Below are 70,425 nucleotides of genomic sequence, written 5' to 3'. Positions count from 1 at the left end.
ATTAGTGCAGGGTCTTCCCTCGGGGCGGGGGGGGATTTTGAGAGTCTCTCCCAGGATCTATATTGAAACATTGGGAAAAGTAGGGGGAGACCCCTCACTCGACAACATTTTAATAATGTATGGGGCTTGGTTTGCTTGAAGAAAATCAGCACGATTTAGGAACTGAATTGGGAATTTGGGGATTGGTTTTAAGATACTTACAAGTTGGTATATATTGTGGGGTAACAAGTTCTCTAGTTATGTGGCATTGATCGATCATTTTGGGACTCTGGTTTTGGGGTATGTATTAAATATACTGTATATGTTGTTTTGAAAGAGCTCTATGTATATAAACATGTTAACTGAAGTAGTTTGCCTGTATATATTGTTGTACTTGGGTGATACAGTTTGTAAACCGAAGGATTTTAAAAGATCGCTTCTAGGTTGTGTGTGTGTGTGTGTGTGTGTGTGTGTGTGTTGTGTTAACAGTATGGACTACTAGTGGAGTGTGAATCAGAATACAATACTCCTGTGTTACCAGTAAAAAAAACCCCAAAAAAACACCAAAACAAAAACAGGTGGAACTTACTGGGTAGTACAGGATTTAAGAGAAGTGAATAATATTTTTAGGGGCATACACCCTGTGGTAGCAAGTATGGTTTACGGTATTGGATTTAAATGATGCATTCTTCTGTCTGCCTTTAGCCAAAGAAAGTCTGAATTTATTTGCATTTGAGTGGGAAAATCCTACCACGGGTAGAAAAACCAAGCTTGCCTGGACAGTGTTACCCCAAGGTTTTAAGAATAGCCCATCAATCTTTAGAAATCAACTAGCATGAGAACTTGAAGCATGGAACCCTTCCTCCAGAGATGGAACCCTTTTACAGTATGTAGATGACATTAATAGCAACTGAAACAAAACCTGACTGTATACAGTGGACTATCAGTTTGTTAAACTTTTTGAGATTAAACGGGTATCAAGTCTCTCAACAGAAAACTCAGATGGTGTGGCAACGGGTAACCTACCTTGGATGCAAGCTGTCTGGACAAAGAGAACTAGGAAGACAACAGAATGAAGCCATCTGCAGGACTCCCCTCCCTCAGATGATAAAAAGGCTCAGGACCTTTCTGGGACTGACAGGTTCGTGCCGGTTATGGATATATAATTATGGAATAATAGTGAGACCCTTATGTGAACTTTTGAAAAACAACCCCACCCGATTGATCTGGTCCAAAGAAGCTCAAAACGCATTTCAGACACTTAAGAAAGAACTGATCAAGGCCCCTGCTCTGGGCCTGCCTGATGTTACTAAACCCGTTTGGCTGTTTTCTTATGAGAGACAAGGCATAGCTCTGGGGATCCTAGCTCAACGGCTGGGACCCTACAAAAGAGCTGTGGCCTATTTTTCTAAACAGCTGGATGAAGTCAGCAAAGGATGGCCAGGATGCCTGCAAGCTGTGGCGGTGGTGGTCTTGAATATTCAGGAAGTCCGAAAATTCGCCTTGGGCCAAAAGATCACAGTACCGATCTCACAGAGAATATCAGCTGTACTGCAACAAAAAGGGAACTACTGGCTTTCCCCATCCCAATTTCCATGATACCAGGCCATTCTAGTTGAATCAGAAAATATTAATATTGTAGTAACTAATATTACGAACCCAGCTTCTTTTCTCAGCGGGTCAGTCTCTGAAAAATTGGTACATGATCGCTTAGAAACCATAGAGACTGTGTACTCCAGCAGACCAGATCTGAAAGATGAACCCCTGGAAGATGCACAGGACTCCTGGTTCACGGATGGATGCAGCATTGTTGGACAAGGTATTCGAAAGGCCAGGTATGCGGTGACAACAGCAGATGAAGTAGTTTAGTCTCAGTTACTACCTGCTGGAACATCAGCTCAAAAGGCTGAAACTGTTGCCCTAACTAGGGCTCTGGAGTTAACAAAACGAAAAAAGATAAAAAATATGGACAGATTCCAAATATGCCTTTGCAGTTGTCCACGCTCATGGGACAATTTGGAAGGAGCGAGGACTACTAACTGTGAAGGGAAGCACATTAAATATGCTGAGGAAATCCTTCGACTATTAGAAGCTGTTCAACTACCAGCAAAAGTTGCCATCATGCACTGCCGAGGACACCTGAAGGGTAACACTGACCAGGAAAGAGGTAACAGGTTGGCTGACTCTGAAGCTAAACAGGCAGCAGAGAGAATGCAAGGGATTTTGGCCTTAATTCCAGATAATAGAAATAGAAACCTGAGTGACCAAGAAAACGTTGAGTATTCTAAAGCTGATGAAGAATTAATAGAGGGATTAGGGGGCCAAGTTCCATCCCAGGGGTGGGCCTACTTAAGTGATGGCAGAATTATAATCCCTGCTAAACAGATATGGGGGGTGGTTAAAGAAGAACACAATAGGACACACTGGGGAGCGGACTCCCTGTATAAATTTTTAAATTAAAAATTACTTGGGAAAAATTTGTATACTACAGTCTGACAAGTAACCCAACAGTGTGAAACATGTTTAAAAATAACCCCAATACAGGTAAACAGGTACAATTAGGAAGTACTGGGAAGGGAAGTTGTCCTGGGTTTGGCCAGAACAGGGTTAATTTTCACCGGAATCCAGGAAGGGGCACAGCCGTGGGGGGGGGGGGGGGGGGGGGGGGCGGGTCTGACCCCACCTGGCCAAACAGAGCCCGCTATTCCATACCATGTGACGTCAGGCTGGGTTCCGGTGGGGGGGGTGGCGCGGCGGGGAACACTCGCGGCTTGCGGGGAGGGGCGCAGCGCCGGCCCTGTTTCGGGAGAGCGGCTGTCTGGGTCGTTACGGTTCGTTGTTGTGTTTTCTCCTTATTTGTATCGTTGTTGTTCCTGTTTCCCTCTGTTTGCTGTTCTGTTAAACTGCCCTTATCCCGACCCACCAGTTTCTGCCTTTTTCTTTCCATTCTCCTCCGCACGCCGGCGGGGGAAGGGGCGGCCGCATGGCGCTTTTGTTGCCGGCGGCAGCCGAAACCAAAACAGAAGTATACCGGGAGAACATTGGCAAACTGATTTCTCTGAACTTCCAAGTAAAGGAGGGTACAGGTACTTATCAGTACTTACGGATACCTTTTCAGGTTGGCCAGAAGCATTCCCCTTGTAGAACAAATAAAGCAAGGGAAGTAACTAAGGTATTATTAAATGAAATACTACCTCGGTTTGGGGTACCGACAATTATCTCCTCAGATAGGGGGACACATTTTGTGCAGAAGTAGTGCAACAGGTCAGCAAACTATTAGGAATCGATTGGCAGTTACATACGCCCTACAGACCATAAGCCAGTGGGCAAGTAGAAAAGATGAACCATATGATAAAACAACAGATAGCAAAAATATGCCAAGAAGCAAATCTATATTGGTACCAAGCATTGCCTATTGCACTACTTCAGATACATGTAAAGCCTAGGGCCAAAGAAAATTTGAGCCCTTTTGAGATACTATATGGGAGACCATATCAGGCTAAATATCAGGGGGAAGATTTGAACCAGTTGGGAAATCAGTATCTACAGAATTATCCTATATCCTTGGGAAAACAATTAGAAAAAATTAGTAAAAATGTTTTGGGTATCAGGGCTAAAGGGGTAGATCACTCGATCCATCTGTTTAGCCCTGGAGACTGGGTTTATGTTAAGAGAATTTTTCAGGTGATCCACTGAGAGAGAAGTGGAATGGACCTTACCAGGTATTGCTGACCACCTTCACTGCAATCAAGACTGGAGAACAACCGGCCTGGATCCATTATTCTTGAGTGAAGAAGGCTCCTAAACCAGGATGGATGGTCGAAAAGGCTGGCGGTTTGAAACTACGATTGCGGCGGTAACTTTGTGAAACCTAGGCTTTTTAGTAAACGTTTCAAGAGAGAACTTATATTACAATGCAATTCAGATGATAGCGAATGCCACGGGAGCTAAGGATTGTTGGATTTGTAAAGCCTTACCAAAAGGTGACATGAGACTCCCTTTATACGGGGTAGGATCCACTCATTGGAATTGTGACAATAATACTTGGCCCGAGTTTTGGAGAAGACACGACGGAGGATACTGCAATCACGACAACTCGGACTACATGACTGGACCAAGATTTGACCTACAGATATTAGGTAACAACACCCAGGTATTGGTCAGCAATAATAGCTGCCTATGGAAAGCAAGATCCAACACTTGTTCGTGCTGACCCCCTTCCATACACACAAAAATTGTACTTGCAGGGATGGGTGGAATGATTATTGGATCAACAAAACTACAGTAGAAGTAGGAACTTGGGATTTGAAGGGGACAGGCGCGATATATATAGATTTTTGTAACAGAACCCAATTAGAAACCTATAGCCCCTCGAACTGGGATTATTTTAGGAATGTACCAATTGGCTGGGTAAACCGCGGAACATTTTACGGAGCTAATCTCACAGCCACTGACGGGCCCTGTAAATTACCCGACAGGTATTGGTGGCTATGTGGTGATGGCATTAGCAGAAAGCGACTCCCTGCGGGTTGGAAGGGAATGTGTACCATAGGTCATCTAGTCAGCCAGGACCGAATATATAATCAGTCCCAAATACCTAAAGGCATATTAAGAACATCATGGAGACAAGCCAAACGGGAAGACAACCCACTTGTAAGTAGGGGAACAAAGTTTCATAGCTTTGTCAGATAGTTCTTACCATGGCTAGGAGTAAGCGAACTGGAAAAAGCCATAATAAACATTTCCACTGTTTTAGAAAAGATGGAAAATCTAACAATAAATACTATGGAAAATTTACAGACAGAAATATCATCCCTTAGTAAAGTTGTGCTACAGAACCAAATGGCATTAGATTTATTGACTGCCAAAGAAGGGGGAGTGTGTATGATCATCAATACCAGTTGCTGTGCATATATCAATAAACACAGACAGATAGAAGCAGATTTGAACACACTCTGGGAGAAAACACGAGTATTCCATGAAGTATCTTTGGATGATACTTCCTTGGGATTTTGAGACTTATGGGATAAATTAACCTCTTGGCTCCCCAGTTTAGAATGGTTGAAACAATTATTCATGGGAATGATCACACTGGTGGTTTTGGGAATACTTGTTTGCATGTCTCTGAAATGTTTCCTTTGGTGTTGTCAGGGCTCAGTTGAGACATACAGTGACTGGAAAAGGAACAAGATTAGGCACCAAGTAGAAACTGGAAAATACTTTTCCCAGAGCCTTGGCGTGAAAGACTAAAGGAATTTGAAAATAATACCTACAAAATAGAATAGTGAGGATTCATAGCTTTCTAGCTACAAATCCTCAAAAGAAAAGGAGGGATTGATAACTGTAAATGTAACAAGTGTAACGTAGGGGATGTTATCACTTCAGGTGGTCAGAAACAAGTCTTGGTTCTTTGTGAATAATTCGGACGGTTGCAAGACAAGGGACTCCTGAATAATCCCTTTAGGCCCCTGGGCCTTGGGAGAACAGGTATGCAAGCTACAGAGAGAAGGAGGCTGCAGGATAATCTGAAGACCCCCGCCGAGACGCCAAACAAAGATGTGCGACGGACATTATCATATATTAATGAATTCTCGGAAAAACCATTACTATGATAAACATTTCTTGGAAATGTAATGAATATGTACGTTAACATAGCATAAATACCTAGTAACTGTGTCTCTTCGGTGCACACGTTTGGAGGAGACACCCCCCGTGTGCCCGGCACCGCAACAAAGAATACCCGCTTCATAGTCTGCCGACTATTGAGTCTTCAATTCCGGCTTTTCACGGCATCAACACCCACCCTTCAGGTATTTGTAAGCATTTCTAAGGTCCCCTCTCAGCCTTCTCTTCTTCAGGCTGAAAAGCCCAGCTCCCTCAGCCTCTCCTCGTAGGAGAGATGCTCCAGTCCCCTCACCATCCTTGTAGCACTCCGCTGGACTCTCTCCAGTAGCTCTTCATCTTTCTTGAACTGGGGAGCCCAGAACTGGACAGAGTACTCCAGATGAGGTCTCACTAGGGCAGTTGTTTTGGTTTCGGCTGCCACTGGCAACAAAAGCACCACGCGGCCGCCCCTCCCCCCACTGGGGTGCGGAGGAGAATGGAAAGAAAGAGGCAGACACTGGTGAGTCGGGATAAGAGTAGTTTAACAGAACAGCAAACAAAGGGAACAGTAACAACAACGATACAGATAAGGAGAAAATACGACACAAACTCGCACAACAGACCCTCTCTCCTGGACAGGACCGACGCCGCACACTCCCCAGCCGCGAGAGAGTTCCCGCTGCGCCACCCCCCCCCCCCACCGGAGCCCAGCATGACGGCACATGGTATGGAATATCAGGCTCTGTTTGGCCAGGTGGGGTCAGACCCCACTCCCCCGGCTGTGCCCCTTCCTGGAGTCCGGTGAAAATTAACCCTGTCCTGGCCAAACCCAGGACATTATCCACCCCTTATTCCATACCATCTACTTTATGCTCAGGTCCCCCATTATCCAGTTGATCACCACCGCTTCTCCTGTCTCCAGATATCATTCCCTTAGTCTATGGATCATCACTCTAAAGTGTCCGTTGAGTTCATTTAATCCATGACTTCAGGCTCCATCTGTCGTAATGGTCTTCCGTGGCAGGGGAAGTGATGTGTGGTGATGGGCGGTCACTTGCTGCATCCGGAGCTCACGGCTGATGTATCTGGTGCAGCCCGTGCCCACAGTCTGCAGGAGATGTTGATCTTGATGAAGTTGCTGGATGTCAGTTGTTGAAAACCAGGTCCAGTTCCATCATCGCTGTGCTCTGCTAGGTTTTCATCGAAAAAGTCCATCCTTCTTTAATCTGGAGAATTCTTACTATGCTACTACTGGTACAAAATATAACAATTATAACAGTGATAACAGACAGTGACAGGGTTATTTAACAATTAACTTTATACAATTTATTTATGGACTATTCTCGCCAAAAATTAAATCCCCATGAGGTACACATCGGACTTCCCCATCCTTCCGCATTACCCACCAGGTACACCCAGGTCCTTGAGCAAAAGCAATCCCGCGGACGGGCTTGCCTTTGCCCGAGGCAGGACTAACCCAAACTGTCTTCCCTAACATGTTCCGCATGTGCACTACAGGGACTTTATCCCCTTCTACGGGGCGCTGAGGTTTTGACTGGGCAGGACCAGCCCGGTTGGTGGACCCTCTGGTGTTAACCAACCAGGTGGCCTTTGCTAAATGAGTATCCCAGTTTTTGAAAGTCCCACCCCCCATTGCCCTCAAAGTGGTATTTAGCAGCCCATTGTAACGTTCGATCTTTCCAGAGGCTGGTGCATGGTAGGGGATGTGATACACCCACTCAATACCGTGTTCTTTGGCCCAGGTGTCTATGAGGCTGTTGCGAAAGTGAGTCCCGTTGTCCGACTCGATTCTTTCGGGAGTGCCATGTCGCCACAGGTCTTGTTTTTCCAGGCCCAGGGTGGTATTCCGGGCAGTGGCATGGGGCACAGGGTAGGTTTCCAGCCATCCGGTGGTGGCCTCCACCATTGTGAGCACTTAGCGCTTGCCTTGGCGGGTTTGTGGCAGTGTGATGTAGTCAATCTGCCAAGCCTCCCCGTATTTATATTTTAGCCATCGTCCTCCATACCACTGAGGCTTTACCCGCTTGGCCTGCTTGATTGCAGCCCATGTTTCACATTCATGGATAACCTGTGCGATGGTGTCCATGGTCAAGTCCACCCCTCGGTCACGAGCCCATCGGTATGTCGCGTCTCTTCCTTGGTGGCCCAAGGTGTCATGGGCCCACCGAGCTATAAAGAGTTCACCCTTATGTTGCCAGTCCGGATCCACCTGAGCCACTTCAATCTTAGCAGCCTGATCTACCTGGTGGTTGTTTTGATGTTCTTCAGTGGCCCGACTCTTAGGGACGTGGGCGTCCACGTGATGGACTTTTACAACCAACTGCTCCAGATCAGCAGCAATATCTTGCCACAATGGGGCAGCCCAGATAGGTTTGCCTCTGCGCTGCCAGTTGTTCTTCTTCCATTGCTGCAGCCACCCCCACAAGGCATTGGCCACCATCCAAGAGTCGGTGTAAAGATAGAGCACTGGCCACTTCTCTCGACTGGCAATGTCTAAAGCCAGCTGGATGGCTTTCACCTCTGCAAACTGGCTGGACTCACCTTCTCCCTCAGCAGTTTCTGCGACTTGTCGTGTAGGGCTCCATACAGCAGCCTTCCACCTCCGCTGCTTCCCCGCAATGCGACAGGACCCATCCGTGAACAGGGCATGCTCTTTCTTATCTTCTGGCAGCTGGTTATACAGTGGGGCCTCTTCAGCACGTGTCACCTCCTCCTCTGGCGATGCTCCAAAATCTTTGCCTTCTGGCCAGTCCATGATGACCTCCAGAATTCCTGGGCGACTGGGGTTTCCCATTCGGGCACGCTGGGTGATCAGTGCGACCCACTTACTCCACGTAGCATCGGTGGCATGATGCGTAGAGGGGACCCTCTCTTTGAACATCCAGCCCAGGACCGGCAATCGTGGTGCTAGGAGGAGCTGTGCTTCAGTGCCGACCACTTCTGAAGCAGCTCGAACACCTTCATATGCTGCCAGAATCTCTTTTTCAGTGGGCGTATAGCGGGCCTCGGATCCTTTGTATCCCCGGCTCCAAAACCCCAGGGGTCGACCTCGAGTCTCCCCTGGTGCTTTCTGCCAGAGACTCCAGGTTGGGCCATTCTCCCCGGCTGTGGTGTAGAGCACATTTTTAACATCTTGCCCTGACCGGACTGGACCAAGGGCTACGGCATGAACTATCTCCCGTTTGATCTGTTCAAATGCCTGTCGTTGCTCAGGGCCCCATTCAAAATCATTCTTCTTCCGGGTCACGTGGTACAGAGGACCAACACCCAGGAAGGCCTGTGCTTCCTTTTTGCTGGTTGGTGGGGACATAGCTGCTATTTTGTTGATGACATCCATTGGGATTTGACGGCGCCCATCCTGCCATTTTATTCCCAAAAACTGGATCTCTTGCGCAGGTCCCTTGATTTTCCTTCACTTAATGGCGCAACCGGCTTTCAGGAGGATCTGAACTATTTTCTCCCCTTTCTCGAAAACTTCCTCCACTGTGTCACCCCATACAATGATGTCATCGATGTACTGCAGATGTTCTGGAGCTTCACCCTTTTCCAGTGCAGTCTGGATTAGTCCATGGCAAATGGTGGGACTGTGTTTCCACCCCTGGGGCAGTCGATTCCAGGTGTACTGGATGCCCCTCCAGGTGAAGGCAAACTGTGGCCTGCACTCTGCTGCCAAAGGGATGGAGAAGAATGCATTAGCGATGTCAGTTGTCACATACCACTTGGCTGCCTTTGACTCCAGCTGATATTGAAGTTCTAGCATGTCTGGCACTGCAACACTCAGCGGTGGTGTGACTTCATTCAGGCCACGGTAGTCTATTGTCAGTCTCCACTCTCCAGTAGATTTTCTCACTGGCCATATGGGACTATTAAAGGGTGAGCGAGTTTTGCTGATCACTCCTTGACTCTCCAGCTGTCGGATCAGCTGATGAATGGGGAGAAGGGAGTCTCGGTTGGTACGATACTGTCGCCGGTGCACCGTTGTGGTTGCGATGGGCACATGTTGTTCTTCAACCCTCAGCAACCCCACAACGGAAGGATCCTCCGAGAGACCAGGCAAAATGGACAGCTGTTTAGTTTCTTCTGTCTCCACAGCACCTATGCCAAAAGCCCACCGATAACCCCTTGGGGGGTCCTTGAAATACCCTCTCCTAAGATAGTCTATCCCGAGGATGCACGGAGCCTCGGGGCCAGTTACAATGGGGTGCTTCTGCCAGTCCTGCCCAGTGAGGCTCACTTCAGCCTCCAATACACTCAGCTCTTGGGACCCCCCAGTCACTCCAGAAATGCAAATGGACTCTGACCCTTGGAAATCTGATGGCATTAAAGTACACTGTGCACCAGTGTCCACTAGAGCTTTATACTCTTGTGGATCTGACGTGTCAGGCCACCGAATCCACACCGTCCAATAAACACGGTTGTCCCTTTCCTCCACCTGGCTGGAGGCAGGGCCTCTCTAATCCTGGTCAGAGAATTTGCTGCTCACCTGCTGTAAAAATGACTTGGAGGCCCCCTCCAGAGGATCAGAATCAAGATCAAACTGTCTACCTGGTCTGGAGAGCTGACTGCTGGAAACTGGAGCGGCATTTTTCCTAAGAGAATCCCCTTTGGTGATTGTTTTACCTCGCAACTCACGCACTCGTGCCTCTAGACTTGAGGTGGGTTTTCCATCCCACTTCCTCATGTCCTCTCCGTGGTCACGCAGGTAGAACCACAGGGTACCCCATGGTGTGTAGCCTCTGTATTCACTCTCCTGAGCAGAGAAACGCTTGCCCCTAATAGCTGAGACACTGGCCCGTACAGGTGGGGAGTAGGACCTACTCTCTTTCATTTGCCGCACCTCCCGGGCCAGTTTCTCCACAGCTGAGACAAGGAAGGAAGAGAGACTTTCCTCATATTGCCGGAGTCGGACAGCCACCTCATCCAGTGTTGGTGCCTCTTTACCTTTCCAGTTTACAACTGCCAGTGAGTTGGCATATGAGGAGGGTGCGCTCCGCACAAACTTCCTCCACATGGATTGTGAGCACTGGAGTTCGTCTGGGTCTGTGGGTCTGGCTCATCGTCTGTGTCACAGTAAACCAGCTCCCGCACAGCTAATTCCCTCAAGTACTGAATACCCCTTTCTATATTGGTCCACTTGCCAGGATAGCATACAAAATCATCACTGAAGGGGTACCTCTCCCTCGTGCCTGAGAGAAGTCTCCTCCAGAGGCTGAGGACTTGTTCCTTCTTCCCAATGGCCTTGTCAATGCCCCCATCCCTGGCCAGGGATCCCAGCTGCTTGGCTTCCTTGCCCTCTAACTCCAAGCTGCTGGCCCCATTATCCCAGCACCGCAGCAGCCAGGTGGCAATGTGCTCGCCTGGGTGGCGGCTGAAGTCTTTCCGCATGTCTCGCAGCTCACCCAGGGACAGGGACCGGGTGATGATCTCTGTCTCTGTCTCCCGCGATGACCCTGGCTCATCGTCATCCCTCCCGGAGCGATCTGCTCCCTTTACGTCTTTCTTTAGTTTTACAGGGGCGACTGCTACTGGCACAGGTTGGTCATTGGGCTCAGTCACTGTGCCCGTGGCTGGAGCTAGGGCCGGAGCCGCTGCTGTGCCCGCCGGGGGAGCCAGGACCACGCCAGTGGCTGCAGCAGCCGTGGTGCCGGTCAGGGGGGCTGTGACTGCCTGCTGGGCTGGAGGGGCTGCAGGGCCGGCTGGGGGGGCAGCGCCAGCCGCAGTGCCTGCCGCTTCGCTTCCCCCCCTTTCCCCTTTAGGGCACTGAATCAGGTTGAACATAGCTCAGTAGGCATGGGCCAGACCCCAGCACATTGAAGTGATCTGTGTCTCTCTGGAGTTCCCAGGGTGGCAGCACACTTTTTTCAGCTATTTTACCAGATTGTCTGGATTCTGTATTTGTTCAGGGGTGAGTTTAAAACACACCGCTGATGCCCACTGCTCTAGAGACCTGCCCATACTGTCCCACACACCCAGCCACTCACTGCTATCCGGCCCCGGGGCAGGTCTCTGCACGATGTTCTTAACGACTTGTTTAACCCTAAACAAAAGCTGAAACCCATTCAGGAGGCATAACAAAAGGAGCGTGCTGGCCTGAGCATCCCACGGGTACTCAAAATTCTCAAAAGCCGTTAGGACCAGCCAGAGGGAAAGAGGGGGGGGGGAAAGAGTGGGGGAAGGTATGCCCTTTGGTTTTCCCCACAGATTGGGTTTGATTACTAACAAATTCTATGACATAGGATCCGAGGTACGGAAATGACCGCAGTGCCGCATGCAAATACAAGCCTAATTTCATGCACATTGACGTTATCATGTCATAAGTCGATATCGTACAGTACAGTAAAATCATAATCCTGATCCTTTTCCCTGTGATGATGAACAGCACCACAGGGAACAAGTACAGCAAGTACGGATTCAAAAACCACAACCATCTGATCAAAGACAGAAACATTTTTACCGGCGACTGTTTAACACAGAAAAATGCGTATAACAAAATTTAACAAAATGTAAGAATGCAGTTTTAACACCCACTGCTCAGCCCTGCCGTTATCCCCGCCCCACGCCTGGGCGCCAATTTAATGTTTTGGTTTCAGCTGCCGCCGGCAACAAAAGCGGCAGCCCCTCCCCCCGCTGGGGTGCGGAGGAGAATGGAAAGAAAGAGGCAGACACTGGTGACTCGGGATAAGGGCAGTTTAACAGAACAGCAAACAAAGGGAACAGTAACAACAACGATACTGATAAGGAGAAAATACGACACAAACTCGCACAACAGACCCTCTCTCCTGGACAGGACCGGCGCTGCGCGCTCCCCAGCCGCGAGAGAGTTCCCGCCGCGCCGTCCCCCCCCCACCGGAACCCAGCATGACGGCACATGGTATGGAATACCGGGCTCTGTTTGGCCAGGTGGGGTCAGCCCCCACCCCCCCAGCTGTGCCCCTTCCTGGAGTCCGGTTTAAATTAACCCTGTCCTGGACGAACCCAGGACAGCAGTGTAGAGGGGAAGGAGAACCTCCCTCGACCTGCTGGCCACACTCCTCTTAATGCATCCCAGAATGCCATTGGCCTTCTTGGCAGCCAGGGCACACTGCTGGCTCATGGTTAACCTGTCGTCCACCAGGACACCCAGGTCCCTCTCCGCAGAGCTGCTCTCCAGCAGGTCCGCCCCGAGCCTGTACTGATGCATGGGGTTGTTCCTCCCCAGGTGCAGGACCCTGCATTTGCCTTTGTTGAATCTCATGAGGTTCCTCTCTGCCCAGCTTTCCAGCCTGTCCAGGTCACGCTGAATGGCAGTACAGCCTTCAGGTGTATCCACCACACCTCCAAGTTTGGTGTCACCAGGGAACTTGCTGAGGGTACATTCTAACTCTTCATCCAGGTCATTGATGAAGAAGTTAAACAAGGCTGGGCCCAGTACTGACCCCTGGGGGACACCACTAATTACTGGCCTCCAACTAGACTCAGCGTCTCTGATGACAACCCTCTGAGTTCTGCCATTCAACCAGTTCTTAATCCATCCCACCAACCACTCATCCAGCCCATACTTCCTGAGCTTCAGTAACAACAGAAGACCCAGGTACCCCAGACCTATTAATACAACGTGTATGTTCCATCCTAGTACCCCTCATATCAGACAAGTCAATCAGTGGAGGCTCAGGCAATGGGGAATGACAAGAATCAGGGAGAGGTACTGATGCAGCATCGACCAATTCTCCTGCAGTCTGTGGAGCCCCTTCAGTAGGGGGGAGTTGTGGTGCCGTGGGCACAGGGAAGGGAGAGACATTGTCCGAGGAGAAGGCTTGGGGTCAGTAGCACTCGCAGCAGTAGCTTTTGCTTTCTTATCCGCCCGCAGCAGAGCTAGTGAGTCTTTAACCAATTGCCATGTCGTCAGAGACTGAGTTGCAACCTGATCCCCTTTAGAAGCAGCCTCAAACAGTTTCTTTCCTGCTTCCTCCCAGGACTCTATATCCAAGGCAGTTTTAGCAGTAGCAGGCAGCTCATTATGCTTACACCATAGCAAAAGCATGTGCACAGCTCATTCTTCATAGTTAATGCTGCGCTTTTTGAGTATATTCAGGATAGACCTTTCTTCTACCGAAATTTGCGTGCGCACATTCCCAATGGCTCACCTCTCCAGGTGTCAAAATTGCTGGCTGGCTACAGACTCTCCTTGTCCAGCCAACAGCTTCGCTGGGCTCTGACGTCACTGCTCATTGTCCGTGGTCAATGTTTCAGCGAGATAGCCTCACACGGGTCACCATTTGTGGCAGCACGCCACAAGAAGTTACGGCAGTCATAAAGCAAGCAAACGTAAGCAGAAGCAGAAGTGCTTTATTGGATAATTATAACATTTTTATATCCACTTGTCCCCCACCCCCAGAATCTCATTGGTGAGGGTCTTTTGGCAAGCGACTCCTTTGTTCTTCTGATTTGTCATCATGCGTCTGTTCACTCAACCTGCACGCTTAGCAAAGAGTTGGAGTTTCCCATCCTGTTTCTTTGTTCCTTTCCACCTGTTTTTCAACCACAGGTGCACAAAATAATTAGCTCAAGGACATAGCTCTAATCCATCAAGATTGTGAAGGCCGTCCGCAGCCCAGACAATTCCCACACCCTTGGTGAATCCATGCTGACTACTCCTGATAACCTTCTTTTCCTCCACTTGCTTAATGATTCCTTCCAGAATGAACTGCTCCATCATCTTTCCTGGGATGGAGGTAAGGCTGACTGACCTGTAGGTCCCTGGGTCCTCCTTCTTGCCCTTTTTTGAAGATTGGAGTGACATTGGTTTTTCTCCAGTCCTCAGGCACCTCTCCTGTTCTCCAGGATCTTTCAAAGGTGATGGAGAGTGGCCCAGCAATGACATATGCCAGCTCCCTCAGCACTCGTGGGTGTATTCCATCGGGGCCCATGGATATGTGGGTGTCCAGATTGCTTAAGTGATCTCTCAGAGAGTCCTCCTTAACCAAGAGAAGGTCATCCTCTGCAGGCTTCCTCTCTTGCCTCCGGGGCCTGGGATTCCTGAGGGCCTGCCTTAACACTAAAGACTGAAGCAAAGCAGGCATTCAGTAGCTCTGCCTTCTCTGCATCCTCCATCACCAGGGCACCCACCTCATTCAGCAGCGGCCCCACATTATCCCTAGTCTTCCATTTGCTGCTGATGTACCTGAAGAAGCTTTTCTTGTTATCCTTGACATCCCTTACCAGATTCAATTCCAGGTGGGCCTTGGCCTTCCTCGTTGCAACTCTGCATGCTTTGACAACATTCCTGTACTCCTCCCAAGTGCCCTGTCCCTCTTTCCACATTCCATGGACCTTTCTCTTCCACCTGAGCTCCTCTAGAAGCTCCTTGCTCATCCATGTGGGTCTCCTGCCTCCCTTGCTAGATTTCTTTCTCAGGGGGATGCACCAATCCTGAGCATGGAGGAAGTGATATTTAAACAGTGACCAGCTCTCTTGGCCCCCCCTGCCTTCTAGAGCTCTGATCCACAGGATTCCTCCAAGTAGCTCCTCGAAGAGGCCAAAGTTAGCCCTCCTGAAGTCCAAGGTTTTGATCCTACTTACTGCTCTGCTTCCTCCATGCAGGATCCTGAACTCCACCATTTCATGGTCACTGCAGCTAAGTCTACCTGTGACCTTCACATCCTCAACCAGTCCCTCTTTGTTCGTTAGTACAAGGTTCAGCAGAGTGCCTCTCCTTGTCGGCTCCACCATTTGCATCAGAAAATTATCATCAATGCTCTGTAGGAACCTCATGGACTGCATGTGCCTGGCTGTATGATCTTCCCAGCTGATGGCAGGGTGGTTGAAGTCCCCCACAAGAACCAGGGCCTGTGACTGTGAGGCTACTTTCAGCTGCCTGTAGAAGGCCTCACATCTTCCTCTTCCTGGTCAGGTGGCCTGTAGTACAGACCCACAATAACGTCACCCATATGAACCTGTCCCTTAATTCTAACCCATAAGCTCTGGACTGATTCTTCATCCACGCCAAGGCAGAGCTAAATACATTCCAGTTGCTCCCTCACATGAAGAGCAACTCCATCACCGCACCTTGTTGGCCTGTCTTTCCTAAAGAGTGTGTAGCCATCCATGACAGCATTCCAATCATGCAAGCTGTCCCACCGTGTCTCTGTAATTGCAATGAGATCGCGGCCCTGCGACCACACACAGGTGTCTAATTCTTCCTGCGTATTGCCCATGCTGCGTGCATTGGTGTACAGACATTTCAGTGATGAACTTCAGCATGCTGGTTTCCCTGCAGGGGTGCAAGAGGATCTGCCATGTCCATGCCCACCCTTAAGGTTGTTGGTCTTCTGCTTCTCAACTTGGGATACATCTGAGGAATATTTCTCCCTGCTTTGATTAAGCACTCTTAATCCCCGGCCAGATGGGATGGCTTGAGCATTGTGACTTTGCCCCCCACCCCCCAAGTCCTAGAGTTTAAAGCCCTCCACAACAGGCTGGCTAGCATGTTGTCAAAGATCCCCTTGCCTTTTCCAGACAGATGGGTCCCATCCCTCTCTAACAGGTGATAGTCATTGAAGAAAGTTCCATTGTCATAAAAACCAAAAACCTCATGGCAGCACCAGCCATGAAGCCAAGAACTGATACCCATAATGTGAATAAAAGAGGGCCAGCAGCAGCTTTCAAGGCTAGCACTTTCTGTGTGAGCGGTATCTCGAGACTTTTGCACTTTTGTATCAGGGCTGTGGCATTAGTCCTGGAGAGTCCCAGACCCTATGTTTGGACTTTGAGGTGGCAAGGCAAGCGCAGAGGACGAGTCTTTGTGTGTCTGTGAATGGGGTGTCAGGGACAGATGAAGGCCAGCATCAGGCTTGCACTTTCTGTGTGTGAGGTGTCTTGAGATTCTTTTGGAGCTGTGCTGTAGACTGTTGTCAGGAGAGACACAGAGCCTATGTTTGAACTTTGAGGTGGCAAGGCAAGTGCGAAGCCTCAGTCTTTGTGTGCCTGTGAATAGGGTGTCAAGGACAAATGAGGGCCAGCAATAGCTTTCAAGGCTAGAAACTTCTGTGTGGGAGCTATCTCGAGACGTTTGCAATTTTGTGTCTGGGCTGTGGCAGGTGTGTGAGAGAGCCCAAGAGCCCATATTTGAACTTTGAGGTGGCAAGGGAAGTGCAGAGCTCCAGTCTTTCTTTCTGTGCCTGTGAATGGGGTGCAAGGGACAGATGAGGGCCAGCATCAGCTTTCAAGGCTAGCAGTTTCTGTGTGGGAACTATCTTGGATGTTTGCACTTTTGGAGCAGGGCTGCAGCAGTCGCGCGGGAGACCCCAAGAGCGTATATTTTGTACTTAGAGGATGCAAGGCAAGCACGGAGCCCCGGTCTCTGTGTGCATTTGAATGGGGTGCCAGGGACAGATGAGGGCCAGCATCAGCTTTCACGGCTAGAACCTTCTGAGTTGCAGCTATCTCAAGACGTTTGCACTTTTGTATCTGGGCTGTGACAGGCATGTGGGAGAGCCCATGTTTGAACTTTGAAGTGTCAAGGCAAGTGCAGAGCCCCAGTCTTTGTGTGCTTATTAATGTGGTGCTTGGGACAGAAGTGGGTCAGCAATAGTTTTCAGCGCTAGAACTTCTGTTTGCCACTATGTTGAGATGATAACACTTTTGTAGCTAGGCTGTGGCAGGCCTCCGGGATAGCCCCACATCGTATGTTTGAACATTTAGGTGGCAAGCCAAGTGCAGAGCCCCAGTCTTTGCATGCCTGTGAATGGAGTGCCAAGAGCAAAACAGGGCCAGCAGCAGCTTTCAAAGCCAGCACTTTCTCTGTGGGAGGTATCTCGAGATGTTTGCACTTTTGGAGCTGTGCTGTGGGCAGCTGTCAGGAGAGCCCCAGAGCCTATGTTTGGCCTTTGAGGAGGAAAGGCAAGTGCAGAGCCCCAGTCTTTGTGTGCCTGTGAATCAAATGCCAGGAATAGAGGAGGGCCAGCAAGAGCTTTGAACCTTAGCACCTCCTGTTTGGGACTATCTCGGATATTTGCACTTTTGGAGCTGGGCTGCGTCCAGCGTGTGGCAGAGACCCAGATGTTCCTTTTGAACTTTGATGTGGCAATGCAAGTGTGGAGCACCAGTCTTTATGTGCCTATGAATAAGGTTCTAGGAATGGATGAGGGCCAGCATCAGCTTTCAAGGCTAGAACCTTCTAGTGTGGGAGCTATCTCGAGATGTTTGCACTTTTGGAGCAGGGCTGTGGCATTAGTTCAGGAGAGCCCCAGAGCAAATGTTTGGACTTTGAGGTGGCAAGGGAAGTGCAGACCCCCCAGTCTTTATTTGTGTGCCTGTGAATGGGGTGCCAGGAACAGATGAGGGCCATCAAGAGCTTTCAGGGCTTGCACCTTCTGTGTGGGAGGTATATTGAGCTGTTTGCATTTTTGGAGCTGTGCTGTGGCAGGGATGCAGGAGACCCCCCAGGATCTTGTGTTTGAAGTTTGAGGTGGCAAGGCAAATGCAGAGCCCCAGTCTTTGTGTGTGTGTCAATGGGGTGCCAGGGACAGATGAGGTCAAGCATCAGCTTTCAAGGATAGCAATTTCTGTGTGGGAGGTATTTTGAGACTTTTGCACTTTTGGAGCTGTGCTGTGGGCAGCTGTCAGAAGAGCCCTAGAGCCTATGTTTGAACTACGAGGTGGCAAGGAAAGTGTGGAGCCCCAGTCTTTGTGTGCCTGTGAATGGCTGTCAGGGACAGATTAGGGCCAGCAACAGCTTTCAAGGGTAGAACCTTCTGTGTGGGAACTATCCAGAGACGTTTGCACATTAGGGGCAGGGCTGCGGGAGGTGCCTGGCAGGGACCCCCGGGCTATGTTTGAACTTTGAAGTGGGAAGGCAAGCGCAGAGCCCCAGTCATTGTGTGCCTCTGAATGAGGTGCTAGAGCCAAAGAGGGCCAGCAGGAGCTTTCAAGGCTAGCACCTTCTGTGTGGGAGCTATCTCAAGTCAGTTGCACTTTTGGAGCAGGGCTGCGGAAGGTTTGCCAAAGACCCAATGTTTGAAATTTGAGGTGGCAAGAGAAGCGCAGAGCCCCAGTCTTTGTGTGCTTATTAATAAGGTGCTTGGAACAGATGAGGGCCAGCAACAGCTTTCAAGGCTAGCACCTTCTTTGCTGGAGGTATCTTGAGATTAGCCTTGAAAGCTGCTGCTGGCCCTCATCTGCCCATGACACGTGCTGAAGAGTACAACAGAGACTGGGTCTTCACAATTGCCTTGCCACCTCAAACATCAAACACAGAACCTGGGTCTCTGCCAGACTCCTGAAGGAGCTCCTCCCTGAAAATGCAAACATCTCCAGATAACTCCCACACAGAAGGGACTAGACTTGAAAGCTTTTTCTCAGCCTCTTTTGCCCCACGGGACAGCTTCAACAGGCAAACAGAGACTGGGACTCCGCGCTGGCCTTTCCACCTCAAACTTGTAACATAGCATCTGGGTCTCTGCTGGACCCCTGCAGGAGCTCTATCCTGAAAGTGCAAATGTCTCCAGATAGATGCCACACAGAAGGGTCTAGCCTTGAAAGCTGTTGCTAACTCTCATCTGCCCATGGCACTGCTCGCTCTGGCACACAGAGACTGTGTCTGTGTCCCTGCCTTTGCCACCTCAAACTTCAAGCATAGCATCTGGGTCTCTCCTGGACACCTGCAGGTGCTCTGTCTCCAAAGTGCAAATGTCTGCAGATAGCTCGCACCCAGAAGGAGCTAGCCTTGAAAGCTTTTGCTCACCCTCACGTGCCCATTGCACTGCTTACACAGGCATACAGAGACTGGGGCTGTGCATTTTCCTTAACACCTAAATTCCAAAAATAGCACATGTCTCTCCGCCGCAACCCTACAGCAGCTCTGCCCTGAAAGTGCAAATATCTCTAGACATCTCCCACACAGAAGGCGCTAGCCTATGAAGCTGTCACTCACACTCATCTGCCCATAGCACTTGGTTTAAGAGGACCACAGAGACTGGGGTTTCTGAAGTGCCTTGCCACCTCAGAGTTAAAACATAGCATCTGGGTCTCTGCTGGATGCCTGGAGGAGCTCTGCCCTGCAAGTGCAAACATCTCCAGAGATATGCCACAGAGAAAGTGCTTGCCTTGTAAGTTGTTGCTCAGCCTCATCTGCCCTTGGCACTGCTCGCACAGGTGCACAGAGACTGGGGCTGCTTGCTTGCCTTGCCACCTCAAACTTCAAACGTAACCCGGGCCTCGCTGCCGGAAGCCTCCCGCAGCTCTGCCCAAATATGCGAACGTCTCAGGATACCCCTTAGAAAGAAGGGGAATAAACAAGGCAGGAAAGAGAGATAAAGACAGGGAAGAAGCCAGAAGACAAGGGCCTTTCTGGCCTCTACTCGCACCCTCCGGCCTCCCACCCCTTTCCAGCCTCCTATTTTTCTGGCCTCTACTCTCACCCCCGGCCTCCCACCCCTCTGCAGCCTCCCTCTCTCTCTTCTCCCCGGGACCCGCCGCTCCATCCACCCCCCCCGCCCCGCGCTCAGCTTCTCCCTCTCTGCAGCCGCAGCCCGGCCACGGCTCCGCTCCTCCCTCGGCTGGCACCGGCCCCTCCACGGCCACCCGGGGCACGGCAGCACCGGGCCCTCCACCGGCAGAGGGAGGGGCCGTCGCCATCAGCCCCGCTGCCCGCACCGGGGGCTCCCCCGGCCCCGGCCCGCGGCTGGAGCCCACGCTGCCGTCACTGGGCAAACACAAAGACCCCCTGAAGCCGTCTGGCCATTTCAGCAGGCAGACAGGCATCCTTTATTGCAGCGCTCCTCCCAGCACACACAGCACCTGCTGGGGCAGGCGTCCCTTTACTCAGCTTCTTACCAGCACGTTCCACCCCCGGGGCAGCCCCGGGCTGCTGCTGGGTCACACCGCTCACATGACACCCGGGCAGCGTTTTCACACTGCGCCTGTTCAGTGAGGAAGCGTCTGGGGGTCTTTGCCCCAGGGGGTGTGGGTTTTGGTATTATAATGTGGTATAATGAAGGGGATAAGTTAATTTCTGACACTACTCTTCTGCCAGAACCAGCTAAAACCAACCAGGCGTTAACAAGCTTGCTTCTCGGAGTCTTCTTACCTCCTTCAAGGACAGTTGCCTTTATTTAAAGGCTCCTTTTCTTCCTCTTTGTGGCAGCTTGAAGGCAAAGGTTTCAAACGCATTCCTAAATAAGCAACAAAGTCCTGCTCCTCTGACTGTACTAAGGCCTTTAGGATAACAATTCCCCCCCTTCGGGACTTGCGTATTACTAATTATACTGAAGTCCCACTATATCGACTTGTCATCAAGTAACAAACTACATTTGATACAGCACTGCACAATCACAACGACACGCACTAAAGTAAGAACAACTGAAATTCCCATGCTGATTAATTCCCTAACCCAAAGTGGCAAATCAGGAACCCAGGACACCAACCACGACCAAATTTCTTGAAATCCTTATGAGGTGTCATCCTTTTGCATTCTGTGTCTATCCTCACCGTTTTCTGTATCATCATAAAATGCACATGCTGAGTCCACAGATCTTCCTGATTTCTCCAGGCTATTACTAACTCTATTCCGTTCAACAACAACGAGCCCAGGATTAAACAACAGGATTTTTACCTAGATTTCTGAGGCTATGGCTATGCAGCTAAATCAAACGTTATCCAATTCAGGCACTGGAACTTGATTGCCTACACCTTTTAATTACTAGAAAGGCATTTGGTGCCTGAGCCTCTGGCTTGGCCCCACGGCAGCACTTACAAACCACTCCTCAGAGTTGGTAGGAGCCAGGGACCAGTCCCAGTGCGACAGCTTTGCATGCAGCCATCCTGTTTTGGAAGCTGAGAGAGTTTAAAAGCATGGAAGAGGCTGGACCACAGTTTTTGGCCTGGCTAGGCACCACTGCATTTATACGTGTAGATATGGGCTGAGATTCCAGGTGTCCATTGTGGCAACTCCTCACTTCAGTTTGCGTCTTGAGCATTTGTTTTATGTCAAACACTGATAAGATGTTATCTTTCATTGCCTGGGGGATATGAATCGAGCGCAGTACCGAACTTTGGTCACCGGGTGGCAGCAGCGAGCTCTTGGACATGGCACCACCGTGCATGAACGCCACCAGAGCCGCAGCATCGCACTTTGGTCACTGGGTGGCAGCAGCGAGCCCTGCGGCACGCGCTCTCGAGGCGCGGCCGCACCGCACGGAACCGGCCACAGAACGACCCTCCGTCCCGCGCAGCGGGGGCTGTGGCGGGACCAAGGACAACGCCTCGCCGCACGTGCCCGAGAGCGCTGAGGCTGCCCGGCAGCCGAGTACCTGAAAACGACACCTCCCGGCATGCCTTGGCCAGCGCGGCTCGGCCGCCCGGCAGGCGGCAGCCTACACTTGCCGGCATGCCCCGGGGAGCAGCGCGGCCGGCCGCCAGCGCCGCGCCGCGGCACTACCGCTCCCGGCACGCCGCGGGAGCTGCGAGCCTCGGCTTGCGGGGACACCGTGCCCGAAACGGCGCCGTACCCCCGCCGCTCCTCGCCTCCCACACGGACCCCGCTCGGCAGGTACCCCCGCCCGCCTCGGGGCTTTCCCCGGGACCCGCCGCTCCATCGAGCGCCCCGCGCTCAGCTTCTCCTTCGCTGCAGCCGCAGCCCGGCCACGGCTCCGCTCCTCCCTCGGCTGGCACCGGCCCCTCCACGGCCACCCGGGGCACGGCAGCACCGGGCCCTCCACCGGCAGAGGGAGGGGCCGTCGCCATCAGCCCCGCTGCCCGCACCGGGGGCTCCCCCGGCCCCGGCCCGCGGCTGGAGCCCACGCTGCCGTCACTGGGCAAACACAAAGACCCCCTGAAGCCGTCTGGCCATTTCAGCAAGCAGGCATCCCGTGCCTCCAGCGCTGCAATAAAGTATGGCTGCCTTTTAACACTACATTGGTGTTACGAGGTTTTATTCCCGGATTTTCAGTGACAGTACCACAAATTCCAATGTATCTTTGAAAGCTTCTGAGCTTTTCCTCAGTTCTAAAGTGCAGCCTGCACAGAACCTCAAGGGACTACCTGAAAACTCTGCAGACCCCTTTTCCCCAGGTTCCTTTTCCCCATCAGTTCCGTACACTGTCAGGTCTCTATATTTAAGCTGGGTAAAGTCACAAAGCATTCCCTGTAAAGTTCTTCTCTACAGGCCAGTTCCACTTGTATTACTTCAAGTGATGTGCTGCTGCATCTTCCTTCTCCGGAGCTCTGCAGAGCAGCTTTCCTCTATTTCTTTCAGGCCCATTCCCTTTGCAACTTTTTTGTACCATATGCATACAAAATACAGTCTGAAGTAAAGCATTTACCCACAGCTTTACACATTTCCAAGTGCAGGTGAGATACTTCCACTCTTGGAGCAGGTACTGTGCAAAACTGCTCTGCACATGGAAACCCACTCCAATTCCCCTTAAAGAACACATCAGGCTTGTTTTTTACAGAGACAATTTCAAAGTGTGGAATCAGGCTAAATACATACAGGTTGAGAGCCAGGCTACACAGAGGAGAGAAAAACTAGGTGAAATGGTATCATCTGGATTCACAAATTCTCCGTCCCTGATGAGGAATTCCCATAGCCCATTGGGCTGTTTTCCATTTCTTTTTCCCTGTGTGAAGCTGGGTTTCTTGGGCCCCCTGGCTCAAGCCAGCTGTGCTCACACCCTGGGAAGGAAAATGTCCCAAACTCTTCCCCAGCCTCCTGCAGGACCAGGACAGAGGCCATATATCTCTGGTACCCTAACTGGGTAGCCCAGACGTCCTCCACAGGACCCTTCTAACCTTCATTATTCTGGGGTGCAGTTAGTCTTATGGGCCCTTGACCAGTAACCAAAAGGTGATGCCTTGGAACTCAGCAACAGCACTAGTTTGCACAGAAACACCTGTTGTTTCAGGAATGGTGATAAAGTGCGTGGAAATGACCTTGAGGAAAGCAGCACATTGGGATGAATGAGGCTATAAGCTCTTGTATCCCCGGCATGCCTGAAACCGGGGCATCGTGTCCACTGAATTCCGCAGCAGAGTGACTCATCTTTGCCTGGAGTTCAGGATTTTTCCCAACTCTTCCACATCATGATGACTCCAGATGCTCTGGGAGACTGATCTGATGTTCGTTTGAAATTTGAAATGCCTGAAATGGGTCACTCCATCACTGACCAAGGAAAAAGAGCTGTAAACTGAGAACAGATTACTTGAGAGAGACTTCCCTGACCCTCTGGTCTGCTCTTTGTCATTATGAATCTGCCTTCATTCTCTAGGCTCAAGGGCAGAAAAGACAGGCTGTGATAGAGCCTGATGAGCATAAGCAAGGTCCTCGTGGCCCTTGCTCCAGCCCACAATGGTCCTGCCTTGTCGTTGAGTTTTACCAGATCTCTGGATATGTCTCTTTTCCTACTATCTCTTGCAAGCCTACAATGACATGCTGGGAGACAGCTGTGTCCCAGGGTGTGGCAGCACTCCACAATAAGTTACGGCAGTCACAAAGCAAGCAAAAGCAAGCAGAAGCACTTTATTTGTTAATCATAACATTTTTATATCCCCTTGTTCCCCACCCCCAGAGTCTCACTGGTGAGGGTCTTACGGCATGCGGCTCTTTTGTTCTTCTGATTGGTCATCATGTGTCCATTCACTCGACCTTCACGTTTATCAAAGAGCTGGATTTTCCCATCCTGTTTCTTTGTTCCTTTCGTGCTTTTCAACCACAGGTGCACAAAATAATTAACTCAAATATATGGCTCTAATCCATCAAGATTGTCAAGGCCACCCACGGCCTAGCCAATTCCCACACCAGGGCTATCCTGGTTATGTGCATTGAAAGCACTAGAGAGCTCACTCAAGCTGAATTTCACCATGAATGCCCATCAAGCTCTACATGAAAAGATGATGTAATGAACGTGATCCATGCGATGGAAAGCAACTTAAAATCTCTGCACAGCTAGCCTGAGACCTCTGAGCATATAGGTCTTGGCAGGCCTGCACACAAATTAGTTACATGAATGTTAGACTATTTACAGCTGGAGCAAAACATTTCAGAAGAGGCAAGGAATTAGCCACCTCAGAGGCTTCAGCAAGCACCAGCTCCTAGGGGCTTATATGGTTTAAGAGCAAGAAATGTTTGTGAACCCCCAGGGCTCTGGGACACAACATAAAAGCCTGTGCTGCTCCAGGCTCTGCACCCTCCTCTCCTGCCTCCTTTTCTGGGAGGAACGAGGTAAGCCAGAATCCACTCCATCTCTCCCTGTGTGCTGAACTGCTGTCGTGGTGGCTACTCAGGTTGGTATTTGGGCTGCCTCAGCTTGGCCCTGATGTGGAGAAGTTGAAGGGCTGTCACCTCTCCCTTTTGGCATAGGTGGTTGGAGAGAGCTGGGAAGAGGGTTGTTCATTCAAGCAGATGGAGACCAGTGGGGTTCAGCTGCAGGGAGATCTGCCCACCAGCATCTGCATGTACATTAGATGGATTCTAATCAAATGCCCAAGTCCATCCAGTGCCTTCATGCAGAGATGTTTGTTCTGAAGATGGGATATGCTCAGTCTTTCCACAGGCACTTTAAATCCACTGTGCTGTGTCCTATCCCAAAAGTGGGTCAGCCTTCCTGTGCCGTGCAACTCGGAGGGCACGATGACAGTTGTGGGACCTGTAGGCACCATGTGTGTTTTCAAGATATGATTTCTGAGACTCCTATCCAACCCAGCCTATTTGTGCTGGCATAATTGCATCAATTTTCATTCATGCTATTGTACTGGGAAATGTAGGAGGGGGTCCTGGTGGAATCCACAGATAGTTAGGGATATCTTTGCTCCCAGTCTTTCAAATCTTACATTAAGAATGAGATGGCATGGCTGTTGTGTGTGTTTAGGAAGCGCAGCTGCAGGCCTTCTCTGGACAGGGAGCTAAAAATCTCCCTGAAGTGGTATCAGAGCACCAAAGAGCCTCAGAAATAAACAATAAACAAAATAATATGACAAAAGGTCATGGCGCTTCACTGTTTCATTGTTGTTGTGGGAATAAACTCCAGGCTATGGGTATGGAGTAGAAAGAAAAGCACTGCTTTTCATGTCTGGATGTAGGCAGTGTGACTGCAAGACGAGGTTAGCATGGGCATTTTGGTAGGGAACAGAGCATGTGCCGTCTCAACACCCGTCTTCATAACTTCACCTTCTTGTAGCATTGCTGATGACGTAGTGGGAGTCTCTAAATACTGTGCTGATGTAAACCCCACATACAACCCCACCATCCAGACTGGGTTTTGACTGTCATCGGAGAAAAGAACATCGTCTTTTTTCTTTAAGCAACCCTTTAATGAGAGACTTGAGAAGCTCTGTCCTCTTGCAGTAGAGAGTCACATTGTGAAAGGCTCCTTCTGTTTCCTTGGGCCCACAAGCCGTCAGGTGCAAGGGAAGTGAGTGTGTCTCAGTTCTTAGTTACCAGATACATTGTTACACCCAGTTCCAGTAAACTTCAGGACGCGTTGCCAATGCTGGAGCATGGACAGGGTACATCAGTGTCTCCAGGGTGACTTCAGATCAGACAGACAGGTCTTTGAGCCACTAGCTAAACAATACACACCGGCCCACCACACACCCAAATTGCATAGCTGGCCTCATGAAGCACAGTCTGTCCCTTGACCACCATCTAGGCATTCTCAGTCTTAATCTATACCCTGCCACAGCAGCAGGCTTTTCTTGTCAGGTGCAGCCAGCAGCAGCAGCAGGACCAGATCTGGGCCAGGCCAAAAATGCCTCTCTCCTCCCTCCTGTACCAGCACTGCAGTGGAGAGTCAAGCCTGGAGCCCTCCCAACAGGCAGAAAGCATTGTTCTCAGTTGGTCTCTAAGCTTCAGGGAGATGAGGGTACCTGCTTGCAACCTCAGGGGAAAGCTGGGAATTTTTCGAGTAGGAGAGGCTGCCAGCAGAAGATGTTAGAAATCCTGGGGCCACGCTGATGAGACGTCTGTCTGCGTTGCCCAGGAATCAAAGCCGGGTCAGCTGCTTGGAAGGCAGCTATGCTCACTAGTATTCCACCAACCTACTTGTGGGCAGTGCTGCCTCCTGCTCCTCCAGATTAGAGTCTGGCCTCCCTCCTGCTCCTCCACTACCAAATCTCATCTGCCTCCTGCTCTTCCACCTCACAAACCGGCCTGTCTCCTGCTGCTCCACTTAACAGACTGACTGGCCTCCTCCGTCCAGCCATCCGCACACACGCTTCCTCGAGCTGCTCCTCCTGCTCACGTTCTTGACTTCAGCCACCTCCCACCCTCTCCCTGCATGCTGAGAAGCACTGCCAGATGCACTACTTCCACACTGACTCGGTAGCACCATTTTCCGGCTCCAGAACAAAAAGGGAATCGGAGCTGCTTTCAGCTAGTAATGAAAAGCATTGCTTTTTTTGGATCCTTCAATATTTTGGGCCATGCCCAGGAACTGAAGAATGCTTCCGGTGCTGAGAAAAACCTCAGAACTTACCTGCTCCTCCAAAACAAGCTCTCTCCTGTCTCCCTCCAAGTCATCCACACGTCTCATTTATTCTCCCTTTGACCCTCCTTAGCTGAAGGATGAGACGATGAGAGGTGTGTCTCTCCTGTCTCCTCCTCTTCTGGGAAAGATGTGGAAGTCGAAAAGGGTACATGGTGGTGATTGTGGCATCAGAAGACCATCTCCTGCATTCCCAGACCCTGATGGGTGGGATAGAAAAGAGCTGGAGCCTTCCCAGAGGAAGGGCACAGGTAAGAGGAAGGACAGGACAAGTGACCACAAGCACTGGTGCTGGCAGTGCCAAGGAGCATCAGGTAAAGCTCTGGGAGGTCCCAGCTGGGGTGCTGGGGGGAGAAGAGTGGCACAGTAAAAGCGTACTGGGCCTATAACCCTGAGGCTGATGGACTGAAACATAATTGGCTCTGAAAGAACATCTAATACAGAAATTTCTTCAATGCTCTTGCTGTCCCTTACTTGGAGAAAATAACAGCGCTAAATCTTTCATGCTCTGAGATAGCTGCCCTTTTACAATGATATTCAGACGGAAAGAGACGACAAATGTCAAGTATCTGGGCTTACATACCCTGTAAAACATGACCCAAACCAATCCTGTGGGAGCCCACACGGATGTCAGGAATCAGTGTAAAGAGTGGCTGATTGCCTTTGTGCAAGTAGACAAGTGGAGGTCAGGGCTATTTGTTCGGAAACTTGTGACAAAAGGGTGGCTGGTAGTGAATAGGCTTCTAGAGCACTGGTAGAAGTGCGGACAGCATACCGTGCAGCTGCTGTCCACGTGGCATTATGGAGAATGGACCCATCTGCAAAAAGGATTCTGTCTGGGGAATATCTGCAGAGGAGTATCTCGGATGTTGGGGCAGGGTGTCAGGGGTTGTTCTGTGACAAGAAGAGAGTCCTGTGGGTCTCCATCAGAAAGGGCAGGAAGTCATGATGCAGGGTTAAGGACAGAACAGCCAGGAAGAGAAATGTTGACTGCTGTTTGGGTTGGTTTTTGTACTTAGTCAACCACAAGCTGGAAATAGGCTGGGTTCTCCCTTTCAACAGAAAGGCTGTAACAGGGTGGGGAACAGCAACAGTCAAGGCATGACCCAGGGACAGACTATCAGCTTTTCAACCAAAAGAGCAGCAGCAGCGACTACCTGTTGGAGAGGTGGTAGATCTACAGTTACAGGATCTAATGCAGAGCTATACTAGGCTATGGGTCGATGTTTATTAGGACAAAGAGACCCAAGAAAAGTCAGAAGGGCACAGACTTTTGGCAAACCTGCCAGCATCAACCAAGCACAGAGCTGTTTTTTCTGCAGCTGAACAATTGAGCAAGGGGCTTGTTTGGTCAAGAGGAATGAGCAAAGCAACGATGCCACTTGAGAGTGACTCTTTAGAGACTGTGATTCTTTACAGATTTAATCGTACTCCAGTGAATCTTCAATAGTTGTGACTCCTCAGAAATTTAACCATACTCCAGTGACTGGGTATTTCTCATGCCTTCTCTGAATGCAACCTGCTATCTGGTATCTTAGGCTTGCACATGACAGCATGGCCTGTCTCATGGGTTCTGAAGTACCGGCTGCCAGCCCAGTGCTTCAGGCAGTCCACAGTACCAGGAGATTGTGTCCTCAGTGTCCTGGGATAAGTTTGAGGTCCAGTAGGCTGTGCCTGCCTGTGTTTCCTCTGATCGGACTACTGGGAGGAGGGGCCCTGCTCTTAACACACAGATTCAAACCTTGGCAGAAGGAGGAGAGCACCAGCGCAGCTTTTCCCCTCTGTGTGCATGTACCTTTCTTGGGCAGGCAGTGTGGTAGTCCCAGAGCATGAGGGAAAGTGCCCTCAGGCTTACAGAGAAATGTACCTGAGTATGGAGGAGCCTCTGGAGAGAAAACGCTGTTCTCACTGAGGAAGAGGCCACTTTGGGGCAGAAGGGGTCAGCGTGTCCTGGAAGAAAGCATGCGGACTGGAGGTCAGACAGGACTGCCCCAGCAGAGGAAGGCAGTCCAGGTTGTGCAAGTCATAGCAAGCTGCTTTGGGTCCTTCTGCCAGCTCTTCCCTCTGTTGAACCTCATTCCCTGCCTGCTCTCTTGGTACCTTCCTTCGGCAAGGTCATGAGCTCAGCTAGGACTGCAACCAAGAGTAAGATATCTGGTTGAAGGCTGCTTAGCATGAGCTACAAGGTGAGAAGCAGGAGAGGCAATAACTTACACAGGCAGATCGTCAGGCTGTCCAACATGGGGGGAAGGGAGGCAGGAGCAGAGACCACAAGTGCAAGCATCGAACCACCATTCATTCGCAGGGCCATGAACGTACACTGTAAGGTGAAATGTTGAAGAGGTTCTGCTGGAAACTTCATAACCAGGTCTAATCAGGAGAAAGCAAGATTCTAACAGCACTGGTCTTGTAAGAGACCATGCTAGGCTTGTGCAAAGAGCTCTGCCGCTCCCTTGAAAGGTTGTATGAGCCGAGTGTGCCCTATGGCCCTGAAGTAATGTTATACTCAGTGATGATGAGGAAGATGGAGACACTGCTGGTGGAAAACACATGCTCAGGAGGTCCCATGGTGTAATGGTAAGCACTCTGGACTCTGAATCCAGCGATCTGAGTTCAAGTCTCAGTGGGACCTCTACCTTTTGGCCCTCTCTTAGGGCTTTCTTCAGCATGCTTACCACTATAAGGACCTTGCTCTTAGGTCAACTGATTAATGCACTCCTATCTTCCTTACTTTCCTGTGCTCCCAGCCCTGGGACTGACATTAGTACCCCTTCTCCTGCCCTGTGCCCACCAAACTTCTGCAACTTTCCTGAGTGCTGGCCCCAGTCCCCTCTCTCCATTTCTCTGAGGCTTTTCTGTCTCTCTTTTACCAGCTTATTTAGTTTTGTTGCTCTGGTATCAATTCAGAGCTCTATTCACAACTGGAAATGTTCCATGATTGGGCTTATACTTCCTGACATGGGGGAGGGCAGGATCTCCCTTTTCCTTGCAGAGCAAATGGCTAACTGAGGGAGGAGCAAAACAAACCAGCAACAGTCTCCAGCTAAGTTGCACAAAATCTATAATGAGAAGGAGCAAGTGCAGTGGCACAGAACAGAGACCTAGAAACAAATCTGCAGGGTTCAGGGAAGTACAGAGAATGGCCTGTTTCCCATGGACAAGCTCCACACAAAGCACTTGCCTTTCCCCATGCTCCTCTACCTGGTGGCAATCCCAGCCCACCAAGAGCAGTCTCTAACTCCAGCACCCTCCTCCTGTCAGCAGGAAATTCAGCAAAGCAGAAGAGAACGAGCCCTTTCTCCAGGAGCTTAGTGCAAAGCAGAAGCAGAGGAGGCACAGCAAGGCCTGCAACACCGTGAGGAGCATCAGGCACAGGTACCTCCTGCCAGGTGGGATGAAGACACTCTGGCCATCTGCAAGCCATGGCCATCCTCCTGTGCTGCAGGGTCCCCATCTTCCTTCCTGTTCCAAAGCGGATGATCTGCCAGCTTCAGCAGTTCAGACTGCAGCGGGGGGGAGGCAGACACAGCCCTGAGCCACCCAGGCCAAGGGAGCCTCCAGAAGAGATGGGCACCCCGCCGGCGCTGAGGGAGCTCCCAACAGCAGCTGACAGAGAGGATCCCACGGCTGTGCTCTGAGGGAAAGAGGTGAGGATGGGACCCGGCAGGGTCACCACCACGGGGGAGGCCTGGATGGCCACCATCGAGTCAGCACAGCGGGTGACACAGGGAAGCTGCTTGCCAGTGGGGTTGGGCCAGAGGCATTGCAGGCACATGGAGACAAGGTCTGAAGGAAGACATCTCTCCATGAGACAGGCAAAGCTGATCTTGCTGACATAAACAACAGGTTTGATAGCTCACCTTAAGGCTGAATTTGAAGGACTGGGAGCATAGATGTGCCTATCTGCTGATTCCACCAGGAGCTCCTCCTACATTTCCCGTTACAATAGCGTGGATGAAGATTGATGCAATTATCCCAGCATAAATAGGCTGGGCTGAACAGAAATCACCTCTTAAAAAGACTGCACCTACAGCTCCCACGTCTACCATTGTGCCCTCGAGTTGCAACACAAAGGAAGGTTGATTCACTTTTGGAATATGACCCAGTGAGTTTAAAGTAGGGCCTGCTGTGACAGGATAAAGTCTAACAGCTTTAAACTAAAAGCAGCTTGATTCAGGCTAGATACAGGGAAGAAATTTTTTTATGAGGGTGCTAAAACACCAGAACAGGTTGCCGAGAGAGATGGTAGATGCCCTGTCCTTGGAAACATTCAAGACAGGTTGGACAGGGCATCTGAGCAACCTGATCTAGTTGAAGATGTCCCTGCTCATTGTAAGGGGGTTGAACTAGATGACCTTTAAAGGTCCCTTTAATCCCAAACTGTTCTATGATTCTGTGATTGTATCGCAGCTGTGGAAAGACTGATCATACCCCATCTCCCAAACAAACACTGCTGTGTTGAAGATGACACTGGATGCAGTTTGACCATTTGATTAGTGACCATTTGCTAAAGGTGGAAATTCTGGTGGGCAGACCTCCCTGCAGCTAAGCCCCATTGATCCCCTTCTGCTTGGAAAAACCCCCGTCTTCCCAGCTCTCCCCAGCCAGGACCGCCAAAACGGAAAGAGGTCACAACCTCCTTTTCTTTTTAAACATTTCTGTTGCGGGGCCAAGCTGAGGCAGCCTGAGTATCAACCTGAGTATCCACCATCACAGCAGTCCAGCCCACAGGGAGAGATGGAGCGGGCTCAGGTGTACCCTGTTCCTCAAGGAAAGGAGGCAAGAGAGGAGGATGCGGAGCCTGGAGCAGCGCAGGCTTTTATGTTCTATTCCCAGAGCTCTGCGGGGCCACAAACATTCCTGCCTCATGAAGCATCTGAACACCTAGTAGTTGCCGCTTGCCAAGGCTTTGCTGGTGATTAAGCCCCTGCCCCTCTCATCAGAAATGTCTTGCTCCTGCTGCATATCGTCTAACATTGATATGTCAAAATTGTATTCCAGTCTCCTAAGAACAATTGACTCAGGTCTCAGGCTAGCTGTGCAGAGATTTTAAGTGGCTTTCCAGCACAAGGACTGCATTTGGCACATCGCCTTTGTCATGGTGAGCTTGGCGAGCAGTCACAGTGAAATTCAGCTATGAGGAACACCTCAGGTCAGCTCTCAAGTGCTTTCAGTGCAGACACTCAGGCTAACCCTGAGAGACATCTCTTCCCTGCTGGTCATCGTAGGCTTGCATGGGGCAGTGGGATAAGAGACTCGCATCTCTAGGGATGTGGCAAAATCAATGGCAAGAAAGGAACATTGTGGGCTGGAGGCAAGCCCCTTGTGGGCAGGATTGATGGCCACAAGGACCTTGCTTATGCTCATCAGGCTCTGCCACAGCCTGTTTTTTCTGCCCACAAGCCCAGGGAACAAAGCCAGATTCATAACGACAGAGAGCAGACCAGAGGGTCAGGCAGGTCTCTTTCAAGTGACTTCTCCATAGGATTTCCATTGCCATGTCCCTTGATGACGTGACAGGGCCACCTGGTTCAGGGACGGCTCGGCGACCCACCCCTCGGCCGCTCGGGTCATCAGCACGCAGACACCAATGTGGTGGACGGCAAATGGCGTTTATTGATAAATAACACAGCGTTATATAGCCTAGGTTTACAGCATCATTTCCGTCTGCTTACTTCACGGGTTAAACGCTATTGGCTATTAGGAGGGGGGGGGACACACTACCTTTCCGTACAGCGCGACATCTTCAGACCGCCAAGCCTTAACTACCCACATTTCCCCCCTCCTTATGCTTAACTAAATAGGCTAATATCAAATATAAAGTTGTAATACTTAACTTAACTTAACTTGGTATTTAACTTAAGACTTAAAATTAAATATTATGTTAGACTTAACCTTAATTAATCTTAACTATAACTTAAAAATATAAATATTAAGATCTTACGATAACAAATATAAGGCGCCTTGAACAAATGCATTTGTAAATTAGCTAAAATATAATCTGAAATATATATAATATAATCTTAAAATATAATCTTAAAGTCTTAAAAATTCTATCGATATTCTTATTTTATATTTATTCTATATCTTACATTATATTTATAGTTTTAAAAAGTATATGCTATAAACCTGAAAAAGTATAAGGCACAGTAAACAGGTAAAAGTTGAGGTAACTTTTAGGATAACACTGGGTAGGTACGTTTTTAAAGCAGCTGACGGTGTTCTATGAACATAATGTTAACTTTCTCTAGCCGACTCTTGATGAACGACACGATTCCATTCAGTATACAGGGTCCAAAAATTAGTGCTATTACAATCATCGCGATTGGTCCTATCAAGGTGGATAGCAGGGTGGTTAACCATGGGATTAAACACTGCCAGAGATATGCATGGAGTAAGGCCTGTTTTGGAACAGATCCATTGAGCTCCTTTAGAGGGAATAACCCATTTTTCTTTGGTTTTTCCCACTGTGGACGAGACAGAACTACAGAACTTCCGTTTTTGTCCCCACACATTGCCTATACAGGTCCCAGATCCAGAAACATATTGCATGGTTGTCCTCCTTTTCTTCTCTCCCCAAGAACACTGAAGTGGTACGGATCGGGTGTCTAGGCTATATGTTGTGTTTACCCCTATAGCCTCATAAAAGGGGGTTTCACATCATAGCACAACCAACAGTGTGCAGTTAGTTTTGGGTTGGTTTGGTTCAAGGTGTCATAGGTAGCTCGCATTAGTTTCCATAAGGGAGGTTCCCTCGTCGCATCGAGGGAGGATATTACATCACTTTGGGTGGTCTCCAGGGGGCTAGCAGTTATCTGTGGTCCACTAACAATTGGATTGGGGCCAACTCCATGAGGAGGGTTTTTTATTATTTCCTCCTTCCTTATATGTATCAATCCACCTCGATCTTGTCCTGGTTCCCAATACCTAATTCCCCAAGTTCTTCCTGTTACCCATCTTGAGTCTTCTGGATGAATTACTTGGAGGATTATAGCGTCACAATTACTGTACCCTACAGATCCTCCAGACCAATCAAGTCGTGGATGTTTGCAACCTAGTGGTCCCCATGTTGTTGTTAAATATTTGTCTGGGATTGGGGGTGTCCAAGCGGAAGCGATAGTGACACAGTCCCAATATGTGCAATAATATTGATTAGGAGAATTACAATATCCCTTTCCTGGGTTAGATTGTGGACATAAGTAATAGGGCTGCTGGTTTAGGCAGGGCTGTATGGGTGCTAATTCACACAGGTGAGCAGCAAATCTAGGAGGTCCTGCTGTTATGACTTCCCTTACTACTCGACCATTTACAAGGTTCCGTAGGACCCACCTATATGGCTGATGGTGATGGTAACTTGATTCTGCTCGTCCTATAGTGACAAGCTCCAAGATTAGGATCACACAAAGGCATAGTAGCCCCCCTTTGTGGATGCTATTCTGCCGTTGTCTGGATTCTGTCCGTGAGGAGGTTTCAGGCTCGGACAGGACGTTTGCCGACTTGTCGTCTTCTTTTGTCGTCAGGGTGTGCGGGTTATGGGGGTGTCCGATGATCCGGTCCTGTGGACAAAAACTCACAGTTTTCATTAGTTTTATTCTGGCTAGTATGGTGCAAACAGCCACCTGGATCGGGGTTAGATGTTCTTCCTTCGCGACATGCTTAATCATGTCCGCCTCTACTACGTTTAAATCAGTTGCGAGCCACTCGTCCCCGCTGGTGTTCGAATCGGAGTCGGAACTCAAATGACTGGTCACTTCCGGCTTCCAGTACCTTTTTGCCGAGCTCCGGCCCCCTCCCCTATGGGCGGGCCGCTCCTCCCCCCCGGGCCCGCCCCGCGCTCCGCTCGGCGGGGTGCCCACCCCACAGGCGCACCTTTTGAAATGCACGCTCTGCTTGGCTCTCTGCCCCCCGCTCGCCCCCCTGTTCTCTTCCACCTCCCGCTTGATAACTTGTGCGCTTGATAACTTTTGCGCTTCCTCCCTGTTATCACCAAAGGAATTTTCATCCCGCCTTTCCCCTTTGGGCTCGGCGCCATCTTGGGGCGCATAGGGCGGTGGTGTAGCCCAGACTTCCTCAGACCCGGTTTTTGCCGCGGCGCTCCTAGCCTCCTCGGCTAACCCGCCCCAGAAGGATTTAGCCTGTTTCTCTCCCTCCGTAAGCGGGTCGGGGTCCGGGAGTTGAGGGGATATATCGCCCTCTTGCTGATCTTTAGGCTCAGCAGAGCCATTATCGTCTGGGGAGTGCAAAGTCTGTGTAGCTGCCCCGATTCCCAATTTTGGGGTAGCAAACAAACAGCTCCCTGCCACCTTCCAGGTCTCCTGCTCTTGTCTAGCTTTCTGCAGAGCCTGTACGACTTTCCCCCACGACTTAAGGTTTTTCCCACAACCCGAGGATATCATCTCCTCGGCTAACGCTTTAGTGCACTTATCCCACACCTCAGGGTGGAAAATATCCACCGGCTGGTCAATGACCCCGATATGCAAAAGTCTCGCAACTGCGAGCGTAAAATCTTTGGGCTTACAATCAATCCCCCAATGCTTATGTAATTGCGATACGACCTTCACAAGGGATTCCATCCTCCTTGCTAGTCCGGGAGCGTCCTCCCCGCCGGGCTGGTCCTGCCGCTCCGGCCGCCGTTCACCCGATTCCAGGCGAGTCTTTCCCGGGTTTCGGCACCACTTGTCGCCTTCGTTGGCGTGGCGACCTGGTTCAGGGACGGCTCGGCGACCCACCCCTCGGCCACTCGGGTCATCAGCACGCAGACACCAATGTGGTGGACGGCAAATGGCGTTTATTGATAAATAACACAGCGTTATATAGCCTAGGTTTACAGCATCATTTCCGTCTGCTTACTTCACGGGTTAAACGCTATTGGCTATTAGGAGAGGGGGGGGGACACTACCTTTCCGTACAGCGCGACATCTTCAGACCGCCAAGCCTTAACTACCCACAAGGGCCCTCATGTTTCTTCCAACCAGGGGTCCTGGCTCAGCTTGGCAAGTGGGTGCCAGGGATACCAGAGCTCATAGCCTCCTTCCTCCCAAAGTTCCGCCTTCTTCGAGGGTATTTTCACAGGTTTTATCACAATTCCCAAAGCAACTGGTGCTTCTATGCGATCTTGCGCTGCTGCCGCCTTCCAAGGCATTTCCTTCTGAAGGCTGCTCAAAGGCCCAAGTGACTCTGTGCAACTCTTGGCTAACCTCCTCCTCTGAGCAGACCAAACTTCCCAGCCACCTCAAGAAACTCCGAGCCTTGTCCCATCAACTTCTGAACACTGCCACGGTCAGAGAGCTCTTCCAGGGCTGCACTGCACCTGCTGTTACCTCTTTTCCCACAAAGACAGTTGACATTTCCCTTTTTTCTACTTGTGAGTGTTTCCTCTTGACCTTTTCCACCGCATCCTTTCCATAATCTCCTGTAGCTGGTGGGAGACAGCAGTTCCATCCCCTCCTCCTCAACTTACCTCCTCCCTGCCAGGCTCCACAAACACCGAGCCCTCAGCTTCATGTGCTCCAGCCCTTACAGTGTGCCTGGTCCTCTGCCAGTACCTTCCCCATGAGAGATCATCATCACGTCTCTTGTCCCTGGGGACCAAAAATGGGCCACCCGTGAGGAGGGGCTTGAGGCCTGGACCCAGCCTACCAGACAAGCGTTCTCCCAACTGAGCTTCCTAGGCCCAAAACTAGGTGACCTGTTGAACACAGTGAGGATGCCACCTCAGGTGAGCAGATCTCAGGGCTACAGGGTCAGTTCAGGAGATGGACCAGAAGTAAACACCAGGATTAGGAGTGAAGGCTCCATGCAGCATTTAAAGTGAAAGCTTTGCTGGAACAGACTTTCCCTCCTCCTCCCAGCCCTTCTGCCCAGAAGTTGTTCCTAGTCACTGAAAGTGAAACACAGAGCAGCTGGTGTTCCCTGCATGCACCCAGCTCTTGTGCTCTCCTGGGCACCATGGAGCACGCTCAGGCCTCTTGGCTCATGCAGATCAAACCCAGAACTAGGTGGGTTTTACCACCCAGATGAAACAACTGAGCTCGTAATAAGAAAGAGAAGTGGGCATCCTTGAGGTGTCATCATATAGACCACTTGGAAATTTGTGTTCAACCTATTTAGGAAGCCAGAGCAAGGGTATTTCTGCAAAGGCCCTTTATTGCACACAGTTCTTTCCTCAGGACAGGTAGTAACTCGGGATTGCCTCATGAGAAGGAAAGCTTCCCACAAGAGCCCTGTCTCCTACAGATAACACTCACCCTGCAAAAACCACACACAAAGTGAACATTATGCTTCAGGCTCTAATTCTGACTTGAGTGGAGAGCGGAAAGGGAGCATCCCCGGGGCTATGTATTTGTGTTTCCATTCTAGGCCAAAAATAGTCACCCTGAGGGTCAGTAAACTTACACATCTAGAACGGTTGTGAAATCTCTTGTTGTCAGGGTATTTCATGACCAGACACAACAAAGCACCACTTAGCTGGTGGGAAACAGCTTCTTGAACAAAGAGGACGCTGCCTCTGACTCGAGATCGAGCCTATGCTGCATGTAAATTTTCGAGAAGATGTCGAGACAAGAGCCTGTCAGGAGTGGGACTCGAACCCGCAGCTCCCAGGGACACCGCAACCTGAGTGCAGCGCCTTAGACCGCTCGACCATCCTGACCCACCAGTACTGCTCCTGCAGCCACCGCCGCCACGGCTGCCGCTGCCGCCGCTGCCCCTGCTGTTGTCCCTGCCGCTGCCGCTGCTGCCGCTGCCGCTGCCACTGCCGCTGCTGCTGCTGCCCCTGCGGCTGCCAGAGCCATCCCACCTCAGCCAGCCTCCTCCCGGCACTGCTGCAGGCGGAGCTGGCTCCTGGGAGCACCTGTGCCCTGCTCCCACCAAGAGCTGCAGGCAGGCGGCTGCAGCACCTCCAGGCACTTCAGACCACACAGTACCCAGCACAAGGGCAGCAGCTCACAAAGGCCAAGGCAATCCTTCATGGCAGCAGCCAAAGGAACCGTCAGCAAATTACGGCTCTGCACATGCCAACATCCTGTCAAGGGGCTCCAAGCACACATCTACCTTTCCCATAACTTCCTCCATTCCCTCCAGAGCCTCAGGATATGGCAAGACAAACACTTGGCTTGCAGTGCTGCCTCATGGACAGCTCCTGGGGCAAGCCTTCCCTGCTTGGGGCCAGGAAGGCTGGGCAGGGAGGGCTTTGCCACACCAACCCCTGCTCAGTGCCCAACACCACTGAAACTTCATGTTGATACCCAAACATGGAGAATCCCAAATCCATTGCTTCAACACTCCCTAGGAAATTCTGAATGACTGAAAGACTGCCGGGTAGCCTGTCCGGGTGGTGCAGCGTCTCAAGGAAAAGGAGAACGCCGAGGGGCACATACAGAGAGAGCCCAGGCAGGGCTGGGTAGGCTGCCAGCAGTCCTCATCTGCTCCTGCTCTGTTGGGAGCAGCTGGGTATGGGACTGAAAGAAATCCTCTGGAAAGCCTCCAGCTCTTTTCTATCCCACCCATCAGGGTCTGGGAATGCAGATGGTCTCCTGATGCCACAATCACCACCATGTCCCCTTTTGGACTTCCACATCTTTCCCAGAAGAGGAGGAGACAGGAGAGATCCACCTCTCATCATCTCACCCTGAAGCTAAATTTGGGAAAGCCACCTGGGACAAGTTGTCCCTGTGTGCAGGGTCTGGGGATGAGTCAGGCAGAATATCCCCAGGACCCCAGGCAAGATCTCAGGTCTCTGATGTGTCTTCACTTTATCGTTAGCAATGAGGTCCATGTGTGCAAAGAAGGACCTTTTCTGTAGCTCATACTGCTGGGCCCTTCTCTTTCTCCCACTTGCCTGCTGCTCCACATCAATCTGCCCTTTGTGGGGCTGTCCTGCTTGAGATGTGAGGTGAGATGAGGCTCCTAAGTTCTGCTAAACAACCAACAAGAGTGGACCTCTTTTCATGGCTCATACTCAGCACTGGTCCATTCTCTTCCCCCAGCTTGCTTACCTTGTAAATTTGGAGAAGATTTTCCCATCCACGCAGATATTTCCAGGAGGAGGCAAGAAGACTTGCGGTAGGCAAAGGGGATTTTGCTATGTCCCCGGAGGGACTGTGCCTGTGGAGGCCTGTGGAGGCCTGTGGTGTCTCTGAACACCTGGAGCAGGAAGGTGGACAAGCAGACTGAGGAAGAGAGCACCATCCCCTTGCCACTGGTGCACAGTGACAGGGCAACAAGCAAAGCACAGTGGCAGAAATACAAGAAATGACACACACAGAAACCCTGTTTTGCTGTGAGGGTGGTCAGAGAAGGGAATCAGTTTTCCAGGGAGCTTTTTCAGACAATAGTTAAGATATGAATGTTAATATAGACTTTTTGAGTAAAATTCTCAGTCTCTTCACTGCTATTTGCAAACTTCGTATGAAAAAACAGTCATGGCACTTCTGTCTTTCAGAGAAGTTGTGGGAATAAAGTCCAGGGAATGAATATGGAGTGAAAAGAAGGCAAGCACTCATTTTCATGTCTGGATGTAGGCAGTGTGACTGCAAGATGGGTTTAGGATGGACATTTCAGTAGGGAACCGAGCATGCACAATCATGATCCCCCTCTTCGTAAGTCCACCTACTTGTAGCACTGGGATGGCAGTTTATAATTTCTGCACTAACCCAAACCCTGCACTAACCCAAACTCTACCACCCAGAACGATGTTTTGACTGTCAGCACAGAAAAGAATATTGCTTTTTTTGCTTTAAGCAACCTGGGAATCAGCCATCTGAGAAGATTTGCCCCCTTCAGATTGAGAGTCTATTTGTGAGACTCCTTGTGTTTCCCTTGGCCCATAGGCTATAAGCTGCAAGAGAAATGAGGGTGTCTCAGTTCTTAGTTACCAGGAACACGATTACATCCAGTTCCAGTAAACTTCAGGACGTCTCTGCAATGCTGGAGCCTGAACAGGGTAGGTCAGTGGCTCTGCATGTGTGCTAGAGACATAGGGTCTTGGAGATGTGAAATCTTGTTTGTTAAACAGAGTAGTTCAAACCAAGTTGCAATCTGTGCCAGGATTTGTTGTCAGGTAAGAGTACTGTAGAGGAAATAATGCTGTTCTATGAACACAAGCATTGTACATATCAGCGTCCCCTCTGAAGGGGATGAAGCCCCATGTTTGAACAGTCAGCACTGGAACATAGAAATGGTGGAGCAGTATGGAATGCAAATTCTCTCAATTTTTACTTCAGATCAAACAGACAGGTTTTTGAGACATTACATAAAGAACAGGGCTCCTCTTGCTGACCCTGAATTGAATACCTGACTTCACGAAGCACAGTGTGTTTCTTGACCATGACCTAGGCATCTGTACTCTGCCACAACATCATGCTTTTCTTGCCAGGTGCAACCGCCAGCAGCAGCAGGTCCAGCTGTGGGCCAGGCCAAAAATACCTGTCCTTTGTCTCCTGTATCAGCACCGCAGTGAGGAGCCCAGCCTGAAGCCCCTACAGCTGGCAGAAAGCACTGATCTCATCTGAAAGACAGCCAGGGCCCTTACAACTGACACTATATTAGCGTTGTATCACCTGTGGTCCCAGGGAGAGAAGCCAGGGAGCACCAGAGATAAAGAGAGAGACTCTAGCGAAAAGAAAGTAGAGGCATCCTTGAAGGGAGAAGAGGGAGAGGACGGGGCGGGTGCTGGTGCCTCTCTTGCCCAGGGTTACAAGGCCTCTGTGCTGCTCTGAGCATATCAGTCAGGAAAGGCTGCCTGCAGGAGATGCAAGGCATCCTGGAGTCCGGCTGAAGAAAAGTTTATCTGTTTAGCCAGGAATCGAAGCCGGGTCAACTGCTTGGAAGGCAGCTATGCTCACAACTATATCACCAACACACCTGTGGGCAGTGCTACCTCCTAATCCACCAGGGCAGAGCCTGGCCTGCCTCCTGCTCCTCCATTTCCCACGAGTCCAGGTAGGTGATGTCTGTTGCTTTTCCCTTATCCACCCATGATCTCGCTGGGCACAGAGGTGGGACTGAGCAGCCTGCAGTTCCCCAGGTCTTCCTTTTATTCCCCTTTTTAAAAATGAGTGTTATGTTTCCCCGTTTCCAGTCACGTGGAATTTCACCAGTTGCCATGACCTTTCAAATTTGATGGATAGCGGCTTAGCAACTTCATCTGCCAGTTCCTTCAGGACCCTCAGGTGCATCTCATCAGGTCCCATGGACCTGTGTATATTCAGGTTCCTTGGATGCTCTCAGACCTGATCTTCTCCTACAATGGGTGGTACTTCATCCTCCCAGTCCCTGCCTTTGGATTCTGTCAGTTGGGCAGCATGGCTAGAGTATTTGCCAGTGAAGACAAAGGCAAAAATATCATTCAGTACCTCCGCCTTCTTCATGTCATTTAGAGCCACACCTCCCACTTCCCTCATCGGAACAGCACTGTTTATTTCATCACCCTTTCTTGTCCTATGTACCCAAAGAAACCCTTCTTGCTATTTTTCATGTCCCTAGACAAGTTCAGCACCAGCTGTGACTTGGCTTTCTTTATCCCCTTCTTGCACTCCCGGGCCTTATCCCTATAATCTGCCCATGATGTCTACTGCTGCCTCCACTGCCTATGCATTTGGGTTTTGTGTTTTAGTTTGGCTTAGAGGTCCTGACTTCACTAAGCTGGTCTCCTGCCTCCCTTGCCAGACTTCTTGTATGTCAGGATTGAGAACTTCTAGTGCTCTGTGAAAAATGTCTTTCAATATGTCCCAGCTCTCATTTGATCCTGTATCTCTGAGGGCAGTTTCCCAAGGGATCCCATGCAAAAGTTTGCCTTTCAGAGGTTTAGGGTGCTTGACTCTGCTTTTTGCCCATCCTGTGCCCCTCAGGATTGAGAATTCCATCAGGGCATGATTGCTGCAGCCCAGGCTACCTCCAGTCTTGACCTCTCCTATACGTTCTTCCGCACTAGTAAACAACAGGTCCCGCAGCACCTCTCCTCTGGTCTGGCTCTCCCTCACCTGTACTAGCATGTCAACATTCTCTAGTATTTTGTGGACTTCTTTTTGTTTGCACTGCACAATCGATAGGGGACAAGAGGCTTATCTCTCCAGGGATGCACAGGAAGTTCCGTCTGAACATGAGGAAGAACTTCTTCACTCTGAGGGTGAAGGAGCACTGGAACAGGCTGCCCAGGGAGGTTGTGGAGTCTCCTTCTCTGGAGATATTCCAGACCCGCCTGGACAAGGTCCTGTGCAGCCTGCAGTAGGTGACCCTGCTTCAGCAGGAGGGTTGGACTAGATGACCCACAGAGGTCCCTTCCAACCCCTACTATTCTGTGATTCTGTGATTCTGTGATGCGGCAAAGCTCAACAGCAAGGAAAGACCGTTGTGGGCTGCAGGGAAGCCCCTTGCAGGCTGGAGTAATTACCACAGGGACCTTCCTTACACTCATCAGGCTCTGCCAGGGCCTGCTTTGGTAATCAAAGAGATTACCAAAGATAATCAAAGAGATCAAAGACTCAAGGGGCAATGGGCACATACTGAAACACAGGAAGTTCCATCTGAATACGAGGAAGAATTTCTTCACTCTGAGGGTGACGGAGCACTGGAACAGGCTGCCCAGGGAGGTTGTGGAGTCTCCTTCTCTGGAGATATTCAAGACCCGCCTGGACAAGGTCCTCTACAGCCTACTGTAGGTGACCCTGCTTCGGCAAGAGGGTTGGACTAGGTGACCCACAGAGGTCCCTTCCAACTCCTACCATTCTGTGATTCTGTGATCCCTGCGTGCTTCCCTGAAAGGGACCCACACCCAGATTGACCTGTTTTGCTCAGCTAGGTCACCACAGAGGCCAAAGGCCTGCCTGGATGGCTTGCTTTTGAGGAGAGGTGCAGGGCAGGGAGCCAAAAGCTCTTGGCTTTTTTCCCAGGGTCAGGAATGGGGTGGCCCATTCCATGCATTTCAGGTTTCAGAGGGACATTGGATCAGTCTCCCAGAGCACCTGGGAGTCATCGTGATGTGGAAGAGTTGGGAAAAACCCTGAAGTGAGACAAACGTGAGTCAGCATGCTGCCGACTTCAGTGGACATGCTGCCCCAGCCTCAGGCGTGCCAGGCATGCCACAGCTCGTAGCCTCTCTCCTCCAAAAATTCTGCTTTCCTCTAGGCCGTTTCCACACATTTTAGCACCATTCCTGAATCAGCTGATGCCTGCTATGAAATACTGTGCTGCTGCTGCCTCTCAAGGCACTGCCTTCTGGTGGCTGCTTAAGGGCTCATGAAATTCAGTGCCCCCGAGAATAATGAAGGTTAGAAGAGACCTCTAGAGCTCCTCTGGACCGACCTCCTGCTCATTAAATTTTTTATAATCTTTTAATTTTACTCTTGTAATTCTAGCCTCTCTCCTCGGTCAGCACAGGTCATTTCCGAACTGCTGTGACACAGGCCTCTTACTCATTACCTGTTCCTGTGCTAAAATCTGCCTGGTGCAGCTGCTGGTGTTGGTGGGTGATGATTGCTTTTGGTGAATCCTCGTGTCAGCTGGCCCAGAATGGGTCATATCCCTGTTCCCCATGGCAAATCCTTTAGAAGGAAGCTGTCACCTCCACATCGCTGATCTCCTGGGGCAACTCTAGTCAGTAGCAGAGGGAGAACTTCTACCCCAGAGAAGAAATGACAGGTGCCCTGCCCTGCACCTCTGGCCAAATCGGCCCCTCGGCCACAAGCCCCCAGGCAGGCAGGCAGCCATACCAGTTCCCTTCCAGCCACTCCCCTCCCCTGTCACGTGGTCTGTTGTGATTGGCTGGCAGGACCAGCTGCCCCTTCCCATCTGACCTGGAAGTACCTTCCCCTAGATACACAGGGAGCGCCATTTTCTTTCAGCTGCCATTTTATGGCAGGGAGATGGCATTTGATTAAACTCGATAACCAAGATGTTTTCACACTGCCCTGTGATTGGCTGACAGCCATCACTTGACCCCCTCATACCCCCCTGCTCTCACTGTCATGCCCACATATTCTCAGATCCCTCTCTGATGGGCTGTCCGCTTCCTTTGGACCAAGAAGTGTTCAGATACAAGAAGACATACCACGCAGTGTTATCCACTCCGGAGTGAACACAAGCACCTAGAGCAAGCAATATTCCTCTGTATGGCCCAGCACCTGCGAAGCCAGAAGTGACCTCACCCTCAACATCCAAGCCATGTTCTGGCTTCTGGCCAGTCAGCTATTCGGGTAGCAGGGAGCTCACCTGCAGATACCCATGCTGTCTTCCTGCTGCCAGCTCATGAAGCACACAGACAAGGAGGGCTTCTGGAAGTGGCCATTCTCAATTGTATTTGAAAGGCCACAGCGACTGGGAGAGGTTCCTGAGGTCTGGAAGACAGTCAGTGTCACTCCTATCTTCTAGGAGGGCACAGAGGAGGACCTGGGGAACTGCAGACTGGTCTGCCTCACCTCGATCCCTGGCAATGGGAAGGAGCAAATGACCCTGGAAGCCCATTCCAGACACTTGAGGAACAAGAAGGTAATTGCTATTTTTATTGCAGTCTGTTCCTAGCTCATTTCTGTCTGACCGTTCTCTCCTTTTTCTGTGGGTGTGTGTGTTTCTGTGTGGGCGTGAGATGTTGGCAACTAGATCTGAAGCTGTACTAGCCAGAAAGTACAAGGGTGAACAGCAGTAAACAGTCTAGGAAAACTCAAGCAGCATTAGCCAGTCAGTAGAGCATATTGGCATCCGGGACTGTGCAGGATTTGGAGCAGGACACCAGACAAACCCTGCCTGGGCTCCAGATACACACTCTGCACAGACGTACTGTCAGACCCAGTGTTCAGTGGGCCTACTGTTCCCTGGACATGCATGTGGGAGTGAGAGGGGGATATATGTCCAGCACTGAAGTCTAGCCCAGAGCAGTCAGAGGGGAAGAGGAGGATCAGGCTATGTGTGGGTTTGGGTAGTGAGGAATGAAAGACAAACAAAACACCACCCTTCCTGTTGTGTTAATTTGGCAGAAAATAAACCCCCTGCTTTCTAACGCTCTTCACCGAAGTGAGAGGCTAGGTGTGGCTAGGTTTAAATTCTGAGTGATGTCCGATTTGCCACTACCAGTCCAGTCGCGTTTAATATGTATATTAAACTACCACGATTCTGGATACAGTAATAGCAGTCTGCACCTTCAGTCCAGTTGCGCTCATGAACTAGCACGGCCACATTCGGTCGCATTCAGTGAGAAACTGTGACAACTGGCTACTGAAACAGTGCAGTTTATTTGTGCAACAGATATATAGGTTTTTTGAATTGCCGGTGATAGTGACTGTCTGCAAGAAAGCACGTGCAAATCCAAAATGCGTGAAAAGGTTATAAATAATACAGCCTGGCTATAAACATTAGGGAGTAACTATTCCCGAGAAAAGCGCTTAGTTTAAGTCTCACCCAAGGCATCCCAAGGGGGGGAGAAGCAAGGCTCAGGCCGTCGGCCAATCCTGGTTGTCGGAGGCAGTCTTCTCCGAAAATATCTTCTTCTCCGAAAATCTACGGTGTTATCTTCTTCTCCGAAAATCCCCCATTTCCCTGGCTATTTTTATATCCTTTCTACCTTTAAGGTGGAGTCTGAGTGACTGTAGTCATACATACCTTTTATCATGATTGGTGTAAAATTCTCTCGCTTCACATTTAAAGGTATAGTTTACGAAAAATTGAGAGCGCAGACTCGAAGAGGGGTGGTCGCACCTCGGAGGCAGGTAGCCTTCGGGATGGAGGTGTGTTTTGGTATTAAAATGATATTAAAATGAGCAAAGTTCACGAGAGGATAGCACTTTGGCAAGGTTTCGAAAACCTGTTAGCTCAGGGGGCCAGATGAGCTGCTTACCAGTTCTAGAGAACCATTTCTTCCCGCTTTATCATCACGGAGCAGGGCCACGGAGTCTCCACTCCGTTCCGTCCTCTATGGTACACTGCAGGGAGTTGCTGTGTGAGTGGATTCCTTGCATGCCTGCTGCAGCTGTGTCCCATCCTCAGAGCTCCTTTTGATTTCATGCTTTTCCTCAATGGGTGAACACTGCTACGTTTTTCATATAAACCTTAATTTTCAGATGTAAAACCTTAATTTTACTAATAATTCCACACTTCCTCTCAATTTTTCAAGGCTCAACTACAGTCTGTCACTGCAGACCACTCCAGGACGGGTCCTCCACATGGGGCAGTTCTACACAGGAAAACCTTTTTCAGCATGGGCTCGTTGAGATGCTTCAAGCTTGTCAGAAGAATTCTTTAGTGGCATAGCTTCTCCACAGGTTGCAGTTCCTTCAGGAATATTCATCTGCTCCGGCATGGGAGCTCCCCATGCCACAAACTCCATAGACGGCTCAGTGTTGTGGAGGCAGATGGAACTAACTTTGTCTGACACAGGACAGTCCCTTAGCTCTTCTCACCGAGGCCACCCTGCAGCACCCCTTCTCCCTTCCACTACCAACACCTAGCCCCATGTAGCCAACACAGTACCCACTGGAAATATCTGCTGAGCCCTGCTCCTGGCTGGGCCTATGAATGGGAACAGTAGCAAAGAGAAAAGGACAAAGAAAACACCCCAGGTGGATGAGTCTGTCACATTGGTGTTCCCAAGTCTTGTCCTCCTCCCCACCTGCAGAGCCCTGGAGGTCCCCACCTGTGGCAGGGAAGTTGGGCATGGAGCTGCCTGATGGGAAGACAGCAACACCTGTGTTCCCAGGGCAGCCAGTGCTTCCTGAGGGGAGCTCTGTGCTGTGCTCTGCCTGCTGCTCCACACCCACCAGTCTGCCTTGCTGAGGGGCACTTTGAGAGTTCTGGCTGCTAAGAAAACAAAGGAGAAGTTAGGGGACGGTGCTGAGGGTGCAGGGGTCCATGGCCATGGTTTTGCAGAGAGCTGGAGCACAGCAGTGCAGGAACCACTTGCTGACTGATTCGAGAGAGACACAGTGGCTAAGTGAGGGAATAAAATGGACTAGCAGAGGATGGTTTCAATCCATCGACCTCTGGGTTATGGGCCCAGCACCCTTCCGCTGCGCCACTCTGCTCCCCCCAGCACCCCAGCTGAGACCTCCTGCAGCCCTGCCTGGCGCTCCCTGGCACTGCCAGCACCAGCACTAGTGCTCACATCTCAGAATAACAGAATCACAGAATGTTAGGAATCGGAAGGGACCTCTGGGGATCATCTAGTCCAACCTCCCTGCCAAAACATGGTCACCTAGAGCAGGCTGCACAGGACGGTGTCCAGGCAGGTTTTGAATATCTCCAGAGACTTAGAATCCACAACCTCTCTGGGCAACATGTTCCAGTGCTCCGTCACCCTCAGAATAAAGAAGTTCTTCCTCATGTTCAGCTCTGACTTCCTATGCTTCAGTTTGCACCCGTTTCCCCTAGTTCTGTCGCTGGGCAACACTGAAAAAAGTCTGGCCCCAATCTCTTGACACCCACCCTTAAGATATTTATAGGCATTTATAAGGTCTCCTCTCAGCTTTCTCTTCTTCAGGCTAAAAAAACCCAGCTCCCTCAGCCTTTGCTCATAGGAGAGGTACTCCAGTCCCCTCATCATCCTCATAGCCCTCCACTGGACTCCCTCCAGTAGTCCTTGTCTTTCTTGAACTGGGGAGTCCAGAACTGGATGCTGTACTCCAGATGGGGCCTCATTAGGGCAGAGTACAGGGGGAGGAGAACCTCCCTCGACCTGCTGGCCACACTCTTCTTAATGCACCCCAGGAGACCATTGGCCTTCTTGGCAACAAGGGCACACTGCTGGCTCATGGTTAACCTGTCGTCCACCAGGACACCCAGGTCCCTCTCCACAGAGCTGCTCTCCAGCAGGTCCGCCCCGAGCTTGTACTGGTGCATTGGATTGATCCTCCCCAGGTGCAGGACCCTGCACTTGCCCTTGTTGAATTTCATCAGGTTCCTCTGCGCCCAGCTCTCCAGCCTGTCTAGGTCTCACTCAATGGCAGCACAGCCTGCTGGTGTATCTACCACTCCTCCCAGTTTTGTGTCACCAGCAAACTTGCTGAGTGTACATTCTAACTCTTCATCCAGGTTATTGATGAATAAATTGAACAAGAGTGGGCTGAGTACTGACCCTGGGGGGTACACCACTAGTTAGAGGTCTCCAGCTAGACTCTGCGCCACTGGTGACAACCCTCTGAGCTGTGCCATTCAGCCAGTTCTCTGTCCATCCCACTGTCCACTCATCTAGCTCACGCTTCCAGAGCTTCCCTATGAGGATGTTATGGGAGACAGTGTCAAAAGCCTTGCTGAAACTGAGGTAGAAACCATCCATTGCTCTCCCCTCATCTACCCAGCCAGATATGCCATCATTATGTCATCATCTCCTTCCCTTCCTGTTACCTGTGCCCTCGCCCAGGCAGGAAAAATGTCTGCCTGGAAACCTCACTGGCAGTGAGCCTGGGGCGGGAAGTGCAAGGGCCTTGCTTTGCCCTTCACCCCACATCTCCTGCCCATAACACTGGATGGGGACATTCTTTTTGACCACCCCAGCTGGCTCTGCAGGTGCTGAAGGAAACCCCAGAGCAATGGTGCAGCTCATGAGGGCTGCAACCTTGCTCGCAAATTCAGCTCCCAGAGGGCTGCGAGACTGTACCCAGTGTAAACGTCATTTCTTTGCCAGCCAAGAATGGAGACGAGTATGGTTAGCATAGAATTATCAAGGAAGATCTTGGAACCAATTACCGTGGGAGATCATGTGCCTGGAAAGATCGTGGAACAGATCCTCCTAGAAGCTCTGCTAAGGCACGTGGAGGACAGGGAGGTGATTCAAGACAGCCAGCATGGCTTCAACAAGGGCAACTTCTGCCTGACCAACCGAGTCGTTTTCTATGATGACGTGACTACATGAGGGGACAAGGGAAGAGCTATGGATGTGATCTCCCTGGGCTTCTGTAAAGCCTTCAATGCGGCCCCTCACAACATCCTTCTCTCTAAATAGGAGAGGTATGGATTTGGTGCATAAGGAATTGTTTGGAAGGTCACAGCCAGAGGATAGTGGTAAAGGGCTCAATGTCCACATAGACGCCGGTGACAAGTGATGTCCCTCAGGGGTCCGCACTGGGACCGATGCTGTTTAGCATTTTCATCAATGACTTAAACAGCGAGATCAAGTGCACCCTCAGCAAGTTTGCACCAAGCCGAGTGGTGCAGTTGACACACCAGAAGGATGGAATGCCATCCAGAGGGACGTGGACAAACTTGAGAAGTAGGCCTCTGTGAACCTCATAAGGCTCAACAAGGGGAAGTGCAAGGTCCTGCAGCAGTGCGCAAACCTAGTGCATGGAGGATCCTGATGTAGAGGAAAGCAGGGTTTATATATGTTTACAGTACAGCTGTGCCAACCAGTCAAACTATTCATGTTAAGGCCTGGGCTAATCAGTTACTATTGCTTGCGAAATCACCATGTGCTTGTCGACCTATGGTCAGTGGGGTGTTCATCTTCATTGCTCTAAACCCCTGTCCAGTGCAGGTGGAGGGCTTTTATGCTAGATCCTGGTCCAATGCTGTTCTGGACGCGCTTATATGCCTAGGGGTATTTTGAAAGACAAATCTCCTACTGTTTTGTCATCAATATGGGGTGTTCTCAGCCCTTGAGAGCTGGTTTGAGATAGGTCTTCAGGTAAAAGCTCTTAGTCCTAGGCACTCTTTGTTCCTCTAAGCAAGTTGCATAGGTGTTTGCACTTCGATTCCACGCCTGCTGCGAGGGCCTTGCCCTTCCCATGCTTTTACTGTGCTCCCCCACATATTCCGGCTTGTCCTCCTGGCTGGCACAGGCTCCTGAAAAGCCTGGAGCAGTCCCCACCACCACGCAGCCTGCCAGAGAGGCAAAGAAACCCCTCCGCTCTGTACCTGGTTACATTCCTCTCCTGCCCAACACTGCTGGGTGTGGAGGAGTCTCCCAGTCACCCCCAGGCAGGGTCGGTCCAGGCAGCACTGGGTGCTCCCCATCCTTAGATCCTGTGAGATGTTCCAGGAAGGCTCTGGCCAGGTCGAGCTGGTAGAGCCTGTTGGTGAGGGTGAGGGATGAGGTCGGAGTACTGAGGCTTGCATGTTTGTGCTGTATCTGCTGGTTCCCTCTCTAGTCCACAGGCCAGAGCATGTAGCAACCTGACAGCAGACAAAAGCTAAAGCGGGATGGAGTGCTATGGAGTGTGGGCTCAGATACAAGCGTGGCTGCAGACTATCTGCTACAGAGGATACTGCTCAAGGTGGAGAATTTGCATGCAGCTCAAGAGGTCCCTGCCTCACATCCAGGTCCCCCTTTCACTGCCCCTTTCCTTCTTCATCCATGCTGCCAACGTGTCTGGGCTTCTCCTTTGCTTGCGCTGCTTCCGCCAGCCTCAGTGGAATTGCTGCAGTGAACAGACCGTTCACATGCAATGGGCTTTCCTCTCCTTCTCAACCTCCTTCTCTTTCTCTGGGCTCTTTCTCCATGTCCCCTGCAGGGTTTCCCTTTTTCCTGAAGGTGCTGCACCACCCAGGCAGGCTACCAGCAGCCCCCCTTCCTCTCAGGGGTGTGAGAGAGCAAACCCATCAGGGCCTGTGATGGCAGAGGGTGGTCTCCTGATGCCACAGTCACCACCATGTCCTCTTTCGCAATTTCACGTCTTTCGCAGAACAGGAGGAGAAGGAGAGAGCCGCTCTCATCATCTCATCCTTAAGCTAAATTTGGGAAAGTCCTGTGGGAAAGGCTGTCCACGAGTGCAGGGACTGGAGACGGGGTCAGGCAGACTATCCAGACAGCTGTTTGGGATGTGCGGTGAGGTCAGGCTCTGAAGTTCTGCTCATCAAACAGAAAAGTGGACATCTTACTGGTCCAGTGGCTTCCCCCACCTTGCCTACCATGAAGATTTGGAGAAGAATTTCCCACCCGTGCAGGCATTGGTAGGGGGAGGCAAGGACAAGTGTGTAGACTAAGGGGTTTTGCTGTGTCCCTCGGTGCCCTGTGCAGCTGGAGGGACTGCATCTGTGGAGCTGAGTCCCATGTTTGCATGGTGGTGGTTGCAAAATGGGCCTGTGCCCCGTAGTTGGCAGGATTCGAACCTGCGCAGGGAAACCCCAATGGATTTCTAGTCCATCGCCTTCACCACTCGGCCACAACTACCTGCTCCAGCCCTCTCGGCCCAGCTGATCATGTGCCCTCTGCAATGACACCTGGCTCCCTGGGAGTTTCAGGGCCAGGTCCCTGCAACTGGGACCTGTGCTGAGCGCAACAGGCACCGGCTGCCTGCCCTCCCGAGGCCTTGCGAGGCGTAACCCCAGGGGCTATGGCTGTAGATCACAGCGCCCTGTCCTCAGCTGGGCTGATGCAGTGTTTACAGACCCCCACTCTGTCATCAGCAATGCTAGGTGCATCAGCAAAAGATTCAGAGCATACATGCCAGCCACGCTGGGTACTGACTTCAGGAGGCCCTCATCCTTCTTCTATCTGGGCCACTGGCCTTACCTTGGGATGTGGAGAATCTGTTGAAAGCAAAGAAATAGGGATGTAGAAGGATGATCAAAGAGATGCATGCGTTCTTCTGTGAAAGGAACCCTCCCCTAAATTGGCCTGTTTTGCTCAGCAAGTTCACCACAGAGCCCAAAGGCCTAGGTGGCCTGCTTTAGAAGAGAGGCTTAGGACAGGGAGACAAAAACTCATGGCTCTTCTTTCTGGGTCAGGGATGGGGTTGCCCATTCCACTCATGTAAATCTAGAAAGGGGCATTGGATCAGTCTCCCAGAGCACCTCGGATTCACTGCGCTGTGGACTAGTTGGAAAAAGCACTAAACTCTGGGCAAATGTGAGTCATCATGCGGTGAACTTCACATGATGCCTTGGCCTCAGGTTTGCCAAGGATACCAGAGCTCATAGCCTCATAAAACAACTGGTGTTTCTGTGCAATCTTCTGCTTTCCTCTAGGCTGTTTCCACACATTTTAGCACCGTTCCTGAATCAGCTGATGCCTGCTATGAAATCTTGTGCTGCTGCTGCCTCGTGTCTGGGCACAGTCCTGCAGCCCCTAGGAGCTGAATTTCTGGGCAGGGTTGCAGCCCTCATGAGCTCGGTGGAGAGCAGTTCCTCTCCAACCTGCACAGCAACAAGGCTGCCTGCTTGCTCCGTAGTTTCCGTTAGCACTTGCCGAGACAGCTGCGGTGGCCAAAGAGAAAGTGCCCATATGAGAAGGAGATGTGGGGTGAAGGGCAAAGCAAGGCCCTTGCGCTTCCCACCTGAGGCCCACTGCCAGTGAGGTTTCCAGGCAGACATTTTTCCTGCCTGGGCAAGGGCACAGGTAAGAGGAAGGGAAGGAGATGTGAGCACTAGTGCTGGTGCTGGCAGTGCCAGCGAGTGTCAGGCAGGGCTGTGGGAGGGCCCAGCTTGGGTGCTGGGGGGAGCAGAGTGGCGCAGCGGAAGCGTGCTGGGCCCATAACCCAGAGGTCGATGGATCGAAACCATCCTCTGCTAGTCCATTTTATTCCCTCACTTGTCTCAGCCACTGTGTCTCCCTCGCATCAGTCAGCAAGTGGTTCCTGCACTGCTGTGCTCCAGCTCTCTGCAAAACCATGGCCGTGGCCCCCCTGCACCCTCAGCCCCTTCTCTCTGCCTTTGCCATCTTCTCCTTTGCCTTCTTAGCAGCCAGCAATCCCAAAGTGCCCCTCAGCAAGGCAGACTGGTGGGTGTGGAGCAGCAGGCAGAGCACAGCACAGAGCTCCCCTCAGGAAGCACTGCCTGCCCTGGGAACACAGGTGTTGCTGTCTTCCCATCAGGCAGCTCCATGCCCAACTTCCCTGCCACAGGTGGGGACCTCCAGGGCTCTGCAGGAGGGCAGAAGGACCAGGCTGGTGCTAATGTGGGAAACACCAATGTGACAGACTTTACCACCTGGGGTGTTTTCTCCATCCTAATGTGTTTGCTGCTGTACCCACAGACAAGTCCAGTCGGGAGCAGGGCTCAGCAGATATTCCCAGTGGGCACTGTGTTGGCTACATGGGGCTAGGTGTTGGTAGTGGAGGGGAGAGGGGGTGCTGCAGGGTGGCCTGGGTGTGAAGAGCTCAGGAGTTGACCTGTGGTGGACACAGCCACTTCCAGCTTCATAGAACGCCCACTACAGGACACAGCTGAGCCATCAGCAAAGTTTGTGGCCCCTATGAAAAGAGAATCCAGAAAGAGTGGAAAATGGCAAAGAGAGAGAGGAGGAAGCAAAAAAACAAAAAAAAATGGGTCAGAAAGAGCAGAGGGAAGATGCATCTCCCCTGTGCCACATGGGTGGGTAGAGAAGTCTGGAGTAGAGGAGTGAAGTTGAGCCAGGATATGAGGGAGGAAAGGTGGTATTTTCTGTTCGCCTTTTTGTTTCTCTCTATGTAGGTCTGTATCGATTGGCAGTAAATATTCCCAAACCTAGTCTGTTTCACCCACAACCCTCTTATTTTGGGTAAACCTCTGGAAGAGGTTGCCCAGAGAAGTTGTGGATGCCCCCTCCCTGGAAGTGTTCAAGGCCAGGTTGCATGGGTCTTTGAGGAACCTGGTTTAGTGGAAAGTGTCCCTGCCAACGGGCCATGATCTATAAGGTCCCTTCCAAACCAAACCACCCTATGTTTCTATGATTCTAAGATGGCTCTGTCTTCTTTACTCTGCCTGTCCACACTCTCATCCCAGGAGTCTGGAGACTTGCATAAGATGCCACTTAAGCCTTCCCTTCCCCAGGGTACTCCAAACCCAGCTCTCTCAGCCTGTTCACGGCAGATGAACAAAGTCCTTGATAACCTCAGTGTCCCTTTGGAAGGGCTGAGACAACCCTCAGCTGGGCAGAAGTGGGAATCGGCCTGCTTGCTTGTCTTTGGTGTGTTGGAGGTCAACAGACAATTGGTGGTAAGCTCAGGACAAAAGGCCAGAGCTCTTCCTTCCACAGCAGATGGCTAACTCAGAGAGGAGAAGAACAAACCAGCAAGAGTCTGCAGCTATGCTGCACAAAGTCCTCAATGAAACGCAACAAATGCAGTGGCACAGAACAGACACCAAAGAACAATTTGCAGGGTTCAGGGTGGCACAGAGAGTGGCCTGTTTCTCAAGGACAAGCTCCACAAAAAGCGCTTGCCTTTCCCCATTCTGCTCTACCAGGTGACAATTCCACACATGTAGATCTAGAAAGGGACATGGGATCAGTCTCCCAGAGCCTGAACCTGGGATTCACTGCAATGTGGACGAGTTGGGAAAACCCCTGAACTCCATGCAAATGTGAGTCATCGTGTTGTGGACTTCAGTGGACATGATGCCTTGGCCTCAGGCGTGCTAAGAATACCAGAGCTCATAGCCTCATAAAACAACTGGTGCCTCTATGCAATCTTGTGCTGCTGCTGCCTTCCAAGGCATTGCCTTGTGGTGGCTGCTCAAGGGCTCATGTGCCTCAGTGCACCCCAGAATAATGGAGGTGGGAACGAAACTCCAGAGGTCCTCTGTTCCACTGCACTACTCTGAGCAGACCAAGCTTCCCAGTAACTCAGCAAGCTCTGGGACTCTTGTCTTTTTGCACTGAACCTCTCAGCAGAGACTGACTCCCTCCTTTCCACAACCTTCTGTAGCTGGTTGGGACAGCAATTCCATCCCCTCCTCCTCACCTTGCCTCATCTCCGCCAGAATCACCCACTCCAGCCATGTGTCCACCAAAGAGGTACGCTTTCACCTGAGCAGGGGCTTGAGGCCTGGTCCCCACCTTACCAGACAGAGTCTCTCCCAGCTGAGCCTCCCGGGCCCACGAGTAGGTCACCAGGAGAAGGTAATGAGGGTGCCAGCACTGGTGAGAAGATCCCAGAGTTATGGGGCAATGTGTGGGGGTGGACAGGAAGTAACTATCAGGATTCAGAGTGAAGGCTCCCGCTGGGATTTGCAGTGAAAGCTGTGCTGGGACAGACTCTCTCTCCTCCTCCCAGCCCTTCTGCCCACTAGGGGTTTCTAGTCACTGGCATGAAAGTGAAATGCAGAGCGGGTAGCATTCCTTGCATGCATCCATCCCTTGTTCTCTTCATGGTTCTCTTCATGTGCCATGGAGCACACTCCAACCTCCTGGTTCCTGCAGATCAAACCTAGAACTAGGTATACTTCAAAAGCCGCTGAGAATGAGACAGAGAAGTGGGCTTCCTTGAGGTGATAGTAGATGCACCCCATGTAAACTTCTATTCAGCCGATCTCCTGAGCACACCCCGTATCACTGCGATCTGCTCACCAGTGCTGGCACCCTCACCGCCAAGTCCTGGAAGCCCATAGGGAGTGCAGTGCAGCCCTGGACAGTTGCCCACAAGGCAGTGACCTCTCTGACAGTGGCAGTGTGCGGAAGTCAACGGGACAAGGCCTGGAGGGGTACTGCTGAGGCTGCTGAGGTACCGGGGAAGTTTGGTGTGCTTGGAGCAGGAGGTCAGCCCAGAGGACCTACAAAGGTCCTTTCTAAACTGTTATTATTCTGGTGTGCACTTAGTCACAAAAGCCTGCAGCCAGGGCACCGTGTCCACTGAAGTCGACGGCATGATGACCCCTGTTTGCCTCAAGCTCAGGGTTTTTCCCAGCTCTTCCACATCACGACAACTCCCAGGGACTCTGGGAGACCGACCCCACGTCCCTTTGAAATCTGAATTTCATGGATTGGGCCACTCCATTCCGACCCAGGAGAAAGGGCCATATGCTTTTGGCTCTCTGCCCTGAGCCTGTCCTCAAAAGCAGGCCGTCCATGCAGGTCTTTGGCATCCAGAATGCCCTTGCTGAGCAGAACAAGTCAATTTGGGCATGGGTCCCTTTCAGAGAAGGACATGGGCGTATCTTTTGATCACAAAACTGGTACAGACTGATGAGCATAAGCAAGGATCCTCGTGGCCATCACTCCTGCCCGCAAGGGGTTCCTCTCCAGCACACTGTGTTCTTTCCTTGACGGCGGCCTTTGCCACATCCTTTCAAACATGATTCTCTTTCTCCCATGTGCGATTGTGCAGTCTTGATGTTCTGCTTGAACTTACCCACAGTATCCTGTATGTCTATGGTGACCCACTGGGAGAAATGACTCTCAGGGTCAGTGTGAGCATCTGCAGTGAAAACACTGGAGAGTTGACTTGAGGTGTCCCTCGTAGCTGAATTTGAGAGTGACTGATGGCCATGCTCACCTTGAAGAAGGCAATGTGATAAGGCAATCCACATCATGCAAAGCCCCTAAAAATCTTCCTGCACGCGAGAATGAGACCTTGGTGCTAATTAGCCTCATGATACTGGGACACTGATGAATTGTTTTGATGTTCCAGGGTAAGAAGTGGGAGGAAAATATTTCAGGTGGAAGACGCGAGGGCTTAATCACCAGCGAGGCCTTGGCAAGTGGCAACTGCTAGATGTTTAGATGCTTCATGAGAAAGGAATGTTTGTGGCCCCCCAGGGCTCTGGGACACAGCATAAAAGGCTGTGCTGCTGCAGGCTCCGCATCCTCCTCTCTCGCCTCCCTTTCCTCGAGGAACGAGGTAAGTCTGATTCTGCTCCAGCTCTCCCTGTGCGCTGAACTGCTGTCATGGCGGCTACTCCGTCTGATACTTGGGCTGCCTCAGCTTGGCCCTGCAATAGAACTGTTTCAAAAGCAAAGGAGGATGTGACCTCTTTCCGTTTTGGTGGTGGTGGCTGGGGAGAGCTGGTTATTCTTTCAAGCAGAAAGACATCACTGGGGTTCAGCGGCAGAGAGGACTGCCCACCTGAATGTGCAGCTGCAGCAGATGGTGTCTACCAAAATGGCCAAGTGCCTCCAGTGCCTTTTTCCATCAGCAAAGTTTGTTTGGGAGATGGGGAAGGATCAGTCCTGCCACAGGTGCTTTAAGCTCACTTGGAGAGCACGATGAGTATTGTGGGAGCTGTAGGCATAGCGTGTGATGTTAAGAGGTGAGTTCTGAGACACGTGTCCAACCCAGCCTGTTTGTGCTGGGATCATTTCAAGAGCCTTCACCCATGCTATTGCACTGGGAAATGCAGGAGGAGGTCCTGGTGGATTAAGTAGCTAATTAGGCACATCTTTGCTCCCAGTCCTTCAAATCTAGTCTTCAGGTGAGATGTCAAGTCTGTTCTGCGTGTTAGCAAGATCAGCTGCAGGCCCTTTCTGGGCATTGGAGCTAATAATGGAGATGGAGGGCAGCAAAGTGGATCTGCAGAGAGAGCTGAGGAAATGATAGATAAGCTGATGTTGGGGTCTGTGTTTTCTCTGTGCTCTGTGTTTCAGCTTTGTCTGCCTCACGGAGACATGTCTTGCTTCACACCCTGTCTCCCAACGCCCTGCGGCTCCTCTGGCCCGACCCCACTGGCAAGCAGCTGCAGCGAGCCCTGTGTCGCCCGCTGTGCTGACTCGACGGTGGCCATCCAGGCCTCCCCGGTGGTGGTGACCCTGCTGGGTCCCATCCTCACCTCTTTCCCTCAGAGCACAGCCGTGGGATCCTCTCTGTCAGCTGCTGTTGGGAGCTCCCTCAGTACCGGCGGGGTGCCCATCTCTTCTGGAGGCTCCCTTGGCCTGGGTGGCTCAGGGCTGTGTCTGCCTCCCCCCCGCTGCAGTCTGAACTGCTGAAGCTGGCAGATCATCCCGGAAAGACAGCAGGGACTGCACATCAGCTGGAGTGTGGCCACAGCTTGCAGATGGGCTGGGTGTCCTGAGGCACCTGGCAACAAGGACCTGAGCCTGCTGCTCCTCTCTGCATTGTAGGACTTGCCGTGCCTCCTCTGGCCCTGCTTTGCTCTGATGTCCGGGAGAATGGGCTCATTCTCTTCTGCTTTGCTCAATTTCCTGCTGACAGGGGGAGGGTGCCAGTGCTCGGGACTGCTCTTGGTGGGCTGGGATTGCAGCGGAGTAGAGGAGAATGGGAAAAGGCAAGCGCTTTGTGTGGAGTTTGTCCTTGGGAAATTCTCTGCGCCTCCTTGAACCCTGCAGACGTGTTTCTTGGTCTCTGTTCTGTGCCACTGCATTTGTTCCTTCCCATTAAAGACTTTGTGCAGCATAGCTGGAGGCTCGTGGTAGTTTGTTCTCCTCCTGTCTCATTTAGCCACCCGCTCTGCTCTGCAAGAAAGAGCACTGGCCTTTGTCCTGAGCTTACCGCCAGCTGAGGGTGGACCTCCCTGAACGGAGAGCAGAGCACCACAAATAAGCAAGCAGGCAAGAGAAAGACCAAAAAGCCTCAGAGAACTGGATGCTGAGTCTCTGACCTGGTTATCATGGCCCTGTGATGTCTCCGAGGGTCAACCTTGAGTCCTGCCATGGAAACCATTTGAGAGCTGAGCTCATTTCTTCTGCCCGTGTACCCAGCATGCTTTTGCTTGTGTGCTCGGGAAGCAGGGACTTTTCATTGGCTGTCGTGAGTACCTCCTGGCAGAGAACAGAAGCAGGCTTATGAACTGGACTGAGGTGACAACACATTTTCATAGGGTTTGTAGCTCCCCAGGCTGCCCGTGTTCTGCCAAAGAAAATACTGGAGCCCTTTGCAGGCCAACATGGCTACAGCTCTTCCCTGTGCTGCTGTAGAGGGATGAAATGGGGAGAGGTGAGTGGCACAGGGTGTAAAGGAATGCAGCAGGAGACTAGGCAATGTGGCATCTCCTAAGAGTGATGCTCATGCCAAGAAGGAAAGGTGATGCAAAATACGTGGTGTGTGGTGAGGATTAATGAGGCGGCAGGAAGAACTGGACACATGTGCTCAGCTGTATTATGGAGGGCACTGTACTGTGACCACCCCAATGTTTGACCAGTCACCACTGGAGAGATTGAACGGCTGGAGGAGGATGGAGAGTAAATTCATTCCAGTGAGACTTTTACATAAAGAAAGCCTAAATTGCGTACCTGTCCTCATGAAGCACAATGTGTCCCTTGATACCTACCTAGGTTACTGATCTTTGTTTGTACCCTGCCACAGTGGCATGCTTTTCTTGCCTATGCAACCAGCAGCAGCAGCAGGACTAGCTCTGGGCCAGGCCAAAAAACCCTCTCACATGGGTCCTGTACCAGCACTGCAGACAGAAGACCAGCCTGGAGCCTTCTCAGTAGGCACAAATCAGTGTTTTCAGTTGGTCTCAAGGCTGTGGGGAGGAGAGGAGAGCTGCTTGAAATCCCAGGAGAAAGCAGTCAGGTTCCTGAGCAGGAGAAGCTACAAGACACCGTGGAGTCAGGCTGGCTGAAGAAAAGATTGTCTGTGTAGGCCACACGCAGCCAATGGGCCAACGACTTGGAAGGCAGCTGTGCTCACCACTGTGCCACCCATGCACTTGTCGGCTCCTCGACTTCACAGGCTGGCCGGCCTCCTCCTTCCGGCCCCCTGCACACGCACACTTCCTCAAGCTGCTCCCCATGATCACCCACTAACTGTGACCACCTCCCACCCTTGCTCTGCATACAGACAGGCACTGCCACAGGCACTAGCTCCACACTGACTCCATAAAAACACTTTCCAAATGTTCCTGCTCCAGTGCCAAAAGGGAATTGGAGCTACCGTCATCTGGTGATGGAGGTGATCGCTCTTGCAGATTATTTGGCTTTCTGGTCCCTGCTCTGGCCTTGGTCATTCCTTGACAGCTCTGGCAAGAAGATCTGGACAAACCTACTCCACCAAATCAAGCTTCCTCTGCTGTCCTATGACTCACCCACACCTCCCCTTTATTCTCCCTTTGCCCCTCCATGTTTTTCCTCAGCCAGGCTCCACCTTGCCCTTTCCATAGGTCTCACCCACTCTCACAAACCGTTCCCTCTACACAGCAACCACCTGCGTGGAAGGTGTTGTAGTTCCTAGTTCAAGGGTAGACACCATCCTATGTCCCCAAGAAGCTGGAGGGGCTACCGGGAGGTCGCCATCAGCCCTGAAGGAGTGTCCCGGCCCCAGTGCTGACAGCAGGCTTGGCTTCCCTTTCAGGTAAACTTGAGAAGCAAAGCAGGGTCTGATAGACCACAAGTACCACCATCCGTGGATGTCTCCACACAGCTGCCTGCCCTTCTTCCCTGGAGGCAGCAGAGATGGCAGCTGAGGGGTGAGACCATCCACCTGTGGCAGGACATCTCAGGTGTCTGGCTGAGAACAAGATGCTGGGAGCTGCAGCTGTAGCCCCTGCAGTTACTCTTCTCAAGGCCTCTGGAAGCCTGGCACCAGGGGCCTGTCATGCTCAGTGAAGGTCCCAACTGCAAATCTTGGAGTGGAACATTGACCTGAAACTCCTAGGGGAGCCAGGTGTCATTGCAGAGGACATGTGATCAGCAGGGCCAAGAGGGCTGGAGCAGGTAATCGTGGCCTAGTGGTGAAGGCAACGGACTAGAAATCCGTTGCAGTCACACTCGCATGTTCACATTTGCACCCAGACCCCAGCCCTCTCCACCCCACTTTTGCTTTTGTCTCCTCTCTCTGGTTGCTGCATGCTCTGGCCTGTGGGTAGGAGAGGGAACCAGCAGACACATGCACAAACACACTGGCCTCAGCATGGCCGCCTTATCCCTCGCCGTCACTGACCGGTTCTAAGACGGGTGAGCACCCAGTCTGCTGGTCTGGCCCTGCCATGGGCGAGCGGGAGTCATCCCGATCCCTGGCAATACTGGGAAGGAGAGGAATGGCACCAGGCACAGAGCGGAGGGGTTTCTCTGGCTCTCTGGCAGGCTGCATTAAGGGCAGCGCTATGTCAGGAGGGAGGACAAGCCCGGAGCTGTTAGGCGAGCTCAGCACAGGTAGGGCAAGGTCGTTGTGTCTGGGCACAGTCCTGCAGCCCCTAGGAGTTGGATTTCCGGGCAGGGTTGCAGCCCTCATGAGCTCGGTGGAGAGCAGTTCCTCTCCAACCTGCACAGCAACAAGGCTGCCTGCTTGCTCCAGGCAGCTCCATGCCCAACTTCCCTGCCACAGGTGGGGACCTCCAGGGCTCTGCAGGAGGGCAGGAGGACCAGGCTGGTGCTAGTGTGGGAAACACCAATGTGACAGACTTTACCACCTGGGGTTTTTCTCCATCCTAGTGTGTTTGCTGCTGTACCCACAGACAAGTCCAGCCAGGAGCAGGGCTCAGCAGATATTCCCAGTGGGCACTGTGTTGGCTACATGGGGCTAGGTGTTGGTAGTGGAGGGGAGAGGGGGTGCTGCAGGGTGGCCTGGGTGTAAAGAGCTCAGGAGTTGACCTGTGGTGGACACAGCCACCTCCAGCTCCACAGAAGACCCACTACAGGACACAGCTGAGCCATCAACAAAGTTTGTGGCCCCTATGAAAAGAGAATCCAGAAAGAGTGGAAAATGGCAAAGAGAGAGAGAAGGAAGCAAAAAAACAAACAAAAACAAGGGTCAGAAAGAGCAGAGGGAAGATGCATCTCCCCTGTGCCACATGGGTGGGTACAGCAGTCTGGAGTAGAGGAGTGAAGTTGAGCCAGAATACGAGGGAGGAAAGGTCGTGTTTTCTGTTTGTCTTTTTGTTTCTCACTACGTGAATGTATTTCAGTGGGCAATAATTTAATTTCACCCAATCGATTCTGTTTCACCACAACCCTCTTATTTGGGGTAAAAGTTCTCCCTCTACTAACTACAGTTGTCCCAAGCGGTCAGTGGCAAAGGGACTCACCGTGGCGAATAGGGATATGACCCACTCTGGGCCAGCTGCACAAGGATTCACCAAAAGCAATCATCGTCCAAAGTTCGCAACGGGACCCTGCTGACCGAGGAGAAAGGCTAGCATGCAAAGAATAGAGTTACAAAGTAAATATCTATAGATGTGCATGAGGTGTCCCAGCCAAATAAGAGGCACGGTGAATGCAGTTTTACAGGAGGTTCTTATACCTGTCAGATGTTCCGGTTCAACATGACTTGACTCAAGAAATGCAACAAGGCTAATGCCGGCTGTCTTTGTGGGAAAAGAAGTGACAGGGGCTGCAGTGCAGCCCTGGAAGAGCTACGCAAGAGACAGTGAGCTCTTCAAAAGTGAACAGTATTCAGAAGTCCATGGGACAAGTCCTGGAGCCTGCTGAGCTAACGGAGAAGTTTGGTCTACTCAGAGCAGGAGGTCGGCCCAGACAATCTCTAGAGGCCTCTTCTAACCTTCATTATTGTGGGGGGCACTGAATTTCATGAGCCCTTAAGCAGCCGACAGAAGGCAGTGCCTTGAAAGGCAGCAGCAGCACAGTATTTCATAGTAGGCATCAGCTGATTCAGGAATGGTGCTAAAATGTGTGGAAACGGCCTAGAGGAAAGCAGAATTTTTGGAGGAGAGAGGCTATGAGCTGTGGCATGCCTGGCACGCCTGAGGCTGGGGCAGCATGTCCACTGAAGTCGACAGCATGATGACCCATGTTTGCCTCACGTTCAGGGTTTTTCCCAGTTCTTCCACATCACGATGACTCCCAGGTGCTCTGGGAGACTGATCCAATGTCCCTCTGAAACCTGAAATGTATGGAATGGGCCACCCCATTCCTGACCCTGGGAAAAAAGCCAAGAGCTTTTGGCTCCCTGCCCTGCACCTCTCCTCAAAAGCAAGCCATCCAGGCAGGCCTTTGGCCTCTGTGGTGACCTAGCTGAGCAAAACAGGTCAATCTGGGTGTGGGTCTCTTTCAGGGAAGGATGCGCGCATCTCTTTGATCATCCTCCTACGCCTCGATTTGCTTGCTTCGAACAGGTTCTCCACTTCCCAAGGTGAGCCCAGACTTCTGGTGTAAGAAGTATGAGGGCCTGCTTAAGTTCTCAAGAGACATACCAACGGAGGTCCCATGGAGAGTTGACTTGAACGAGACCTTCCTGACTCTCTGGTCTACTCTTCCTCATTATGAATCTGCCTTATTTTCCCTGGGCTTGTGGACAGAAAAACCAGCCTGTGGCAGAGCCTGATGAGCGTAAGCAAGGTCCTCGTGGCCGTCAGTGCAGCCCGCAAGGGGCTTCCCTCTAGCTCACCATGATCTTTCCTTACCTTTGAGCTTTGCCACACCCCTGGGGAGGTGAGTCTCTTCTCCTGTATGGGATTGTGCAGTCTTGAACTTCTACCTGAACTTACTCACTGTCTCGTGTGTGTCTGCAATGACCTGTGGGGAGAAATGTCTCATTAGGTTAGCCTGAGTGCCTGCACTTGAAAGCACTTGAGAGCTGACCTGAGATGTTCTTCATGGCTCAGTTTTACCATGGAATGGCGGCCATGGTTAACATGAGGAGGGCAATGTGACAACCGCAATCCAGAAGGACCTTGACAGGCTTGAGATGTGTGCCTGAGCGAAAGTCATGAAGTTCAACAAGGCCAAGTGGAAGGTCCTGCATGTGGGTCAGAGCAATCCCAAGCACAAAGACAGTCTAGGAGGAGACTGGATTGAGAGCAGCCCTGAGAGGAGAAGGACTTGGTCATACTGGTTGATGAGAAGATCAATATGAGCCGTCGGTGTGCACTTGCAGCACAGAAGGCCAACTGTATCCTCCTCTCAGATGTCATCAAAAAGCTTGAATTGGAAAGGACCTTTTGAGATCACCCACTCCAACCATGTATCCACCAAAGAGGTACGCTTTCACCTGAGCAGGGGCTTGAGGCCTGGTCCCCACCTTACCAGACAGGGTCTCTCCCAGCTGAGCCTCCCGGGCCCACGAGTAGGTCACCAGGAGAAGGTAATGAGGGTGCCAGCACTGGTGAGAAGATCCCAGAGTTATGGGGCAATGTGTGGGGGTGGACAGGAAGTAACTATCAGGATTCAGAGTGAAGGCTCCCGCTGGGATTTGCAGTGAAAGCTGTGCTGGGACAGACTCTCTCTCCTCCTCCCAGCCCTTCTGCCCACTAGGGGTTTCTAGTCACTGGCATGAAAGTGAAATGCAGAGCGGGTAGCATTCCTTGCACACATCCATCCCTTGTTCTCTTCATGGTTCTCTTCATGTGCCATGGAGCACACTCCAACCTCCTGGTTCCTGCAGATCAAACCTAGAACTAGGTATACTTCAAAAGCCGCTGAGAATGAGACAGAGAAGTGGGCTTCCTTGAGGTGACAGTAGATGCACCCCATGTAAACTTCTATTCAGCCTATCTCCTGAGCACACCCTGTATCACTGCGATCTGCTCACCAGTGCTGGCACCCTCACCGCCATGTCCTGGAAGCCCATAGAGAGTACAGTGCAGCCCTGGACAGTTGCCCGCAAGGCAGTGACCTCTCTGACGGTGGCAGTGTGCGGAAGTCAACGGGACAAGGCCTGGAGGGGTACTGCTGAGGCTGCTGAGGTACTGGGGAATTTTGGTGTGCTTGGAGCAGGAGGTCAGCCCAGAGGACCTACAAAGGTCCTTTCTACACTGTTATTATTCTGGTGTGCACTTAGTCACAAAAGCCTGCAGCCAGGGCACCGTGTCCACTGAAGTCGACAGCATGATGACCCATGTTTGCCTCAAGTTCGGGGTTTTTCCCAACTCTTCCACATCACGACGACTCCCAGGGGCTCTGGGAGACCGATCCCACGTCCCTTTGAAATCTGAATTTCATGGATTGGGCCACTCCATTCCGACCCAGGAGAAAGGGCCATATGCTTTTGGCTCTCTGCCCTGAGCCTGTCCTCAAAAGCAGGCTGTCCATGCAGGTCTTTGGTCTCCAGAATGCCCTTGCTGAGCAGAACAAGTCAATTTGGGCATGGGTCCCTTTCAGAGAAGGACATGGGCATATCTTTGATCACAGAACCGGTACGGCCTGATGAGCGTAAGCAAGGATCCTCGTGGCCATCACTCCTGCCCGCAAGGGGTTCCTCTCCAGCACACTGTGGTCTTACCTTGACAGCGGCCTTTGCCACATCCTTTCAGACATGAGTCTCTTCTCCCATGTGCAATTGTGCAGTTTTGATGTTCTGCTTGAACTTACCCACAGTATCCTGTATGTCTATGGTGACCCACTGGGAGAAATGTCTCTCAGGGTCAGTGTGAGCATCTGCAGTGAAAACACTGGAGAGTTGACTTGAGGTGTCCCTCGTAGCTGAATTTGAGAGTGACTGATGGCCATGCTCACCATGAAGAAGGCAATGTGATAAGGCAATCCACATCATGCAAAGCCCTTAAAAATCTTCCTGCATGCGAGAATGAGACCTTGGCGTTAATTAGCCTCATGATGCTGGGGCACAGATGAATTGTTTTGGTGTTCCAGGGTAAGAAGTGGGAGGAAAACATTTCAGGTGGAAGACGCGAGGGCTTAATCACCAGCGAGGCCTTGGCAAGTGGCAACTGCTAGATGTTTAGATGCTTCATGAGAAAGGAATGTTTGTGGCCCCCCAGGGCTCTGGGACACAGCATAAAAGGCTGTGCTGCTGCAGGCTCCGCATCCTCCTCTCTCGCCTCCCTTTCCTCGAGGAACGAGGTAAGTCTGATTCTGCTCCAGCTCTCCCTGTGCGCTGAACTGCTGTCATGGCGGCTACTCCGTCTGATACTTGGGCTGCCTCAGCTTGGCCCTGCAATAGAACTGTTTCAAAAGCAAAGGAGGATGTGACCTCTTTCCGTTTTGGTGGTGGTGGCTGGGGAGAGCTGGTTATTCTTTCAAGCAGAAAGACATCACTGGGGTTCAGCGGCAGAGAGGACTGCCCACCTGAATGTGCAGCTGCAGCAGATGGTGTCTACCAAGATGGCCAAGTGCCTCCAGTGCCTTTTTCCATCAGCAAAGTTTATTTGGGAGATGGGGAAGGATCAGTCCTGCCACAGGTGCTTTAAGCTCACTTGGAGAGCACGATGAGTATTGTGGGAGCTGTAGGCATAGCGTGTGATGTTAAGAGGTGAGTTCTGAGACACGTGTCCAACCCAGCCTGTTTGTGCTGGGATCATTTCAAGAGCCTTCACCCATGCTATTGCACTGGGAAATGCAGGAGGAGGTCCTGGTGGATTAAGTAGCTAATTAGGCACATCTTTGCTCCCAGTCCTTCAAATCTAGCCTTCAGGTGAGATGTCATGCCTGTTCTGCGTGTTAGCAAGATAAGCTGCAGGCCCTTTCTGGGCATTGGAGCTAGAAATGGAGATGGAGGGCAGCAAAGTGGATCTGCAGAGAGAGCTGAGGAAATGATAGATAAGCTGATGTTGGGGTCTGTGTTTTCTCTGTGCTCTGTGTTTCAGCTTTGTCTGCCTCACGGAGACATGTCTTGCTTCAGACCCTGTCTCCCAACACCCTGCAGCTCCTCTGGCCCGACCCCACTGGCAAGCAGCTGCAGCGAGCCCTGTGTCACCCGCTGTGCTGACTCGACGGTGGCCATCCAGGCCTCCCCGGTGGTGGTGACCCTGCCGGGCCCCATCCTCACCTCTTTCCCTCAGAGCACAGCCGTGGGATCCTCTCTGTCAGCTGCTGTTGGGAGCTCCCTCAGTGCCGGCGGGGTGCCCATCTCTTCTGGAGGCTCCCTTGGCCTGGGTGGCTCAGGGCTGTGTCTGCCTCCCCCCCGCTGCAGTCTGAACTGCTGAAGCTGGCAGATCATCCCGGAAAGACAGCAGGGACTGCACATCAGCTGGAGTGTGGCCACAGCTTGCAGATGGGCTGGGTGTCCTGAGGCACCTGGCAACAAGGACCTGAGCCTGCTGCTCCTCTCTGCATTGTAGGACTTGCCGTGCCTCCTCTGGCCCTGCTTTGCTCTGATGTCCGGGAGAATGGGCTCATTCTCTTCTGCTTTGCTCAATTTCCTGCTGACAGGGGGAGGGTGCCAGTGCTCGGGACTGCTCTTGGTGGGCTGGGATTGCAGCGGAGTAGAGGAGAATGGGAAAAGGCAAGCGCTTTGTGTGGAGTTTGTCCTTGGGAAATTCTCTGCGCCTCCTTGAACCCTGCAGACGTGTTTCTTGGTCTCTGTTCTGTGCCACTGCATTTGTTCCTTCCCATTAAAGACTTTGTGCAGCATAGCTGGAGGCTCGTGGTAGTTTGTTCTCCTCCTGTCTCATTTAGCCACCCGCTCTGCTCTGCAAGAAAGAGCACTGGCCTTTGTCCTGAGCTTACCGCCAGCTGAGGGTGGACCTCCCTGAACGGAGAGCAGAGCACCACAAATAAGCAAGCAGGCAAGAGAAAGACCAAAAAGCCTCAGAGAACTGGATGCTGAGTCTCTGACCTGGTTATCATGGCCCTGTGATGTCTCCGAGGGTCAACCTTGAGTCCTGCCATGGAAACCATTTGAGAGCTGAGCTCATTTCTTCTGCCCGTGTACCCAGCATGCTTTTGCTTGTGTGCTCGGGAAGCAGGGACTTTTCATTGGCTGTCGTGAGTACCTCCTGGCAGAGAACAGAAGCAGGCTTATGAACTGGACTGAGGTGACAACACATTTTCATAGGGTTTGTAGCTCCCCAGGCTGCCCGTGTTCTGCCAAAGAAAATACTGGAGCCCTTTGCAGGCCAACATGGCTACAGCTCTTCCCTGTGCTGCTGTAGAGGGATGAAACGGGGAGAGGTGAGTGGCACAGGGTGTAAAGGAATGCAGCAGGAGACTAGGCAATGTGGCATCTCCTAAGAGTGATGCTCATGCCAAGAAGGAAAGGTGATGCAAAATACGTGGTGTGTGGTGAGGATTAATGAGGCGGCAGGAAGAACTGGACACATGTGCTCAGCTGTATTATGGAGGGCACTGTACTGTGACCACCCCAATGTTTGACCAGTCACCACTGGAGAGATTGAACGGCTGGAGGAGGATGGAGAGTAAATTCATTCCAGTGAGACTTTTACATAAAGAAAGCCTAAATTGCGTACCTGTCCTCATGAAGCACAATGTGTCCCTTGATACCTACCTAGGTTACTGATCTTTGTTTGTACCCTGCCACAGTGGCATGCTTTTCTTGCCTATGCAACCAGCAGCAGCAGCAGGACTAGCTCTGGGCCAGGCCAAAAAACCCTCTCACATGGGTCCTGTACCAGCACTGCAGACAGAAGACCAGCCTGGAGCCTTCTCAGTAGGCACAAATCAGTGTTTTCAGTTGGTCTCAAGGCTGTGGGGAGGAGAGGAGAGCTGCTTGAAATCCCAGGAGAAAGCAGTCAGGTTCCTGAGCAGGAGAAGCTACAAGACACCGTGGAGTCAGGCTGGCTGAAGAAAAGATTGTCTGTGTAGGCCACACGCAGCCAATGGGCCAACGACTTGGAAGGCAGCTGTGCTCACCACTGTGCCACCCATGCACTTGTCGGCTCCTCGACTTCACAGGCTGGCCGGCCTCCTCCTTCCGGCCCCCTGCACACGCACACTTCCTCAAGCTGCTCCCCATGATCACCCACTAACTGTGACCACCTCCCACCCTTGCTCTGCATACAGACAGGCACTGCCACAGGCACTAGCTCCACACTGACTCCATAAAAACACTTTCCAAATGTTCCTGCTCCAGTGCCAAAAGGGAATTGGAGCTACCGTCATCTGGTGATGGAGGTGATCGCTCTTGCAGATTATTTGGCTTTCTGGTCCCTGCTCTGGCCTTGGTCATTCCTTGACAGCTCTGGCAAGAAGATCTGGACAAACCTACTCCACCAAATCAAGCTTCCTCTGCTGTCCTATGACTCACCCACACCTCCCCTTTATTCTCCCTTTGCCCCTCCATGTTTTTCCTCAGCCAGGCTCCACCTTGCCCTTTCCATAGGTCTCACCCACTCTCACAAACCGTTCCCTCTACACAGCAACCACCTGCGTGGAAGGTGTTGTAGTTCCTAGTTCAAGGGTAGACACCATCCTATGTCCCCAAGAAGCTGGAGGGGCTACCGGGAGGTCGCCATCAGCCCTGAAGGAGTGTCCCGGCCCCAGTGCTGACAGCAGGCTTGGCTTCCCTTTCAGGTAAACTTGAGAAGCAAAGCAGGGTCTGATAGACCACAAGTACCACCATCCGTGGATGTCTCCACACAGCTGCCTGCCCTTCTTCCCTGGAGGCAGCAGAGATGGCAGCTGAGGGGTGAGACCATCCACCTGTGGCAGGACATCTCAGGTGTCTGGCTGAGAACAAGATGCTGGGAGCTGCAGCTGTAGCCCCTGCAGTTACTCTTCTCAAGGCCTCTGGAAGCCTGGCACCAGGGGCCTGTCATGCTCAGTGAAGGTCCCAACTGCAAATCTTGGAGTGGAACATTGACCTGAAACTCCTAGGGGAGCCAGGTGTCATTGCAGAGGACATGTGATCAGCAGGGCCAAGAGGGCTGGAGCAGGTAATCGTGGCCTAGTGGTGAAGGCAACGGACTAGAAATCCGTTGCAGTCACACTCGCATGTTCACATTTGCACCCAGACCCCAGCCCTCTCCACCCCACTTTTGCTTTTGTCTCCTCTCTCTGGTTGCTGCATGCTCTGGCCTGTGGGTAGGAGAGGGAACCAGCAGACACATGCACAAACACACTGGCCTCAGCATGGCCGCCTTATCCCTCGCCGTCACTGACCGGTTCTAAGACGGGTGAGCACCCAGTCTGCTGGTCTGGCCCTGCCATGGGCGAGCGGGAGTCATCCCGATCCCTGGCAATACTGGGAAGGAGAGGAATGGCACCAGGCACAGAGCGGAGGGGTTTCTCTGGCTCTCTGGCAGGCTGCATTAAGGGCAGCGCTATGTCAGGAGGGAGGACAAGCCCGGAGCTGTTAGGCGAGCTCAGCACAGGTAGGGCAAGGTCGTTGTGTCTGGGCACAGTCCTGCAGCCCCTAGGAGTTGGATTTCCGGGCAGGGTTGCAGCCCTCATGAGCTCGGTGGAGAGCAGTTCCTCTCCAACCTGCACAGCAACAAGGCTGCCTGCTTGCTCCAGGCAGCTCCATGCCCAACTTCCCTGCCACAGGTGGGGACCTCCAGGGCTCTGCAGGAGGGCAGGAGGACCAGGCTGGTGCTAGTGTGGGAAACACCAATGTGACAGACTTTACCACCTGGGGTTTTTCTCCATCCTAGTGTGTTTGCTGCTGTACCCACAGACAAGTCCAGCCAGGAGCAGGGCTCAGCAGATATTCCCAGTGGGCACTGTGTTGGCTACATGGGGCTAGGTGTTGGTAGTGGAGGGGAGAGGGGGTGCTGCAGGGTGGCCTGGGTGTAAAGAGCTCAGGAGTTGACCTGTGGTGGACACAGCCACCTCCAGCTCCACAGAAGACCCACTACAGGACACAGCTGAGCCATCAACAAAGTTTGTGGCCCCTATGAAAAGAGAATCCAGAAAGAGTGGAAAATGGCAAAGAGAGAGAGAAGGAAGCAAAAAAACAAACAAAAACAAGGGTCAGAAAGAGCAGAGGGAAGATGCATCTCCCCTGTGCCACATGGGTGGGTACAGCAGTCTGGAGTAGAGGAGTGAAGTTGAGCCAGAATACGAGGGAGGAAAGGTCGTGTTTTCTGTTTGTCTTTTTGTTTCTCACTACGTGAATGTATTTCAGTGGGCAATAATTTAATTTCACCCAATCGATTCTGTTTCACCACAACCCTCTTATTTGGGGTAAAAGTTCTCCCTCTACTACCAACTACAGTTGTCCCAAGTGGTCAGTGGCAAAGGGACTCACCGTGGCGAATAGGGATA

General features: G+C 51.4%; 1 protein-coding gene and 4 non-coding genes across 5 annotated transcripts; 2 read left to right on the top strand and 3 right to left on the bottom strand.

Annotated features, from left to right (window-relative positions):
• Positions 1–29,619: 29,619 nt before the first annotated feature.
• Positions 29,620–29,691, top strand: TRNAQ-CUG (transfer RNA glutamine (anticodon CUG)). The gene has a single exon. It is a non-coding gene; the product is annotated as a tRNA-Gln (tRNA).
• A 3,424-nt stretch (positions 29,692–33,115) lies between these two features.
• Positions 33,116–36,201, bottom strand: LOC142362532 (uncharacterized). The gene is made up of 3 exons (XM_075431296.1): positions 36,074–36,201; positions 35,615–35,798; positions 33,116–34,615 (listed from the first exon to the last, which is right to left on the bottom strand). Exons 1-3 carry the CDS (start codon positions 36,199–36,201, stop codon positions 33,692–33,694), a joined length of 1,236 nt encoding a protein of 411 aa, XP_075287411.1. The 3' UTR covers positions 33,116–33,691.
• A 1,426-nt stretch (positions 36,202–37,627) lies between these two features.
• TRNAL-CAG (transfer RNA leucine (anticodon CAG)) lies at positions 37,628–37,710 on the bottom strand. The gene has a single exon. It is a non-coding gene; the product is annotated as a tRNA-Leu (tRNA).
• A 13,358-nt stretch (positions 37,711–51,068) lies between these two features.
• TRNAS-AGA (transfer RNA serine (anticodon AGA)) lies at positions 51,069–51,150 on the bottom strand. The gene has a single exon. It is a non-coding gene; the product is annotated as a tRNA-Ser (tRNA).
• A 1,268-nt stretch (positions 51,151–52,418) lies between these two features.
• Positions 52,419–52,490, top strand: TRNAM-CAU (transfer RNA methionine (anticodon CAU)). Its single transcript has one exon. It is a non-coding gene; the product is annotated as a tRNA-Met (tRNA).
• The last annotated feature ends 17,935 nt before the right edge of the window (positions 52,491–70,425 follow it).

Source organism: Opisthocomus hoazin, chromosome 10 (assembly GCF_030867145.1).
Source record: "Opisthocomus hoazin isolate bOpiHoa1 chromosome 10, bOpiHoa1.hap1, whole genome shotgun sequence".
In the NCBI taxonomy this organism is placed as follows: domain Eukaryota; kingdom Metazoa; phylum Chordata; class Aves; order Opisthocomiformes; family Opisthocomidae; genus Opisthocomus; species Opisthocomus hoazin.
The sequence above is the reverse complement of the archived record's forward strand: the minus strand, read 5'-3'. Positions and strand labels throughout refer to the sequence as shown.

Excerpts from the sequence above, each read along its gene's own strand:
- LOC142362532 (XM_075431296.1), bottom strand. The coding sequence starts at position 36,201 with ATGCCTTGGAAGGCGGCAGCAGCGCAAGATCGCATAGAAGCACCAGTT. Across the intron at positions 35,799-36,073 it reads GAAGGAGGCTATGAGCTCTG|TGGCCGAGGGGTGGGTCGCC; the intron begins GTATCCCTGGCA and ends TGATGACCCGAG. Across the intron at positions 34,616-35,614 it reads GGATGGAATCCCTTGTGAAG|GACCGGATCATCGGACACCC; the intron begins GTCGTATCGCAA and ends TTTTGTCCACAG.